The 72,089-nt window shown below is 39.7% G+C and overlaps 3 protein-coding genes across 6 annotated transcripts; all 3 read right to left on the reverse strand.

Annotated features, from left to right (window-relative positions):
- Positions 1 to 4,198: 4,198 nt before the first annotated feature.
- On the reverse strand, positions 4,199 to 58,562 carry LOC128517036 (apolipoprotein L3-like). 4 transcript variants are annotated; one of them, XM_053490780.1, is made up of 4 exons: positions 58,438 to 58,562; positions 56,151 to 56,696; positions 7,272 to 7,355; positions 4,199 to 6,073 (listed from the first exon to the last, which is right to left on the reverse strand). In XM_053490780.1, the coding sequence occupies exons 1-4, from the start codon at positions 58,452 to 58,454 to the stop codon at positions 5,218 to 5,220; spliced, it is 1,503 nt and encodes a 500-aa protein (XP_053346755.1). In that variant the 5' UTR covers positions 58,455 to 58,562; the 3' UTR covers positions 4,199 to 5,217. The 4 variants fall into 4 exon arrangements, with proteins under 4 accessions (XP_053346755.1, XP_053346756.1, XP_053346758.1 ...); XM_053490781.1 differs by lacking the exons at positions 56,151 to 56,696; positions 58,438 to 58,562 and adding exons at positions 11,827 to 12,360; positions 13,281 to 13,339; XM_053490783.1 differs by lacking the exons at positions 56,151 to 56,696; positions 58,438 to 58,562 and adding exons at positions 11,827 to 12,360; positions 12,449 to 12,578.
- Positions 40,987 to 44,668, reverse strand: LOC128517038 (apolipoprotein L domain-containing protein 1-like). The gene is made up of 4 exons (XM_053490784.1): positions 44,467 to 44,668; positions 44,342 to 44,371; positions 42,215 to 42,313; positions 40,987 to 42,070 (listed from the first exon to the last, which is right to left on the reverse strand). The coding sequence occupies exons 1-4, from the start codon at positions 44,661 to 44,663 to the stop codon at positions 41,182 to 41,184; spliced, it is 1,215 nt and encodes a 404-aa protein (XP_053346759.1). The 5' UTR covers positions 44,664 to 44,668; the 3' UTR covers positions 40,987 to 41,181.
- Positions 58,563 to 66,356: 7,794 nt separating the features above from the next.
- LOC128517035 (apolipoprotein L3-like) lies at positions 66,357 to 69,189 on the reverse strand. Its single transcript, XM_053490779.1, has 2 exons — positions 68,249 to 69,189; positions 66,357 to 68,062 (listed from the first exon to the last, which is right to left on the reverse strand). The coding sequence occupies exon 2, from the start codon at positions 68,059 to 68,061 to the stop codon at positions 67,132 to 67,134; it is 930 nt and encodes a 309-aa protein (XP_053346754.1). The 5' UTR covers position 68,062; positions 68,249 to 69,189; the 3' UTR covers positions 66,357 to 67,131.
- Positions 69,190 to 72,089: the final 2,900 nt, after the last annotated feature.

Below are 72,089 nucleotides of genomic sequence, written 5' to 3' on the forward strand. Positions count from 1 at the left end.
TTTGGGTGAAACAGAAAGCAGTAAATGATCTGCATTTATACAGTGTGTAGGGTGGGAGGCATTTCAGCTATAATAGCTGATGTTAATTGATGTTAATATGGAGTCCAGGTAGTTATTGAAGACCCAGGTAGACTTGTAAGAAGTTCCAGTCATGAACTATCGAACTGTCAAGTCCCCAGAGAAACAGTTGCCAACACCAGTCAAGGCCAGAACCATTTTCTAGGTAGAGAGAATCATTCCCAGACACCAGACGCATCCTAGAGAGACACACAGGGCATCCATGTGACGAGATCTTCAGCCAGAAGCGGGGCACCAGGATGGGTCAGACAGGTCCGGAGGGCAGAGGGAGTCTGGATCACTGGCAGCTCAGGAACGACATGTGTAGCTCGACAGAGAGAGAGAGAAAGAGTGAAAGCGGGGGACAGGAGGAGAGAGGAAAAAGAAAGAGGGGGGGAAAGAGAAGAAGAGGAGAGATGGCAGTTAGGTATGGTCACAGTCACACAATGTATAATGTGAATGTATATTAACTGTAGAGTGCAAGCAGAGACTCCGGCAGGACTAACTATGACATCATAACTAAAAGGGAGAGCCAGAAGGAAACACAAACATGAGGGCTTCCTGACATGTAAAGCAAACAATCACCTCACCGTCAGCAAACCTGAGTGATCAATGAGAGTGAGGAAGACAGCATCCAAACATACCAGTTCACCATAATACTCTACGTCCATGAGTCCCCCAGATCTGCTCCTTTACTTAAGGCTAATCTATTTATAAAAATGGTTGGCTAAATAAATAGGTTTTTAGCCTGGACTTAAACACTGAGACTGTGTCTGAGTCCCGAACACTATTTGGAAGACTATTCCATAACTTTGGGGCTTTGTAAGAAAAAGCTCTGCCCCCAGCTGTATTTTTCATAATACGCGGTACTGACGAGCAGCCTGCATCCTTTGATCGAAGTAGGCGTGGCGGATCGTAAGACACTAGCAGTTCGCTCAGGTACTGCGGCGCGAGACCATTTAATGCTTTATATGTCAAGAGTAGTATTTTAAAATCAATGCGAAATTTCACAGGGAGCCAATGGAGTGAAGATAAGATAGGGGTGATGTGCTCATATCTTCTGGTTCTGGTGAGGACTCTCGCTGCTGCATTCTGGACTAGCTGAAGCTTATTTATGCATCTAGCTGAACAACCAGACAGTAAGGCATCACAATAGTCCAACCTAGAGGTGATAAAAGCATGAACTAGTTTTTCTGCGTCGTTTAGCGACAATAAATTTCTTATTCTGGCAATATTTCTGAGGTGAAAGAATGCTATCCTGGTAATATTATCTACATGTGCTTCAAATGAAAGGCTGGAATCAATAATCACACCAAGGTCTTTCACTGTTGCATTTGATGGAACAGAAAGGCCATCTAAAGTTACGGTGTGATCTAAAATTTTACTCCTAGCTGTATGCGGTTCTATGACTAGAACTTCTGTCTTATCCGGATTTAGCAGAAGGAAGTTAATTAGCATCCAATTTCTCATGTCCTGCACACATTGCTCAATTTTAGTAAGCTGTTTTTTCTCTTCAGGTTTTGCTGAGACATATAACTGTGTATCGTCAGCATAACAATGAAAACTAATACCATGCTTATGGATTATGTTGCCCAGAGGAAGCATGTAAAGGGAAAAAAGCAGTGGACCTAAAACTGAACCCTGCGGAACGCCAAACTCCACTAGAGAACATGCAGAATAATCACCATTTAAGTCTACATACTGATAACGATGGGTCAGATAGGATCTGAGCCAGGAGAGGGCTGTACCCTTAATTCCCACTACATTTTCTAATCTGTGAAGAAGAATAGCGTGATCAACAGTGTCAAAAGCTGCACTGAGGTCAAGTAATACAAGCATAGTTACACAACCCTGATCAGAGGCCAATAGAATGTCATTTACTACTTTAACGAGCGCTGTCTCTGTACTGTGATGAGGCCTAAATCCTGACTGATACAGTTCATGTATGCCATTTCTATGTATATATGAGCATAGCTGCTCCGGAGCGTACAGGATCAGCATATCCAATGCTGAGTGAAGAATTAATTATTCTCAACAGGGGTTCTGTTATTGCTGGTACTATCTGTTTAAGAAAATGTGTCGGTACAGGATCTAATATACAGGTTGATGAATTTGAAGAAGAGATGAGTGAAATTAGTTCATTCTCTTCAAGGGGAGTAAAGTATTCTAGGTTCTGATCTGACATGGCTAGATTAACATCTGCATCATTTACATTGTTTCAAAACCTCAATTTTATGCCTAATATTTACAATTTTATTATTAAAAAAGTTCATGAAGTCCTCACTATTGCATGATGTTGTTGTGGAGATTTCTGCAGTGGTCTTATTTCTGGTTAATTTGGCTACAGCATTAAATAAGAATCTAGGATTATTTTTGTTATTTTCTTCTATAAGAGTGGAGAGATATGTTGATCTAGCTACACTAAGAGCTTTTCTATAGTTCAGGATGCTCTCCTTCCATGCTATTTGAAATACTAGTAATTTAGTTTGACGCCATTTACGTTCTAATTTCCGAGCGGTCTGTTTTAAAGTGCGCGTGTGATCGTTATACCAGGGAGCAAGTTTTTTATCTCTAATAATTTTTCTTTTGACTGGAGCTACATTATCTAGGGTATAGCGAAATGTCGACTCTAAATATTCAGTCGCCTGATCGAGTTCTGTGGGGTCAGACGGTGATCTAATCGAAGTTGGAAACTCTGGGAGATTACTGATAAAACTCTGTTTGGTAGTTGATGTGAATGTACGTTTCATACGGTAGCGCGGCACTGTGTGTTTATTATTATTGTGACACACTTGAATTGAGACAAGATAGTGATCTGAGATAACTTCAGATAGTGGAATTGTGAATAAATTTCTTATACTTAATCCAAATAATATTATTAAATCTAAAGTGTGACCTGCTTTATGAGTGGGTCCTACTACACACTGATTTACTCCTACCGAGTCCAGTATGGACATAAATGCAGTTCTCAGAGGGTCTTCTGGGTTTTCAAAATGAATATTAAAATCTCCAGCAATTAACACTTTGTCTACAGAAACGACTAGGTTTGAGAGGAAATCTGCAAATTCACTAAGAAATTCAGAGTACGGCCCTGGAGGTCTGTAAATGACAATTAGCGGGATCGACTGAGCTGACTTAATATAGTTAAATACACTTATGTTACTATAAAGAATTTCAAATGAATTAAATTTGTGTCCGTGTTTTTGTACAATAGTCAAATTATCATTGTGAATAACTGCGACGCCTCCTCCTCTACCAGTTAACCGAGGCTGGTGTATGTAGCTATATTCAGGAGGACTAGCTTCATTTAGAGCTACATACTCGTCCTGTTTAATCCAGGTTTCTGTTAAACAGAGTATATCAAACTCCTGATCTGTGATAATTTCATTAACTATAACTGCTTTAGATGCGAGAGATCTAATATTTAACAGTCCTAGCTTCAGATCAGAGGTGCCGGCTGCGCATTCAGTCTGATCCAAGTTTGGTCTTTATGTTAATTAAATTACTAAAACATGTTTACATGTATTTTATCTTTTTAATAGTCAATATCACAGAAGTTTAATCTGTAGTTTCATTTATACATTTATAGAACTCAAGGTTTTTTGAAGAAAAAAGAACAGAAAAGTATGATTACAATCTATTAGACGCACTGTTGGAACCCAAAGACTATGAGGAAAGAAAGTAAAGAACTAAAATGCAAAGCTGTGAACAACAATATAGAGGAATTACGGCATTACATTATTAATTACAGCAAAGAAAATAAATAGACATTTGATTAAGCACCTGAAGAACACCGAAGAACAGGAAGAAATTAACTTTTTTTTTTATTTTTTGTTTGTTTAGTGTGGCTGAATGTGTGTGTGCATAAAACATCTTTTATTTTGTGTTTGTATGCGTGTCTTCAGCGCATGCAGACTGTTTATTATAACACACATGTGCGCGTGCATGTTAAGCAAAAGAAGTCTCGTTGGAGAGGTTGAAGATCCATTTTCTCTCTCCCTCTCTGTATCAGCCTGCACATTGTCATTGGACACCATGCCTCTGTGTATGTGTGTGCGAAGCCGAGAGGAGGAGGGGGTGGGAGGGGATCTGTAAAGGCGAGAGAGTATGTGTGAGTGTGTGTGTGTGTGTGTGTGTGTGTGTGTATGTGTGTTGGTGTGGGAGCACGGTGTCAAATTACGAGCGTGCAAACACACACACACTCTGCCTTATCCAGAAACTCTGGTGTGTCGCGATTTTTTTCAAGGGTAAAGTGAAACACTACTGGATAATACAGAGACGGAAAGAAAAAATGGATCTTTACCCTCTAATGAGACTGCTTTTGCTTTATATGCACGCACACGCGCGCTGAACAAACACCCTTACAAACGCAAAATAAAATATGTTTTACACACACACACACACACATACATGGTAACAGTGTTATAGTAAACAGTACACGCGTGCACGGATGTTGATTATACCAGTGATTATACCAGTGAGAGACGAGCACTAAGACCCAGCAAGGGAGACGATTACCCACAATTCCGCAACGCAAGAGAGAGAAAAACTGTTGGCTCAGTTGTGATCACGTGACGCTCAGCGTCAAAAAAAGAAGCACATGTGTGATACATTATACTCGGTACTCATAAACCAAGAGTATAATTGGAACCAATACTCGTTCTTCAAGTCAAAATTTTATTTAAAAACCGTTGCTCGTCTTGCAGAACACTCGCAAACCGTGTTACTCAAAATCCAAGGTTCCAGTGTATTTTACTTGGGACTATCGTTTTCATTTTTTTTTTAGATCATAAGACATTTTAAGTTAAACAACTGTATTTAAATCTGATGGGAGGAAGAAAGCATTGCAATTGCAGGTAATTAAACAGTTTGGGTGTAAATACTGAAACTACACCACAACAATAAAGCAAAAAGAGTAATGCAGAGGCTCTATAGAAATTATTTTACTCAAATAGTCCTCCATGTTACACAGTCACCCAGAGAGTTCACAGATCAGTAAACACTCACAGAAATCTGCTGCAGCTGCCTACAGGAAGTGAATAACTACAGACTGATAAATGTTTACAACTTCAGCATTTTAAGCAGAATATTTAGGGCTTTAAAGGAATCACAGAAGAATTACACTCACTGCCAGGTCATAATTTTAATTAAAATGATTCCTTAAATGTGCCAAGGCTGCTGTAAAATTTCCTGGTTCTTGTTAAACCCTGAGATCCCTTCAAACAGATGGTTATGGATCTTCTCCCACGCCTCCACCTCTGAGCGCCACAGAGCTGCTCTGGAGCGAATGATCTGTCCCACTTCACTTTTGCTCCCTTTGGCCAAACTCATACTGTCTTTACAGATGAGAAAAACATCTAGACCAATAAAGAGGGCGTTTAATCCAATAAGCCCCGCCCTGGCTGACTTTGAAATGGCCAAAGAAGTTCCTTTAGCCAGCTGGCCAACTTCAGAAACTGCAGCCATCTGGGGGATGTTTCTAACTGCTCTAGCACTCTGCAGCCCAAAATCACCTGCAGCTGTTACCACTTTCTCAACACTAATATCATCAACAAAATCTTGTGCTTCTGAACCAGCATTAGCAGGCTTCCTGGTGGCCACATCTTCCACACAGTCCTGGATCTTCTGCAAATCTTCCATAAAACTGATGAAGATGTTGTTGGCATTTTTTTCTTGCTGACTGTTGACTGCCATCTCAGTGATGGCAGTGACAATGCCGTTAACACCACTGGTGACTCCAATACCAAAACCAGCAATTGTGAGGGCCAGAGATACACCTACAGTGACAGGAGCGAGAGCCAAACCTACGATGGACAAAACACCTCCTGCAATACCAACTGAACTTCCAGCCACAGTGGAGATGTTGGAGCCCTTTTTCATCTTGTCCAGCTGAACTGCAGCTTCCTCTAAATCAGACAGGAACTGAAACATCCTGCTGTGACACTCACTGAATACTTTAATGAAGTCTTGAGCCTTTACACCAAATAGGAAAGTCAGTCTGAATGACTCGTCCATCCTGTAAACAAAACACTATGAATAATTGTCTCAAATTTGTTCATTTTAAATATAAGTTTAGTTCAGTCATAAATTCATTGTTCTCCGCATATCCCAGCTTGTTAGTAGGCAGGGGTCATAGCGCAGGGGCAGCCATTTTTCACGCCGCCCCTGTAGCGGACAGGGTTAAGGGCCCAACAGCAGCAACTTAGCAAAGCTGGGGTTCGAATTGCCAACCTTTTGTTCAGTAACTCGGAGCTGTAACATACGGAGCCAGCCCTGCCCCTATATATACTCAGCAAAAAAAGAAACACCCCTTTTCAGGACTGTGTATTTCAACAATAATGTTGTAAAATCCAAATAACTTTACAGATCTTCATTGTAAAGGGTTTAAACAATGTTTCCCATGCATGTTCAATTAACCATAATCAATTAATTAACATGCACCTGTGGAATGGTCGTTAAGACCTTAACAGCTTACAGAAAGTAGGCATTTAAGGCCACAGTTCTAAAAACGCAGGACACTAAAGAGACTTGTCTACCGACTGTGAAAAACACCCAAAGAAAGATGCCCAGGGTCCCTGCTCATCTGCGTGAACGTGCATTAGGCATGCTGCAGGGAGGCATGAGGACCGCTGATGTGTCTAGGGCCATAAATCGCCACGTCCGCACTGTGAGACGCCTAAGACGGCGCTACAGGGAGACAGGAAGGACGGCTGATCATCCTCGCCGTGGAAGACCACGTGTAACAACACCCGCACAGGATGGGTACATCCGAATATCACACCTGCGTGACAGGTACAGGATGGCCACAACAACTGGCCGAGTCACACCAGGAACACACAATCCCTCCATCAGTGCTCAGACTGTCCGCAATAGGCAGTCCATGAGGAGGAGATGCACTGCAGTACTTCAAGCAGCTGGTGGCCACCAGATACTGACTGGTACTTTTGATTTTGAGCCTCCCTTCATTCAGGGACACATTGGGAAACATTTTTAGTTTATGTCTTATGGTGTTGACTCTTTTAGTGTTCATACAAATATTTACACATTAAGTTTACTGAAAGTAAAAACAGTTGAAAGTCAGAGGACGTTTCTTTTTTTGCTGAGTATATATATATATATATTACAAAATCTTCTGATCAAAGCCTTTAATTAAAAAAAATACAAAAGTCATTGTTTAGAAACTTGTAATTAAAATACATATTTAAACCTTTTACCTGATTTTAGTTAACTGGAGTACACGTTCATATACCTCCTGCACAGACTCCTCACCTCTATTTGAATTTAGGTTTGGTGAAGATCTATAATATAATACATGTCATAGAAATCATTTATACCATGTGGAAATGTGATTACTCAACACCGATGCTCCTTTTGTACAGCAACTAAAAACTTTTGTAAAAACTAAAGCTCTAAAAACATATAGCTACACAAAGCTAAAGCAAATATTACCTATGGGAGCTCCATTACTTTCTAATTAACAGTAAAGCAAGAGGCTTTAGCTAGGCCTTTAAGAAGCAGCTATAGTTTGCTCTGTACTGATAACCAATATAATTTTCTAAGGTTATAATTGTTAAAGTAACCTCATTGCTCATTGCTATTATTGATTAAAACATGACTAGTATATGTATTTAAAATTTGATATCACTAGTAGCTATAGACATATGTCTAATCCCAGACTCCAGGGAAAAGCTGGCTGCTGTTTACTGTTTATATTCCACTTAACGTCAGCCACGGTGCGCTCCATAAAGTTGTATTTTTGGGGTGTTTGGTCTTTTTAGGTTTTTCTGGTTATTTATTAGTTGCTTCTTGGTCATATCTCTCACTGTCATGATGTTTTAGTGATAAGTGGGATTTTATAAGTGCATCATCATCACTGATAACCCAACATCCCTGTATAATATTTTTGTAAATATTCCCTGTACATTCACTTGTATAATCTGCACATAGACAGTACACTAATATATGTATATTGATATATGTATATATGTGTGTATAGATATACTCTCTCTGCATTCCCCTCCAGCTGTTAAGTTATTCATATTTATTCGTATATATTTTTATACTATTGCACATCCTGTAAATTCAACCATATATAGTTTCTGTATATCTTTATCCCATATACTTATATTTAGACATATCTGTATATCTACACTTATTCAGTCAATTAATTCATCCATCTCCGCTCACTTTACACTGTACATTCATTTAGGTATATACATACTGTATATTCTTCTGTAAATCCAATTAATACATAGCCCTTATTTTCATTTATTTATGTATAGTATATATAGATCTGTATATATGTTTATACTCCACTGCTAACTTAGATTTCTGGTTAGATGCTAACTGCATTTCGTTGCCTTGTAACTATGTTCAATGACAATAAAGTTGAATCTAATCTAATTTTGTATGTAGCACTAGTGTTCTTATCTTTTACTTTTTCTTATTATTATTATTGCACAAGTTATTTGACTTCTTTCTTTAGCTCTGATATTAGCTTATGTTATCACTCATGCCTGAAAACGCACATTCCTCATGTTCCCCAGTCAAGTGGTCACACTGTATGGTGTAAAAGTAGGCCTACTTTCTGTAAGCTGTTAAGGTCTTAACAACCATTTACATCATTTTACATACATCACTCATTGGATTACACTTCTTTCTCCTTTGTCTTTCGGTTGTTTCCTCTTAGGGGTCGCCACAGCGAATCATCTGCCTTCATCTAACCCTGTCCTCTTATCTCTCACCACAAACTTTATGTCCTCTCTCACTGCATCCATAAATCTCCTCTTTGGTCTTACTCTAGACCTCCTGCCTGGCAGTTCCAACCTCAGCAACCTTCTACCGATATGTTTACAATCTCTCCTCTGAACATGTCCAAACCACCTCAATCTGGCCTCTCTGACTTTATCTCCAAAACATCTAACATGGGTTGTCCCTCTGATCAATTCATTCTTGATCCATTCTTGTTACTCCCAAAGAAAACCTCAACATCTTCAGCTTTGCTACCACCAGCTCTGCCTCATGTCTTTTCTTCAGTGCCACTGTCTCTAAACCATAGAGCATTCTGTCTTGCTGCAGCTAAGCTTCATTCCTCTGCTTTTCAGAGCATACCTCTACCTCTTCAAATTTTCCTCCACCTGTTCCCTGCTCTTGCTACAAAGCACAATGTCATCTGCAAACATCATAGTCCAAAAAGACTCCTGTCTAACCTTATCTGTCCTCCTGTCCATCACCAGAGCAAACAAGAAGGGGCTCAGAGCTGATCCTTGATGCAGACCCATCTGTTGTACTCTTTCTAGACATGAAACCATATTGCTGCTCACAAATACTCATCTCTGCCCTTAATCTACATTTACTACTCTTTCCCAAAGTTTCGTTGTATGGCTCATCAGCTTTATTCCTCTGTAGTTGCCACAGCTCTGCACATTTCCCTTGTTTTTAAAGATAATAATATAAAGCACCAATACACTTCTCCTCCATTCCTCTGGAATCTTCTCACTCTCCAAGATCTTGTTAAACAGACTAGTCAGAAACTTCACTGCCACCTCTCCCAAGCAATTCTGTGCCTCCAGAGGTATGTCATCAGGACCAACTGCCTTTCACCTCTTCATCCTCTTCAACGCCTTCCTCACCTCACTCGTACTGTTTTTTTGTTACTTCTTGCTTCACAACAGTCACCTCTTCTTCTCTTTTTTCTCTTTTATTTCCCTCATTCATGAACTACTTAAGTACTCCTTTCATTTTCTATCACCCTCTTGGCATCTGTTTGTTCATTTCCATCTTTATTTTTAATCACCCTAATATGCTGCACATCCTTCCCATCTCTATCTCTTTTCCTCTCCACCTCTCCCTCCTTACTGTCCAACCTAGCATACAAGTCCTTATATGCTCTTAGTTTGGCCTTTGCCACCTCTCCCTTCACCTTACACTGCATCTCCCCGTATTCCCTGTCTACACTCTTCAGTCCTCTTAGTTTCTCACTTCTTCTTAGCTAGTCTCTTTCTCTGCATATACTCCTGGACTTCCTTGTTCCAACACCAAGTCTTCTTAAGAACTTTTCCCTTTCCTAATGATACACCAAGTACCTGCTTCCTACCTGTCTCCCTGATCACCTTAGCTGTAATTGTTCAGTCAACCAGAAGCACCTCCTGACCACCCAGAGCCTGCCTCAACTCCACCCTGAAAACTACACAGCATTTTTCCTTTTTCATCTTCCACCACTTTGTCCTCTTGTCTGCCTTTGTCTTCTTCACCTTTCTCACCACCAGGTTCCATCCTGTGTTGTCTGGCTACACTCTTCCCTATCAATACTTTGCAGTCACTGATCTGTTTCAGATTACAATGTCGATGCAAGATGCAGTCCACCTGAGTGCTTCTGCCTCCACTTTTACAGTATATGTCACCCTATGTTCTTGTCTCTTCTGGAAGAAAGTATTCACTACTTTCCATCCTTTTTGCAAAGTCCACCACCATTTTTCCTTCTGCATTCCTGTCCTAAAAACCAAACCTGCCCATCACATTCTCATCACCTCTGTTCCCTTCCCCAACATGTCCATTAAAATCTGCACCAATCACCACTTTCTCACCTCTGGGAATGCTCTGCATTATTTCGTCTAACTTACTCCAAAATTTCTCCTTCTTTTTTTAACTCACATCCTACCTGTGGGACATAACCACTAACAACATTGCACATCATACCTTTAGACTCCTTGCCCTATTTAATACTCTTTTAACCTCCAGAACATTTCTTACAAACTCCACTTTCAGGATATCTTCTACTCCATTTCTTTTCCTATCCACACCATGGTAAAACAACTTGAACCCTGATCCTAAGCTTCTAGCCTTGCTACCTTTCCACCTGGTCTTCTGGACACACAGTATATCCATATTACTTCTCTGCATCATGTCTACCAACTCTCTTGCCTTCCCTGTCATGGTCCCAACATTCAAAGTCCCTACTGTCGCTCCTAAACTCTTGCCTTTCCATTTCTCTCTCTGCCTATGAACACACCTTCCTCCTCTCCTTCTTCAACCAACAATAGCCCACTTTTCACATGGTGTATGTCAACAGCAAAGGTAGCGGTTATTGTTACCCCGGGCCACAATCAATCCGGTACAGAGGTTCTGTTAATGATTTGCATCATTGATTTGGCAAATGTTTTACGTCGGATGCCCTTTCTGCCACAACCCTCTGCATTTATTCAGACTTGGGACTGGCACAAGAAGACACTGGATTGTGTTTACCTGTGGTTGCATTCACACTACATTATCAAAATTATAAATTAAATAAACAAATTCTTTGCAGCTCATGAGTTCACCTTGCATGTTAATGATGGTCATATTTACATTCACCAAAAATGAGTTTGTTCAAAAAACTAGTTTGTTCATGCACAGCACTGGTTAAGTCAATGGTCTAAAGCTTTTCATCTGCAAAAAATAAATAAGTGTTTAAAAAATATACCATCCGTCTCCACATGGTAACAGCTTTTGGATTGTAAATTTTTAAACTCTCTACTTTAACGTCTATCTTTAACTTAAGGTCCAACATAAAACATTTATATTTTCCCAGATTTGTTACTCTTCTTCTCATTCCAGTTAACGTTTTTGATAATCTTTCCATGCATAACATAGTGCCTATTCCCCTAAATTCACTTATACAGTATTTATCAAATAAACAAGAAAAGCCCCTGCCTGAATAATACCTATTCATTGAAAAACTTCTACAACCTGCTACACTTCTAGTTGTCCAAAGAGAAATCAACATGATACCCTTTCTTCATCTTCTCACAGATCTGCTGAGTGACACTGATGTATTTCTCCAGCTGGAAGATCAGGACTTCTACATTGCTGAGGTCTGGCTGGAAGAAAGCTTCTGCGTCTCTCTTGAAGTGGACGAGGAGTGGGGACACACTTATGGCTGCAGAGATCTTTGAACATACGGACAAGGAATTCATTACTATTGGCATAAAATTATCATTCTCCTCCACAAAGATGTGCACTGATGTGACAGCTAGTTTCTCCACTGCATCCAGGAAGAGTTGGAGGTTCTCAAGTCCTTCTAAAGTGCTCTTCAGAACTTCTCCTAGCTCCTTCTCCAGCTCCTGCTTACTGGAACTTTTTCTCAGGTGGCTCAGTATCTTCTGGCCCCACGTCTGGTTTGTGTTCTCAGCCTTGGCCTTGATGTCGGTCATTTTACTGAGCTCAATCACTCTCTGTGTGGTCCAGTTTGTTTCTTCATCACAGAACTCCTGCACAGTTTTAGTGTAACGCAGAGTGTCTAAGATGTACTCGTCCAGCTTCTCTCTGTAATCAAAAAAAAAAAACTTAATATAATTATTCTCATTTGATTCTTTTATGACTGTCTATTAAAACTATTTCAAATCTTTCCCACCTGGACCATGCTTGTAGTACATCAGTGAAGTTACTAAGAGGTGTTAGTTACACTGTTAACTGCATCGGTTTGGTGTAACTAAGTACCTGTGACTAACAGGGCTGGCAGCAGTTACTGTAATTATTTATTATTAAAACACCTGTAATACATACAGTAAAGGCTGTAATACTCTATATCAACACTCATGAAATGCCTTTTGTCAATCAGATTACTCATTCCAAACTAAGTGTTGCAAAATAAATTAGAATGATTGTTATTGTTTCTATTGTTCATTCACACAGAGCAGAGGCTCCACATACTGCAGCTATAACAGCTTCAACTCCCCTGTGAAGGCTTTCCACAAGGTTTAGAAGTGTGTTTATGGGAATTTCTGACCATTCTTCCAGAAGCGCATGTGAGGTCAGATGTTGGATGAGAAGGTCTGGCTCACAAGTTTCCGCCCTAATTCATATTGTGGAAACCCAATCTTTCAATAATATGACATTTTTGGTTTCTAAAAAGATTGTGATCACTTATTGTAAATCTATAATGTGTTCATTATTATGATTACTGCATATTTAACTGTCGAGGTTTAAAGGTTAATAGGTTAGACATCATTATATTCTATTATGTCCCTTTTTGTATGCTTATGCTATTGTGCCTATTTTCATATCATGTGACAGGATACCTTTTTTCTGCTTTGCGTTGATCTCAAAAGTTCTGAGAAAATGATTAGGTCAAAATTTGTAACTTGTTCGAAACTGCTAATCAGTTACAACACACAGAAAATGATACTGTAATGAACAAACTTCTGTTCTATTAAACTGATTTAATAGTAATGTAAATCACCGACCTGACAGCGTTATCCATTTAAAATAAATCTGTAGACTTGCAGATACACAATATTTTTATATTCTCTCCACCCCAGCTCTCTGAGTCTAACAGGAAAGGAAACAGTGAAGACTCCAGAAATAAGAGCAACTTCCCCCCCCATCCCCCGCAACCCCCCCCCCCCCCCCCCGGCTCGAGCTGCACGAATGTCTGACTTCACAGTTCTTAAACAATTTTCAAATTCTAATATATTTACAGCAACTCTTATGTACCAATTAAATATAATCACAAAACAACCATTGTCTTCTACATGACAAAGGTTCAAACCACAGTTGAACCGCAGAGCTCTGGTTTTATTTAAATACTGTAGATTCATTTGTCATGCATAAAGTTACATAAGGTTTTCTGTAAAGCACCTGAACCAGTTATCTTTATTATTTTCTTCATAAAAACTAATACAGTTTGTCTACAAAACAGATGTTTGTTGTAGAACTGATGTATTGTGACACATTTACACACATTGTACACTGTACATTTAAGCAACATCACACAAACAAGTGTTACACTGAACATCACCACAGCTGTGATTCGGCTGTAGGCACACCAGGTGTAACAGTGACGTTTGGGAGCAAACTGGTTTCCCACATCGCTGTGGCAAAAGCGAATGAACACACTGGGAGATGTCCTGGTCTAGGAGGACAATCACCTGAGCAGTGGTACAGTAGCATTAACTCCACTTTATCTATTTGTCTATTTGTGAACATTAATTCTCAGTCCAATAATGTTATTATTGTGTTTATTATGCAGGTGTGGCTGGATCAGCTGCAGCACTGCTGGTGCTGGGAATTGTAAAGTTAGGAAAAATCAACTGATTTAAACTTTATTATAAATGATGAACAGTCTGCACAACGGAGAGCCATAAGCTGTAGATGTAACCAAATGCTGCAGTTGACTTATGATTTATATAAATATCCTCACATACTTTTATGGGTATTTCACAATTTCTATGAAAAAGTGCCACAATAACTTTCACTTCTGCCCTTCTGCCCTTAGCATTCATTTGGAGTCAAAATTACTAAATGCAAATGAGCTGTCGTGAAAACACGTTTTATGTCTGTTTTTAAAATAATCAGGGGCTGAACAACACACAAACTTTCTACATTTTCTTTATTTGATTGTATGCAAGATAAACCCGATCACCTTAATGTACCGGTGTAATGTCAACAAAACCATGTGTAATATGATCAATGCTGTCAAGGTCATTAAGCAAACTGTCATTTTACCTCCAGGAACTAAAACAGCAGCTGGAAAAGAAATGTTTGGGCTTAACATTTATACTGGCTTAATATTTACTGGCCTTTATTACTAAATTATTACTACTAAACTAGTCATAAAATATTAGCACTTAAGATCACATTTTGAAACCAAAGGTCAAACCTGCAGCAGGACTCTGAAACCCCAAGGTTAACACGAACATTTAGTTCTTTAGTTTATTTAGCTGGTTCACTGCACACAGTACATAAGCACAACACAGCAACTCCCCGGTGATGTTTCTGCCTCTTCGTCAGTGTCCTTCATCAGTCCTCATCATCACCAGGACACTGAGTAAATCAGGCTGCTTTCTTGGGACACTTCACAGGAAAATCCAGAAAGCCTTTTGTCTTTTTGCTGCACTTTTTCTGCATTGATTCTTATCCGTGTAAATGCTCGATATATTTAACAAGTGCTAGATACTTTCAGTTATCAATATTAGTGATGGCAGCCGCTCCCTGCTATTACAGATTGCATCATCCATGATGCTGCAGATAAGCTGCAGATATAGGTTACATACTGCTAAGGTTAGAATAATTTATAAAATAAATATATATATAAATAAATAAACTGGCCCTAACAAGACAACTTGCTTTTCTTTTTATCTTAAGACAACATCAAAGTAGCTTTTATTTTTATTTTAAACATTACAGTAGGTAAAGTACACTATGAAATGGAACTGTTTCTCCAGGACCATGGTGCTACATAAAACACAAAAGTACAGAAGACTGCACACAAGTTATACTAAAGACATGAAAACTAAATAAAGTAAACAAGCGCAAGAATGTGAGAACAGTGCACGACAGAAACGAGACAACACAGATGAGTGTAAAAGGGAAAGACAAAATATTGCAATATTTTACATTTAATATTCAATTCAATTCAATTTTATTTGTATAGCGCTCTTAACGATTTACCTCATCACAAAGCAGCTTTACACAATCAAAAGAACTAAGTTTGTATGAAATGTGAATGTGTATGAATCAAAATGATATGATTGTCCCTGATTGTCCCTGAATATATCATGAATATATTTTACCCAATTACATTTGGAAACCCTGAAATAGAAAGTCATATATGGAAGGATCAAGTGTGTGTGTGTGCGCGCAGGATAATTACATGTATAGATATAAATAGTATGACTACATATTAAATATGCGTCATCGATTTTACTACAAAGGAGTAGTAGGAGAGTGCAGAGGGGATGATGGTAAATAGAGTATTTTTAATAAAGCAGGAACAAAGGATGTTAGTTTTACTGCTGGAGCATGTTTCAAACAAAACATTAGTCAAATAACACAGAGACTGGGGACAAAACATACGAGACAAGAAGACTAAACAAACTAGAATAAACTACAGACAAGACTAGACAAACTAAACAGACTTGGAGACTAAACACACAAGGGGCTAAACATATGAGGGACCTGGCTAGGCCTACTAGCTGTTACGCACACTAGCTGCTAAGCTGGATGGTAGCTAAACAGACTAGTTGCTAAACAGACTAGTAGCCAGAGACCCAAGGGACAAACAGACTAGGTACACAGCAGATAAGGTATGAAACAGACTAAGAACTAAACAGGTTAGTAACTGGACGAACTAGGAGACTAGACAGAATATGAGCTAAGCAAGTTAGTAGTTTAATGGTTAGTAATTATACAGACTGAGAATTAAACATACAAGAGAGGCTACTCACACCAGGCTAAACAAAAGGCCATTCCTTCTAGAGGCTAATCCTACTAGGGGCTAACCACGCTACCTCCTCTCAACCACTCTCTTCACCTGACCGAGGTGCCTTCTGGGAAACTGAGTCTACGAACAAAAACAACAAAAACAAGACTCTGGGAAAACAGTGCCCTCTAGAGGTGAACCCTCACAAAGTCCACACAGAAGTGTCTAAGCCCAGTTAATTCTCTGCCCTATATTTAAAAAATTGCTGTATATTGCAAATGTAAAGTCTTAACTGTTGATGTACTGTACAATAATAAATATTGACGGAGAAATGTAGGAATTAAAGATAATTGTTAATAAGAATGTTTTACTACTTTGCTCATATCGTCTCAGTACACTATCATCATTTTTATTTAAAGTTATAAAGGAAAAGGCTTATACCTGTGTACATAAAAATATAAATAAGTACAAAGTGTATTCTGTATGAGTAGAAAAGATCACCCAAACAGAATGTAAGTCAGAATAAACTCCCCAACCCACAGGTTCTGAACATTTTTATTTGAGCGTACAGGATTGATAGGATTTTTATTTCCAGGATTTTTTTTTTTTTTTTTACTTATTTTTACTTATATATTTTCATGTTTTTTTTTTATTACTCTGTAAATCACTCTGAGCTGTATTGACCATATGTTAAAGATGCAGTTATGCACAATGAGGGAGGAACTTTGTTTTTACATGAAAATAAAATAATATTCTTTTTCTAAGATTATTTTGAAAGGAATGCAAAGAATCTGACATTTAATCTGCTCATCAGTCAGTGATGTTTAAAGAATGACCCTTTTAGTCACATGTGAAATAAATGTTAAAGATCAATAATGATACAGTAAAACTTCAGTCTACTAGATGGTTATTAACAACACAAACCTTTAGGATTTAGAATGAAATGATTATCGCTTAAAGTCATCAGTCTTACTGAAAGATCAGGATTTTTATCAACACTTTATCATTTAATGTGAAAAGTTTTATCTAGAATTTCACGATTCTTGTTAAATCCTGAGATTCCTTCACACAGATGGTTATGGATCTTCTCCCACGCCTTCACCTCTGAGCGCCACAGAGCTGTCCTGGAGTGAATGAGCTGAGCTTTCTTACGTTTGCTCCCTTCGGCCAGACTAGTTCTACTTTTAAAGATGAAAAGCACATCTAGACCAATAAAGAAGGCATTTAAGCCAATGAACCCTGCCCTGGCTGACTGTGAAAGAGGCACAGGAGTTCCTTTAGCCAGCTGGCCAACATCAGGAAGATCTGCAGCCAGCTTTGGGATGCTTTGACCTGCTTTAGCTTCATTAAGCCCCAAATTAACTGCTTTGGCAATCACCTTATCAGTTCCCAGCGGAAGCTCCATCCATCAAAGCTTTTCACTAACGCTTCAGCAGGAACAAACAGTTTTCCAACTTTAACTGCTGTGGTAACAGCCTGAGAACCTGCTACAGGACCCTCAGTTCTAGCCACTGTTTCTTTACAGTCCAGGATCTTCTGCACATCTTTCAGAAACCCAGTAAAGATGTAATTGGCTTTTTTACCTTAATGACTACTGACTGCCATTTCAGTGATGCCTGTAACTAGCCACTGGTGACTCCAAGACCGAGGCCTGTGAGTGTGAGAGCCAGAGATACACCTGCAGTGACGGGAGCGAGAGCTAAACCTACAATAGACAAGACACCTCCTGCAATACCAACTGAACTTCCAGCCACAGTGGAGATGTTGGAGCCCTTCTTCATCCTGTCCAGCTGAACTGCAGCTTCCTTTAAATCAGACAGGAACTGAAACATCTTGGAGTGACGCTCACTGAATAATTTAATGAAGATCTGTGCCTTCACACCAAACACGAAGGTCAGCCTGAACGACTTGTCCTTCCTGTAAAGCGGTTAGTGGTCTAAATTAATGAAACAATTTCCATAAAAATTTAAGCAGCAAAAACTGTCCGAATACTATTAAAAATAAATAAAATGTAAATATCTATCTACAGTATGTTTAATAATAAAACACTTATACCTGATTTTAATGAGCTGGCTTAAACAGTTGTACGTTTTCTGCACAGACTCCTCAGTTCTTCTACTGAACCTCAATGTTAGTTTGCCATTTTTCCATCTGAAATGAGATATAAAGCATAAGACAAACAACTTAAAGCTACACTTTAGGCTCAGTTAACGATGCAGATTAAAGAAAGTGCAAACTAAATTAGTCTGAGTGATACTTACTTATGATTATTTCCAAATAATAGACCAAACAACCTGCAGAGAAAGAAGTACTGTTTTATAAAACAGTTTGTTTTGACTTCATAGTGAAAGAAAAACATGTTTTTACAGATCTGCTGAGTGACACGGATGTATTTCTCCAGCTGGAAGACCAGGACATCCACATTGCTGAGGTTTGGCAGGAAGAAAGCTTCTTCGTCTCTCTTGAAATGGATGAGGAGCGGAGCCCTGGCTGCTGAGATCACTGAAGACACTTTTTTAGCGCTCAGTCCTTTAGGCAGTAACTTCTGGCTTTTAAACACAAACAGTGAGGTGACGGCTAGCTTCTCCACTGCATCCAGAAAGAGATGGAGTTTCTCCAGGCCTCTTAAAGTGTTTTCCAGCTCCTGCTTTCTGGAATCGGCTGTACTGTAACCTGGCTCAGGCCGTTCCACATGTACTCGCCCAGAGCCTTGGCCTTGTTCTCTGCCTTCTGAACATGATCAAACTTCAGAGTTATTTGATCAGCTCGGTCTTTGATGTCCCTCATCATATCGCACTCTGTCTCTCTCTGTAAAGTCCATTTTGATTCTCCGTCACAGAACTCCTTCACAGTTTCAGTGTATTTGAGAGTGTGTAAGATGTACTCGCCCAGCTGCTCCTCCAGTTTCTCTCTGTGATAAAAACATCACTGAATCAGTACAGATTCCCAAAGCTGATCTACAGTACAGAAAATCCTGAATAAGAATACAGAATAAGATCCTGATTTCACTGCTCCTGGAAAATATAAAGTCGAGTGTTGAGTGTTGAATGAGCTAAGATTTTTAATAAATGTTGACTTGGAAAACAAACAAGTTTTGGTTTACGAGTACCGAGTATCATGTATCACGCATGCGCTTCTTGTTTTAACGCCGAGCGTCACGTGATCACAACTGAGCCAACAGTTTTTCTCTCTCTTGTGCTGTGGAATTGTGGGTAATCGTTTCCCTTGCTGGGTCTTAGTGCGCGTCTCTTACTGGTATAATCAACATCTGTGTACTGTTTACTATAACACATGTGTGAGCGCATGTAAAGCAAAAGCAAGTGTCATTAGAGAGGTTAAGGATCCATTTTCTCTCTCTGTCTCAGCCAGCACTGTTTGTGTGTGTGTGTGTGTGTGCGTGTTATTAGAGACCGTGCCCCTCCCCTCCTCCTCTTGCCTCCTCTCTCTCTCACACACACACACACACATTGTTATGATTCTGAAATGTTATTTGAATCTGTGTGTTGGACCTGTGTCTGTTTTAGGTGGGTGTGGCCTGTTAATCAGCTGGAGCTCCGGATTGGTCCTACTCTACATCCTATCCTGATATAAGGACCACCCCAAACACTCAGCCTGGGCCCTTTTTTAAACCTTGTTGAATCTGATTTGTCGTGTGCTAGTAGCTTCAAAATTCTGATTGACTGTTGTATGTTTTGTCGTTTGTTTTTGAGTGTTGTGCCAGAGAGAAAGAGTTTGCGTGTTATAATCTGTGTTGTCTTTGTTTAACCCTGTTTTGACTGACACTCCTGTTTATCTGAACCCTTGCCTGTTTTGACTATGATACGGATACCGATTCGGCTGCATGTAAACATTGGCATTTTGTAAACAGTTTATAAATAATTTATCTCTTTTCATACAGGAAGTAGGGGGTTAGACGCCGTTTCTTTTGCATATATTTTCACTCTGTTTATTGTTTAGGAAGACAGGTAAGCTAGTTTGTATTTTGTTTTCTTTCATTTAATTTCAGGTTATTTGGGTTTAAAACAGTCTGTTTTGTTTATTGTTTGGCCTGAGGTCCGTTCTTCGTACGTCGCTTGACACATCCGAGATGAACTGACACATCTAAGATGAGATCATCGTGCTAATTACGATCCGGCTAATTCGGCTCTTCGAGCTCACCTGTTGTTGATGATTATTGTAGCTGGATTGAGTTGTCTAGGATTATTGCGCGCTCGTGCGTTGGTTTAAAAGGCGATATGATCGACAGTAGAAACACTGATCACAACCCCTCTGATTGGCTGGGAAATAGAAAAAGAGCGGCTCAACTTTTTTTATAACACGTGTTATGCGCTGAAATGCCCCCCTGCCATGGATTGCCCCCCCCTACATAATCGCTATCAAATATTATATTAGAACATAAATTCATAGGTTAATGCTTTACAAATTACAAATTACATGAGACAATAAAATAAAATAAGCAATATGAAAATAAATATGTCGTACATGAAAAAATAGAAATATTATGTATACTTTTATATTGTTTATTTTATAATAAAATTAGTTTCGTCCAATTTATCATTATAAAATATTTATTTTTGATATATATAAATATTTATTCGCATATTTTTATGACAAACCCCTGAAAAATAAATGTTACAAAATAAACATTATACAAGAGTTTGTAATAATGGTCTCGACGGCTGTCTCGTGCCTAGGGTTTATTATAATAGTAATATCATATTTGATAATACTAAACCTATGAATTCATGTTCATATATAATATTTGATAGCGATTATGTGTGTGTGTGTGATTGAGAGTCCATGGCAGGGGGCATATACTTTTCTTTTTCCACGTGAGTCAGTCGTGCTCTTTAACCAATCAGATGTGACCTCGCCATTTCAACCAATCATAACCCGCCAGGAGCGCAGGCTAAATCCTGTTTACATGAAATAAAGCTGCTCCCGAGCAGGTTCAAGCTTACGGATATGTTGCTATGACAACAAATGCGAGAAGCGCATCGAAGAACGAAACAATCCAAGATCAGGACAAATCCACAACAATCAAATCCAGCTAACTGAGTTAGCGACGTACGAAGAACGGACCCCAGGTCTTCCCCTGAAGATAAATCCCGTGTCAAGAAAAAGTGAAAATAAACATTTGAACATCTCTCTGGTGTGACCTCATTTAGTTCTCTCTTTCTGTTGCGGCTAACCCCTAGAGGTCGTAACACACACACACACACAAAAGTGCAGGCTGAGACAGAGAGAGAGAGAGAGAGAGAGAAAATGGATCTTTAACCTCTCTAACACACAATCACACACACACACACACGTACAAACAGTAACGGAAACACATCTGTTGGGATTTATTTTTACTTTTTACAGTTTTAGGACCTCTGCTGTTCTCAATATACATGCTTCCCCTGGGTAATATCATTAGAAGGCATGGGATTAGTTTCCATTGTTATGCTGATACTCAATTATATATCTCAACAAAACCAGATGAAATACCCAAGTTGTCTAGATTAACAGAGTGTGTCCAGGACATAAAAGATTGGATGACCAATAACTTTCTTTTACTAAACTCAGATAAGACAGAGATATTACTCATCGGCCCAAAAACCAGCACACAACAGCTTTCACAATTCAGCCTGCGTTTAGAAGGATGTACTGTTACTACCAGCTCAACAGTAAAAGACCTGGGCGTGATATTAGACAGTAACTTGTCCTTTGAAAATCATATTTCCAATATCACAAAAACAGCCTTTTTCCATCTTAGAAATATCGCCAAACTTAGGAGCATCTTATCCGTATCTGATGCAGAAAAGCTAGTTCATGCATTCATGACCTCCAGACTGGACTATTGTAATGCATTACTAGGTGGTTGTCCTGCATCCTCAATAAACAAGCTACAGTTAGTCCAAAATGCAGCCGCCAGGGTTCTCACCAGATCCAGAAAATATGATCATATAACACCTATATTATCATCCCTGCACTGGCTACCTGTTCAGTTTAGAATTAATTACAAAATAGTATTACTTACATACAAGGCTTTAAATGGTTTAGCTCCCTCATACCTAACCAGTCTTCTGATACGCTATAATCCACCACGCTCCTTAAGATCACAAAACTCTGGACTTCTGGTAATTCCCAGAATTTTAAAATCTACAAAAGGGGGCAGGGCATTTTCATATTTGGCTCCAAAACTTTGGAATAGCCTTCCAGACACTGTTCGGGGAGCAGACACGGTTTCCCAGTTTAAAAGTAGACTCAAGACGCATCTCTTTAATCTGGCATACACGTAACTCATCCCATAACTTCATACTCCAGTACATCTATCCTGAATGGCAACTACGCTAATTCTCTCCATCTGTTCTGTACTTTTCTACCCATCCCGAGGCATCTGGAGATTGTACCAGCTTCAGTAGATAAAGGCCAACCCTGTGAGGATCCTGAGGCATCCAGAGAAGGACCAGCTCCAGCTAGATTCTGCTTTATGATGGCTGGAGCTACACATCATGCTCCTGTGCTTCCAGTGATCTGACCCCATCTGCCCTCTGCACCTACTGCTGAACTGAATCTACACAACTTCTGTTATATTGAACTTTCACCTGCACAACACACATGATGTTATTTCTATCTGTTATCACCCAGATGAGGATGGGTTCCCTGTTGAGTCTGGTTCCTCTCAAGGTTTCTTCCTATTGCCATCTCAGGGAGTTTTTCCTTGCCACTGTCGCCGTCACCCTTGGCTTGCTCATCAGAGACATTTCATTCATCATTCATTCATCTCATTATTATCTAGACACATTTTTCTCACACATACACACTTCCAAATATTTTCTTTTCTTTTCTTTTCTAAAAAAAACAACAATTCTTTAATTTTTTGTGAAGCTGCTTTGAGACAATGACCATTGTTAAAAGCGCTATATAAATAAAATTGAATTGAATTGAATTGAATTTTTTCAAACGTAAAGTGCAGGTTCATTTATTTTACCTTTACTTATTTTTATGAATTATTTTTATAATTTTTTATGAGCATGCTTCCGGAACGAGTTATGCTTGTAATCCAAGGTTCCACTGTAAAAATGCAGATCACTCACTCACTCACTAATCTTCTATACCGCTTTATCCTGTATTCAGGGTCGTGGGGACCTGGAGCCTATACTGGGAGGCTTAGGGCAGGAGGCAGGGTACACCCTGGACAGGGTGCCAATCCATCGCAGGGCACACACACACACACACACACACACACACACACACACACACACTCACACAGGACTCACCAACAGAGGTCCAGTGTACCACCAGTGAACCAATGACACCAACCACATATGTGAGGAGTGTTGGCTAGAACATTTTTAGCACGCTGGTTCTGATAGAAAGGAGTCGACACACAGTGTATCACAGGCCAGTGTGGAACAATCTGTGGTGTTTTGACTTTGACATTTCAAGAGAACTTTAATAACTGTTTTAGATTATAATAAAAAATAATAAAATAAATCTATAAAAAATGATAAGAAGATTACCTGTACTTATCGTTTCATCGTGCGGTGTTGAGATAAACACATTCTCTCTTCACTTCAACACAACAGAAATGCTGGACTTTATAGCTGTTATACATAGATAACACGCTTTATTTCTTATGAAGTGACTAAAGTGAGTCAAGGGGATCGATTTACAAAGCACAAATAGATTCATTAACTTTTTTGTTTCTTTTTTTATAGAATAATGAATAATCAGAAATGACAGTCATTGTACCTAGATATTTATACATTGGTCCTTCTAGCTATTGAAAGCTCTCACAAAAACATTAATGTTGGTTATTATGTTGTTGTAAAATTAAAGTTTAGCTAATATCTTTTGATAGATGTTCGAATCTAATGAAACGCTCAATAATCAATATATTTAAACTGATTTGTTTTTTAAAGAATCGAGTCAGTAAAGTGAATCATCATACCTGTAAGTTTCATTTTCCACTCTGCAGGACTCTAATCACACATTAACAGCCCGTGTTTATCAACGGCTCCACACGTCAAAGTTCAACTTCTGTAAATGTGTACAACTCAACATAACCTCAATATCACAGGAGTTTAATCTGTAGTTTTATTCACACTGAACAAACATAATCTTAACATCAGAGGAGCTTAATCTATAGTTTCATTCATACATTTATATAATTTAAGGTCTTGTTGAAAAAAAAACAGAAAAGAATAATTACAATCTATTAGACGCACTGTTGGAACTCAAAGACTATGAGAAAAGAAAGTAAAGAACTGACAACAGCACTAAAATTCAAAGCTGGAAACAAAATTATAGAGGAATGACAGCATTACAGTACATTGTTTAGTACAAAGTAAATAAACAGACATCTGATTAATCATCTAAAGTTTCTTTTTTATATTATTATTTTCCTCCTGATCCACACTCCAGTCCGGTAGGTGGCGGTAATGTGCCGTCACGCTGGTTGCCAACTGCCAAGCAAAACAGAAATTAGAATTAGAGTTAAATGGCGCTCGTTGGCCGCTAGAGGGCAGAAGAGGGCAGTGGTGAGGCGGACAGTGAGTGTAACATTCCCACTGCAAACAGAACAAACTATTTCTCTGTACATTCCTGTCTTTTACAGGAATTACCACAGGATGGTTTAGTGTTATTAAGGCCTTGTTCACACGGTCGTTAAATTTTTGGATAAACAAACGCGCTCTGAACGTCCTAGACATTTATGTTTAAAAAAGAAAGTGAAAATAGAAAGTGTCTTACTACTCACCAGAAAGATGGCAGAGTTAGACAAGAGATGGGTGCCTAAGTGTGAAAGATATCTCGCTGAGGGCGATCTCCACGCTATATGGTTTGGGGGTAGAGCACGCTCTCCTCTGGCTTGATGGAGGATGTGAGCATTGCAATCTCCTCCCTATTAGTCCTTCACCCTCGGCTCACCTTCTTAAAAACGAAACCGCGAGCCACGGCGCATTCGTGGGGTTCGTGTGCTGATCTGGTGGAAGCGCATGAGACGGAATCCTCCCTTTCTCTCGCTCTCTCGCCGGATCATGAGCCTTTACCGTCCACTTCTCAGGCGTGCTCTGGCGCTTTTTATGAAGGGGCTGGAAAAACTCCATCTCTCGCTTCCGCTGAGATGAAAACTGTCACTTTAGAGTGCTCCTCTAACGATAAGCAAGCCTATCAGAAGGTGTTAGAGGTGGTAACACGCACAGTCGAACGCTTACACCTCAATTGGCCGCAGTAGTCCCCCAAGCGCTCAAAATTAGATGACAGGTTCTGTCGGGTGGCCGGGGGGAGGGGCCACAACGACGGTTTGATGCAAAAGCGTTGATCCGAAAGCGCAAGGTTATATAATGATGCTCCAGATTGAAGAGACGCTTGTCAGCTATCTCTCTCCTGGGAGCTTATCCTCCCTGAAAAAGCCCACACTTCTGAGGCACTTTCTGCCTGAAAAGCATTCCCTTTCGTTCGCTTTCGGATTAAGCTGCCATCCTCAATACCCTAGGAGAGAAATCAAGCTAGGCCAGAAAGTAACTTTGCACTACTTTCAGAGAGTGTTAGGTCTCATAAGATTGGCAGCTGCATCCACGGTGATACCCTTGGGCTTTCTGCAGATGAGATCGTTTCAGTTGTGGGATTTCATCCAAGGGCCGATCCCCAGAGGCAATAAGGGTTACGCGCCAAGGGCTTCGTACCCTTTCTATGTGGTTCAGACCCTGGTTTTTGACTTTGGGTCCCACTCTAGGTCTGTGTTGTTGTTGCAAGCTGCTAACGACAGATGCTTCCCTTACGGGCCCGCATAAGCCCAATGGATATGGAGAGGTCATCACTCACGTGGCACATCAATTGCCTCGAAATGTTGTCTTTATTTCTGGCCTTAAAATACTCCCTCAAGCGGTTGAGAGGCTACCATGTCCTTGTGCGGGTGGACAACACTACGGTAGTCTCATAAATAAATCGCCTGGGCAGACTGTACTCACACCGCTGAAAAAAGCTAGCGCACCAGGTTCTGCTTTGGGCACAGGACAAGTTCCTGTCCCTCAGAACGATTTACATTCCGGGGCATATGAATATGGGAGCAGATTTGCTGTCCAGACAAGCTGTGACTCACAGGGATAGAAAACTCCACCCCAAAGTAGTCAGTCAAATCTGGAAGAGATTTTATGTGATTGTGATGGCCTATACGTGGCCCAGACTGTGTCTTTATGCATTTTTTCTGGTAGCTCCACTCCCTGGAGTCCTGGTGAAGGTCCGTCAACCAGGCTTGCGCCTCGTATTGATAGCGCCCTGTTGGCCAACCAGTGTGTGGTTTTTAGATCTAATATTTCTCCTCAACGGCTCACCGTGGGTGATTCCAGTGAGGAGGGATCTTCTGTCTCAGGCGCAAGGGACAATATTTCATCCCCGGCCCAGGCCGACCTTCACGTCTGGCCCCTAAAGGGGGACCAATTAAGAGAGGCGCGTCTTCCAGCCAGTGTAATTCAAACTATACTAAGTGCTAGGGCTCCCTCTACTAGAAAAACTTATGCCCTCAAATAAAGTGTATTTGAAAATTGGTGCATAGTAAAACATGTAGACCCAGGCCACTGCCAAATTGTTTCAGTGCTGGAGTTTCTATAAGAAAAATTGACCTCGGGCTTATGCCCTAGTACTCTCAGAATGTACGTAGCTGCTATTTTGGCTTGTCATGTTCTGACTGATGGGGTTTCTGTGGAAAAGCACTCTTTAGTTGCCCCCTTTATTTGTGGAGCTAAACGGTTGAGATTGCCCACTAGAGCCACAGTCCCTTCTTGGGATCTAGCTATTGTGCTAGAGGGGTTGTATGACACCCCTTTTGAACCACTAGAGTCAGCGCCTGTCAAGCTTCTGACCCTTAAGATGGTTTTTCTCATGGCCATTACTTCTCTGAAGAGAATTGGATATTTGCAGGCTTTGTCAACTTCCCCATCTTGCTTGGACTTCGCCCCTGGGCCAGTCAAAGCTATTCTGCATCCTCACCCCAATCTTTCGAAAGTTCCATTCTCAACTTTGCACCCTTGTGAACCTCACATGCTTCACAACCAGTGGAACAAACAGATGTTCCCATCTCGTTCCCTCTTTTTTTAGTGGACAGGGCTACAGCTAACCAACCCGGGATGTTTTTATATGAGACTTACCAACACTCATGCACGTGAGACACTCACAGTCACTCAAGCTCATGACATGCCCTCATGCCACACTTAAAATTTCTCAAACTTTCATATTCAAAAACAATTTGTCTGTGGAAGACCTTGGCAAAATCACTGAGCTACAGTCTCTTTCTCATTAATCAGCTAGAAACGTCTTTTATTCTGAAATTACATGACTACATTGTTCCCGCATGCCCTCAGTACACAACGACACTGCGGCCTGAGTGCACTGTCACCAGGCACCGCCCCATTTTTCTCTTTGAAGCAAGATAATATTTGTGTAATCTGGTTGTGTAATTAACAGATATTTATAGCTGCAGGAAGGCATCACAAACACAAAAGGGATAATAATAATAGGAATAGTCATAAAGGTGCTAATAAATCGACATTCAAATAAATTTACATTCATCTATTTGGCAGACGCTCTTATGCAGAGCCATTTAGAAAAAGTGTAATTTCAAGACTGCAGCAAAGTTACACACCAGCTGGAGCATAAAAGGAAGTACAAGGGCCAAAAACTGCGAGAATCCTGAGGCATCCAAAGAAGGACCAGCTCCAGCTGGATTCTGCTTAATGATGGTTGGAGCTACACATGCTGCTCCTGTGCTTCCAGTGATCCAGGCCCCATCTGAACTGGACTTCATGTTGATTTAAAGGGGTCATACGGTCCTACATGCACTTTTTTAAGCTGTTTGGACTGAAATGTGTGTTAGGGGAGTGTGTATACAACCACTCTACAATGAGAACACCCAGTGATTTTCTTTTCATTTATTAAAATAAGATGCCCCTTCTGAAATCAGGCCAATCTCAAATGCCTGTCGATGTGACGCCACACCGACAGAGGCCGCTCCTACTATAGTTGATTGACACTGGTGTTTTAGCAAAGACCCGCCCCGAGTGAGAAGAAGCTGTCGGCCATTGTTTTTCGCCGCTGGAGCAAAATGTCGCCTAAGCGAGTGTGGTGTACAGTTGTTGGGTGTAATAGCGAACACAGCAGTCATCATTCACTACCAATATCTGAGCCGCTGAGGACGCAATGGCTGAATTTAGTTTTTAAAGCTAACGTCCCCGCCGATCTACCTAAATAAACGTGGGTCAATATAAAGCAGGTTTTGCTAGGAAGCAGCTCCTGAAAAATGGATCTGTACTAACGCTTCGTGTTTCTGCTTCATCTTCACCTGGCTCGGTGAGTGTAATTTCTTTTTTTATGAATCTTTGCAGATCGCCTTTTCTAATAATCACGATGAATGCGGAGTGTAAGTTCAATTCAATTCAATTCAATTAAATTTTATTTGTATAGCGCTTTTAGCAATTTTTCATTGCCGCAAAGCAGCTTTACACAGACAAAATAATTATTTAAGTTTGTATGAAATGTGAATTTGTATGAATCAAAATGGTCAGTTTGTCCCTGGTGAGCAAGCCGAGGGCGACAGTGGCAAGGAAAAACTCCCTGAGATGGTAATAGGAAGAAACCTTGAGAGGAACCAGACTCAGCAGGGAACCCATCCTCATTTGGGTGAAACAGAAAGCAGTAAATGATCTGCATTTATACAGTGTGTAGAGTGGGAGGCAGTTCAGCTATAATAGCTGATGTTAATTGATTTTAATATGGAGTCCAGGTGGTTATTGAAGACCCAGGTAGACTTGTAAGAAGTTCCAGTCATGAACTATCGAACTGTCAAGTCCCCAGAGAAACAGTTGCCAACACCAGTCAAGGCCAGAACCATTTTCTAGGTAGAGAGAATCATCCCCAGACACCAGACGCATCCCAGAGAGACACACGGGGCATCCATGTGACGAGATCTTCAGCCAGAAGCGGGGCACCAGGATGGATCAGACAGGTCCGGAGGGCAGAGTGAGTCTGAATCACTGGCAGCTCAGGAACGACATGTGTAGCTCGACAGAGAGAGAGAAAGAGTGAAAGGGGGAGACAGGAGGAGAGAGGAAAGAGAAAGAGGGGGGAAAAGGGAAGAAGAAGAGAGATGGCAGTTAGGTATGGTCACAGTCACACAATGTATAATGTGAATGTATATTAACTGTAGAGTGCAAGCAGAGACTCCGGCAGGACTAACTATGACAGCATAACTAAAAGGGAGAGCCAGAAGGAAACACAAACATGAGGGCTTTCTGAGATGTAAAGCAAACAATCACCTCACCGTCAGCAAACCTGAGTGATCAATGAGAGTGAGGAAGACAGCATCCAAACATACCAGTTGACCATAATACTCTACATCCATGAGTCCCCCAAATCTGCTCCTTTACCTATGGCAAATCTATTTATAAAAATGCTTGGCTAAATAAATAGGTTTTTAGCCTGGACTTAAACACTGAGACTGTGTCTGAGTCCCGAACACTATTTGGAAGACTATTCCATAATTTTGGGGCTTTGTAAGAAAAAGCTCTGCCCCCAGCTGTATTTTTCATAATACGCGGTACTGACAAGCAGCCTGCATCCTTTGATCGAAGTAGGCGTGGCGGATCGTAAGACACTAGCAGTTCGCTCAGGTACTGTGGCGCGAGACCATTTAATGCTTTATATGTCAAGAGTAGTATTTTAAAATCAATGCGAAATTTCACAGGGAGCCAATGGAGTGAAGATAAGATAGGGGTGATGTGCTCATATCTTCTGGTTCTAGTGAGGACTCTTGCTGCTGCATTCTGGACTAGCTGAAGCTTATTTATGCATCTAGCTGAACAACCAGACAGTAAGGCATTACAATAGTCCAACCTAGAGGTGATAAAAGCATGAACTAGTTTTTCTGCATCGTTTAGCGACAATAAATTTCTTATCCTGGCAATATTTCTAAGGTGAAAGAATGCTATCCTGGTAATATTATCTACATGTGCTTCAAATGAAAGGCTGGAATCAATAATCACACCAAGGTCTTTCACTGTTGCATTTGATGGAACAGAAAGGCCATCTAAAGTTACGGTGTGATCTAAAATTTTACTCCTAGCTGTATGCAGTCCTATGACTAGAACTTCTGTCTTATCCGGATTTAGCAGAAGGAAGTTAATTAGCATCCAATTTCTTATGTCCTGCACACATTGCTCAATTTTAGTAAGCTGTTTTTTCTCATCAGGTTTTGCTGAGACATATAACTGTGTATCGTCAGCATAACAATGAAAACTAATACCATGCTTACGGATTATGTTGCCCAGAGGAAGCATGTAAAGGGAAAAAAGCAGTGGACCTAAAACTGAACCCTGCGGAACGCCAAACTCCACTAGAGAGCATGCGGAATAATCACAATTTAAGTCTACATACTGATAACGATGGGTCAGATAGGATCTGAGCCAGGAGAGGGCTGTACCCTTAATTCCTACTACATTTTCTAATCTGTGAAGAAGAATAGCGTGATCAACGGTGTCAAAAGCTGCACTGAGGTCAAGTAATACAAGCATAGTTACACAACCCTGATCAGAGGCCAATAGAATGTCATTTACTACTTTAACGAGTGCTGTCTCTGTACTGTAATGAGGCCTAAATCCTGACTGATACAGTTCATGTATGCCATTTCTATGTAGATATGAGCATAGCTGCTCCGCTACTATCTTTTCCAGAATCTTAGAGATAAAGGGGAGGTTTGATATTGGCCTGTAACTGGACAGCTGACAGGGGTCGAGGTCAGGTTTCTTAATTATTGGTTTGATAACTGCTAATTTAAAAGATTTTGGAACATAACCAATGCTGAGTGAAGAATTAATTATTCTCAACAGGGGTTCTGTTATTGCTGGTACTATCTGTTTCAGAAAATGTGTCGGTACAGGATCTAATATACAGGTTGATGAATTTGAAGAAGAGATGAGTGAAATTAGTTCATTCTCTTTAAGGGTAGTAAAGTATTCTAGGTTCTGGTCTGACATGGCTAGATTAACATCTGCATCAATTACATTGTTCGGTTTCAAAACCTCAATTTTATGCCTAATATTTACAATTTTATTATTAAAAAAGTTCATGAAGTCCTCACTATTGCATGATGTTGTTGTGGAGATTTCTGCAGTGGTCTTATTTCTGGTTAATTTGGCTACAGCATTAAATAAGAATCTAGGATTATTTTTGTTATTTTCTATAAGAGTGGAGAGATATGTTGATCTAGCTACACTAAGAGCTTTTCTATAGTTCAGGATGCTCTCCTTCCATGCTATTTGAAATACTAGTAATTTAGTTTGACGCCATTTACAATCTAATTTCCGAGCGGTCTGTTTTAAAGTGCGCGTGTGATCGTTATACCAGGGAGCAAGTTTCTTATCTCTAATAATTTTTCTTTTAACTGGAGCTACTTTATCTAAGGTATAGCGAAATGTCGACTCTAAATATTCAGTCGCCTGATCGAGTTCTGTGGGGTCAGACGGTGATCTAATCGAAGTTGGGAACTCTGGGAGATTACTGATAAAACTCTGTTTGGTAGTTGATGTGAATGTACGTTTCATACGGTAGCGCGGCGCTGTGCGTACATTATTACTGTGACACACTTGAATTGAGACAAGATAGTGATCTGAGATAACTTCAGATAGTGGAATTGTGAATAAATTTCTTAGACTTAATCCGAATAATATTATTAAATCTAAAGTGTGACCTGCTTTATGAGTGGGTCCTACTACACACTGATTTACTCCTACCGAGTCCAGTATAGACATAAATGCAGTTCTCAGAGGGTCTTCTGGGTTTTCAAAATGAATATTAAAATCTCCAGCAATTAACACTTTGTCTACAGAAACGACTAGGTTTGAAAGGAAATCTGCAAATTCACTAAGAAATTCCGAGTACGGCCCTGGAGGTCTGTAAATGACAATTAGCGGGATCGACTAAGCTGACTTAATATAGTTAAATACACTTATGTTACTATAAAGAATTTCAAATGAATTAAATTTGTGTCCGTGTTTTTGTACAATAGTCAGATTATCATTGTGAATAACTGCGACGCCTCCTCCTCTACCAGTTAACCGAGGCTGGTGTATGTAGCTGTATCCAGGAGGACTAGCTTCATTTAGAGCTACATACTCGTCCTGTTTAATCCAGGTTTCTGTTAAACAGAGTATATCAAATTTCTGATCTGTGATAATTTCATTAACTATAACTGCTTTAGATGCGAGAGATCTAATATTTAACAGTCCTAGCTTCAGATCAGAGGTACCGGCTGCGCATTCAGTCTGATCCAAGTTTGTGGTCTTTATGCTAATTAAATGACTAAAAAAGACTTTCTGAGTCTTTCTAAATTTGTTTTTAGCTCGGGGAACAGACACAGTCTCAATACAGTGAACCCTGGGTGACGACTCTATGCAGCTAGCAGACGGTTGGTTTAGCCTGTCTGTCTGCTCCCTGGCCTGGGCTCTGGATTGTCACCGATTAACTAGGCCTCTTCTGAGACTATGAGCTATACTACAGGAAATGAGAGCAGCACCTTCCCGAGTGGGATGGACACCGTCCCGCCCTAACAGGCCAGCTTTGCCCTCAAAGGTCTTCCAATTATCAATAAAGCCCACGTTGTTTTCGGAGCACCACCTGGACATCCAGCGGTTCAGCGACCATAACCTGCTGTAAGTTATGTCACCACGTCTTATTGGGATGGGACCAGAGCATACTACTCCATCGGACATCGCCTTCACTAATTTAAACACCTCTATAAAGTTATTCTTACTAACCTCTGACTGACGAAGGCGTATATCGTTAGCTCCAGCATGTACCACTATTTTGGAGAACCTGTGCTGTCCTAGAGCCCTAAGATTACCTGCTATGTCCGGTGCTCTGGCTCCCGGGATACACCTAACCACTGCCGCTGGCGCCCCTAAAGGTCTAGCTAATTTCACGTGCCTCATTATAGAGTCTCCTATAACCAGAGCTCTTTCAGGTTTCTCAGCGGGTGCATCACTGAGGAGAGCAAACCTGTTGGACACGTGAAGCGCAGAAGAGGTGTGCTCCGGTGGGCTAGCCTTAGCGTTAGCTTTGGCTGAACGAGTATGCCGCCGAGTCGTCACCCACTCGCCCCGCTGTGAGGGCTCTAATGCCGGAGTCAGGGGCTGGTTATCTCCGCCTGCGGCACCCAGACTGTCCGCTACAGGAATAACGCTGCTCTCACACTCTCTAACCCTCTCTAAAGTCTGGATGCTCTCCTCTAACGCTGATATCTTCTCCGTCAGAGTGCTCACTAACACACACCTATCACAAATAAAATTACCGCTAACGACGGAGGAAGAATGTCTAAACATCCTGCACTCTACACACTGAACAAGCTGAATATTAGACATGATAACGTACCTGAGTCGGAGTTTTAGTTGTTTGGAGCTGAATTCCGTTTGTTGTTCTTAGAAGAAGAAACTCGCGCGTTCTCCAAAAAGCGCAGAAAAAGTCGAAGCCAAATAGTATGAAATGTAATAACTAGTTGCTATTAATATTATTATTGTATAAATGAAAAAGTATGTAATTTAAACGCTAACACAAACGCAAACTTTCGCGGCAACGATACAAAAACAGGAAGCTACGTCACAGGAAGTCCTCTCTTCCATCTGAATCAGTAGTAGACCGCCCCAAGTTAACTTAATAAGTTAACTTATACTCTCATAGAACATGGTTATGTCGTCTTCTCTATGTACATCCATCTCTATATAATTCCTAATCACACGTTTATAATAAACAATGCATTAAGGTGATTGTCTAGTTGCAAACTGTGTACGTAGTCGAAAAACTATGTTATGCCTACCTTTGTAACGCTAGATGGTTTATAAAGGTGTCTGTCAATAATAAAGAAGTTGTGTAAACACATCAGTAAACACATCACGTTCGTATCTCTTTCAGTACGCTACTTACCCTGTGTTAGCTTCTCCGCTTTTTTTTGTCTTTGCTTGCGGCAGCGTAACAGCCTGTTAATTCATGCCCATGCAGTGTTGAGAAAGACAAACGAGTCGATGCATGTCCATTCTTTTAATTTCTGCGTTGTCAGGCGATATTACAAACTTCCGGGTGGGTTCCGTACTTAAATCAAACCAAAAACTACTTAAGAAAACAGCCTCTGGCTCTATGTTCCAGCTTATCTCACATTTTCGCGTTTTCGTACTTTGGACTGCATTACCCACAAAGCATTGCCCGCACTGGACTACACTCACGTGGCTATACCCCACATGTGTTGTGAAGACACGCCCCACAGAACTGGGGGCGGGCTCAGCAGAGGTCATTAGCGTTTAAAGGAACATGCACTGAAATAGGTTGCTGAGAACAGAGCTAGTTTTTACCAGGTAAAAGTAGTGTTTTTTTTTTTACACAACCATTGAGAATTTTTAATTAAAGTATATTACAACCTTTTATTAGGACCCTAAAGAATTATATTAACATTTAATAAAAAATGGGACTGGATGACCCCTTTAAATAACTTCTGTTATATTGAACTTTCAGCTGCATAACACACATGATGTTATATCATCTCTATCCGTTATCACCCAGATGAGGATGGGTTCCCTGTTGAGTCTGGTTCCTCTCAAGGTTTCTTCCTATTACCATCTCAGAGAGATTTCCTTGCCACTGTTGCCGTCACCCTTGGCTTGCTCATCAGAATCATTTTATTTATCATTCATTCATCTCATTATTATCTAGACACATTTTTCTCACACATACACACTTCCAAATATATATATATATATATTTTTTTTTAATTTCTTTTATTTTTCTGAAGCTGCTTTGAGACATGACCGTTGTTAAAAGCGCTATATAAATAAAATTGAATTGAATTGAATTGAATGTAGTAATTCTGTAATAACATATGAGATAATAGAGAGATATGGTTAATAAAATAAAGAGGCACAGTTGAGACCACTTATGTACAGGGCCCACAGAGTTCTATGCCACACCCCTGATGCCCTACATGGAGCTGCTGGAGAGCATGTAGGTGGTTTGGCTGGTGGAATGGTAAGGTAGGCCCTACTAAAAAAAAAAAAAAAAAAATTTGAATAATAAATAAATTTTTCAAATATAAAATATTTTAAATGTCAGTTGTCCCATGTGAAATAAATTCAGTTACATGCATCTCTGTTTCACTGCGATGCTAAAACACACACAGAACCTGAGCCATGCAGGCTGGGCGTGTGTAGTGGGGACAGTGTGTGTGTGTGTGTGTGTGTGTGTGTACATGCAGAACCAATGCCTTTATTTTCAGAATATTGCTCCAAGCATTTCAAAAAGTGAGTAGCTCTGTTATGATCAATGACTGCTTTCTATAACCTGCACCTTTCTTCAGACAATATCAGAAAATCAGCGTCCTGATTCAACAACTTCTAGACCCTTTAAGAGAACTTTTGTCCACCCGGATGAGCAGCACATGTGTAAATATCACAGATGTTCCATAATTATTAAAAACCCTATTTAATTTAAACCCTGCACAGTGGGCTGGTCGTAATACAGAGACTTAAATGGAGGTTATAATAACAACCAGTGTTGTGCACAAATACTTTAGTTGGGTACATACATTTTCTTTTCATTTTGTGAAGCTGCTTTGAAACAATGACCATTGTTAAAAGAGCTATATTAAATAAATTTCATTAAATTGAATACAGTAGAGATACCCTAAATAAAATATTATTATAAACGTCTCCATTTGTGATTTAAAAATCCCGAAACATGATTAAATGCAATTATACAGATTAGTCACCAGGTGACTTCTGGCCGACTGAACATCTTGTCGCTACCGTCAGAGTGCAACCGGTACAGCCTTTCTAGCACCAGGTTGTGGACCCAGGGCTAATCACCCAGGTCTATGTAAAAACAATAAATGATTCTGAAACCAACAAATGAAGCACCCATTCCGGGCAACAAAGGACAGAATGGAATGGTGCAAGCTTGTTGATGCCTGCAAACCCATAATATTTGCAGCCGACTGATGATGATGATGATGATGATGATGAGTCACCAGGTGGCGACCACACGAGTACAGTGGAACCTTGGATTACGAGCATAATTTGTTCCGGAAGCGGGCTCGCATTCCAAAACACTCGTAAACCAAAGCAAAACTTTCTATAAGAAATAATTAAAAAAACTCAAATTATTTATTCCACAGCCTAAAAAAAATTAAATCCATAAGAATTATTAACACAAAATATAAAGTAAAAATAAAACAAATTAACCTGCACTTTCTCATTAAAAAAGTAAAAATAAATCCCGACAGATAAGTGTTTCCGTTTATGCGCGCAGGGGCCGTATATCTGTGTGTGTATGTGTGTGTGTGTGTGTGTGTGTGTGTGTGTGAGGAATTAACCCCTTCCCACGCCTCGTCCTACATAGTAAAAGGGGAGTGTAAAGGTGTGAGCATGTCAGCTGGTCACTGTCACTGTCAGCTGATGAGCCATAAAATTAAGCTTTGGGAAAGAGTAGTGGAAGCTAGGTTAAGGGCAGAGGTGAGCGTTTGTGAGCAGCAATATGGTTTTATTTCTAGAAAGAGTACATCAGATGCAGTATTTGCTTTGAGGATGCTGACGGAGACGTACAGAGAAGGTAATAGAGAGTTGCATTGTGTCTTAGGTGCAGAGAAGTATGTTAGAGTGGTGCAGGACATGTAGGAGAACTGTAAGACAGTGGTGAGAAGTGCTGTAGGTGTGACAGAAGAGTTCAAGACGGAGGTGTGCCTGCATCAGGGATCGGCTCTGAGCCCTTTCTTGTTTGCTCTGGTGATGGACAGGAGGACAGATGAGGTTAGACAGGAGTCTCCATGGACAATGATGTTTGCAGATGACATTCTTTGTACAGAGAGCAGGGAACAGGTGTAGGAACATCTAGGGAGGTGGAGGTACGTTTTGGAAAGCAGTGCAATGAAGGTTAGCCGTAGCAAGACAGAATAAATGTGTGAAAATGAGAGGACCCTAAGTGAAACGGTGAGGCTACAGGGAGCAGAGGTAAAGAGGGTGCAGGACTTTAAGTACTTAGGGTCAACAGTCCAGAGCAACAGAAAGTGTGAAAAGAAGCTGAAGAGGCATTGTGCTCTTGCCAATGGCAGGTTGGAACGGGTGGAGAAAAGTGTAAGATGTGTTGTGTGATAAAAGAGTATCAGTGAGAATGAAAGGAAAGCGTGTACAAGACAGGTAAGACCAGCAATGCTCAAGAGAACTACCCTTTTTCCCATAAGACCTCATCTCATGTCATCTCATCTCTGTGTGCTTTGGGTCATTGTCCTGTTGGAAGACCCAGCCACGACACATCTTTAATGCTCTGACTGAGGGAAGGAGGTTTTTGCCCAATATGTCACAATACATGTCCCCGTTCATCCTCTCCTTAATACAGTGCAGTCATCCTGTCCTTTGTACAGATAAACACCCCCAGAGCATGATGCTTCCAGCCCCATGCTTCACTGTAGGTATGGTATTATTGGGATGATACTTATCATTCTTCTTCCTCCAAACACGGCGAATGGAGTTAAGACCGAAAAGTTTGGTCTCACCTGAACACAGGACTTTCTCCCATGTCTCCTCTGCATCATCCAGATGGTCCCTGGCAAACTTCAGACGGGCCTGGACATGGGCTGACTTAAGCAGGGGAACCTTCTGTGCGATGCAAGATTTTAAACCATGATGTCTTAATGTATCACTGATAGTAGCCTTGGAAACGATGGTCCCAGCTCTCTTCACGACATTGACCAGCTCCTCCCGTGTAGTTCTGGGCTGATTCTTCACCATTCTTAGCATCATTGATACCCCATGTATCTACTTAGACTTTGGCTAATTGTGGGGTGCACAGGTGTCTTTATGACAGCTAACGACCTCAAACAGGTGCTACTAATTTAGAATCATGAGCAGAGTGTAGCTGGACTATTTATAAGCACAATAACAGGTCTTTAAGGGGTCAGAAATCTGGCTGATAAGCAAGTGATCAAATACTTATTAAACACAGTAATTCACAAATAAATTGTTAAAAAATCAGTTTTTCTTTTTAGATTCTGTCTCTCACAGTGGAAATGCATCCATGCTGAAAATTGTAGACCCTCCCTGATTTCTAAGTAAGAGAACTTGCAAAATCACAGGGTGATCACATACTTATTGACCTCACTGTGTGTGTGTGTATATATATATACAGTGGAACCACGGATTACGAGCATAATTCGTTCCAGAAGTGGGCTCGTATTCCAAAATGCTCGTAAACCAAATTTTATTTTTCCATAAGAAATAATGGAAACTTAAATTATTCGTTCTACAGCCCAAAAAAATAAATACATAAAAATAATTAATACAAAATATTAAGTAAAAATAAAAGAAATTATCCTGCATGTTACTTTTCAAAAAAGTTTAAAATAAATCCCGGCAGATAAGCGTTTCCCTTTGTGCATGCAGGCGCTGTGTATGTGTGTGTGTGTGTGTGTGTGTGTGTGTGTGTGTGTGAGGCTAGAGTAAGTGGAGACTCTTGCTTTCAGCCCCTCCTGTCTCTCTTTCCTCATCTTACACATTAAAACGTTCTTCTCTCGTTTAAACACACTCACACACACATTAACGGAAATACTGTTGTTCTGTTCTAAATTATTATTCTCCGCTTTTTTTTATGTTGCTCGCGACAGCGTAACAGTCCGTTAATCCATGCTCGTGTAATAATGAAATTGACAAACTGCTCTATACCTCTGTTCTTTTATTTTCTGCATTGTCCGGTTATAGTACAAACTTTCGGGTGGATCCTGCACTTAAATCCAACTAAAGAAACTACTGAAGAACAAAACTCAGACTCAATATCCTAATTTAATTCTCACATTCGCGTTCACACACACCGGACTACATTACCCACAATGCATCTCCCGCACTGGACTACACCTCGTAAACAGAGGTCATAAATCAACGTCTCTCTCCCGCTACACTGTTTTATCTAAAAAAAAAAAAAGCAATAAACATTGCTAAAGACACTCGTGTGAGCGCAAACTAACAGAATCACTGCTGTAAAGTAAAACAAACAAACAAATGACCCAGCACCTTACCCTCTGAAAAGATTTGCGACAGAGTTTCTACTGAGAGCAGAGTGTGTTTCTTGCCTTCATTTCTGTGCGCGTGTGTTTGCGAATGAGGGTTTCACACACACACACACACACAGCCGGCACAGTGTCTAATTACGCTCTCGCGCGCGCGCACACACACACACACACACACCGCGATGAGGAAGAACCTCTGTATTGAGAATTTCTTTTGCCTTACTCGCGCGCACACACGTGTGTTATAAGAAACAGCAGACGCACTGTACACACGCTCTTCCGAACACAAAAAATAAAATATGTTTCACACACACGTAGTCACAGTGTTATAGTAAACAGTACACGCGTGCACAGATGTTAATTATACTAGTAAGAGACGAGCACTAAGACCCAGCAGGGGAGATGAATACCCGCAGTGCAAGAGAGAGAAAAAAACGTTGACTCAGTTGTGCTGACGCGACGCTCGGTGTCAAAACAAGAAGCGCATGCGTTATACATGATACTCGGAGCTCGTAAACCACGACAACGCTTGTTTTTTAAGTCAAAATTTATTAAAAATCTTTGCTCGTCTTCCGGAACACTCGTAAACCGCGTTACTCGTAATCCGAGGTTCCACTGTATATATATATATATATATATATATATATAGGCTATAACTGGTGCAAATATAATCATCTCATCTCAAATCAGTTCCTTCAATATAAACTTTTGCTGAGAATAAAAGAGCAAAGTTGTTTTTTTTGTTGTTGTTTGTTTGGTTGACAACATACACTAACTTACCCCCTATTGGGTGCTTACAACAATAAATCAGTCGTAAAGATAATTATTATTTATTTTATATAATGGAGTGGTTGAATACACACCAGAACAGCTCTGTGAACTGCCTGTATGAGTTCAGGATCTCCCCACCTTGGAACCATATGGCCTTTGCCCACGTAAGAGTTATCTGTGAGCAGGGTAATAAACAGGGTAATAAACAGGGTAATAAACAGGGTAATAAACAGGGTAATAAACAGGGTAATAAACTTAGCAGATCTTGGTGCACTCTGAACTTCCTGGATGATGTAAAAACTAGAGCAAACATTGCAGTTTGCAGAGTCACAAACAAGAGGAGACAGGTGCAGGTTGAGCAAACTTTAATAAACACAGCGATTAAAACAAACCCACGAATCAGAATTAAAAAGGCAGACAGGCAGCGGTCAAGTAATCAGCAAATGACATGAATTAACAGGAATAATTCATCAGCTGCCGTCTTTAAGGCGTGTGTACTCTGTGTTCAAGGAAATGTAATGTTACTCCGATTGCAGCGAATACAGTACATGACAATTTGCTGCTTTTACTTGCTGGCCTGCATTTTAATATACACTAGAAAAGCATTTTAATCTGCATTTTAAATGTGTGGTTAAAATTGTTGTGAGGAAAAAACTCTTTGCATTTACGGGTAATTAAACAGATGATTAAATACTGAAATATTTAAAATTGGCTTTTTTTATTTGTGGTTTCTTTTGAGTTTAAGTAATCAGCAAATGACTTGCATGTGCACTTTATGTTGTCTTTTTTTTTTATAATTCTTTTGTATAGTTTTATTAATTGTTTTTGTCTCAGCTCTTTAGGTAATTAGGTTTTTTAGTTATGTAGTCTGTTTTTGTTTATTTTTGTTGTTAATTAATGTTGTAGCACCTTGGTCCTGAAGCAACATTGTTTTGTGTCACTGTGTACTGAACTGTTTATGACAATAAAAGCCAACTTGACTTGACTTGAGTTAAGAAAAAGCATTGCATTGAAACCGCACTGCAGAGACAATCAATCAATGAATATCTGAATATCATATGAATTCTCACTGCCAGGTCAGCATTGGGCTCAGATTTATTCTCTAAATGTAAAAAGTCTTATTTAGAATTTCCTGATTCTTGTAAAATCCTAACATTCCTTCACACAGATGGTTATAGATCTTCTCCCACGCCTCCACCTCTGAGCGCCACAGAGCTGCTCTGGGGCGAATGATCTGAGCCACTTTATTTTCACTCCCTTTGGCCAGATTCATACCGTCTTTACAGATGTAAAAAACATCTAAACCAATAAAGAGGGTGTTTAGGCCGATAAGCCCCGCCCTGGCAGATTTTGAAATGGCCAGAGAAGATCCTTTAGCCAGTTGGCCGATGTCAAGAAGATTGTCAACAATCGAGCCCACTTTATATGTACGTGTCGTAGTAGTTTCCAGGGTTTTTACATTTGAAACAGCTCCCTCAACACTGATATTATTTTTAATTAAATCTGCATCCCCAATAGCATCAAATTGTTTGGCTTCTGCATCATCACAAGCATGAAGAACCTTCCTGCTGCACACATCTTCCACACAATCCAGGATCTTCTGCACATCTTCCATAAAACTTTTGAAGATGTCATTGGCTTTTTTTCCGTGATGACTGTTGACTGCTATTTCTGTGACGCCTGTAACGACGCCGGTAACACCGCTGGTGACTCCGAGACCAACACCTGTGAAAATGAGGCCCAGAGATAAACCTGCAGTAAAGGGAGCGAGAGCTAAACCTGCAATGGAGCACAATCCACCAGCAATACCGACTGAACTTCCAGCAACACTAGAGATGTCGGAGCCCTTCTTCATCTTGTCCAGCTGAACTGTAGTTTCCTCTAAATCAGACAGGAACTGAAACATCCTGGAACGATGCTTATTGAATAATTTAATGAAGTCTTGTGCCTTCACACCAAATAGAAAGATCATCCTGAAAGACTCATCCATCCTGTAAATAAAACAGTCTTAATAACTGTTCCAGATTTGTTTTTTTGTTTATTTGTTGTAGTTTTTTTCATATATTAATGGCACAATCAATGACATAAGACTGATCAAAATGAAACTGATTGATTGTTAAATGTAAATGCCTTACCTGATTTTGGTAAGCTGGAGTAAATGTTCATGCCGTTCCTGCACAGACTCCTCACTCACGTTCAGGTTAAATTTCAGTGAAGATCTCCAATTTTTCCATCTGTAACATAATGTATATTAAACACCTACAATATGTGCAAATACAGATTCTTTACCTGAATGGTAATCTTGGGCAACATTTTTTATAACTAATCACAGTCATGTGCTGTCACCAGGATGATGTTCAACTTCCCCTCTACACCCTCCCTCTGGACTAACTGTGAAGCCTACATGATGGAGACATACAGAACCGCAAAGCTGAATCTAAGGCGTACACACGGGAACACAACTTTAGAGTGAAATTCACTAGGCCCTCGGGAACACCAGCAGCATAGTTAACACTGTACGGGTAACCAATTAATACATCTTATGGATAAAACTAAAGATTAAATTAGGTAGGAACTAGTGTGACAATTCAGGGGCTGCATTCTTCAAAGGAAGCCGTTTTAAATCTCCTTCAAATGCACCCTCCTTTCCCCTGAAAACGAAGGGTCCAATAATGTCCAGCGTATCCCATGATTCTTTTACTAGGGAGGGAAGAGACCAAAAAAGACACTGCAAAAACAGGACCAGATGATATTAAAAATAAATATATTTTTAAATAAAAAAATATATATATAAATAAAAATAAAAAATTATTTAAAAAACATGGGGATTTGTGTGAAATCCGCTTCCTGAGTGACATTTTTTTTGTAAAATGTGGTTAAGTGTTACACGACCAGACTGTTTCGTTCGAGTTTAGCTTTCACAGTCAGTGGAGACCATGTGCTCTAAAATGAGACCAGTGTTGCCAACTCGTCAGTAAGGAAAGTAGCTATTGGCTGTCGTAGAAGTCGCTAGATGACGTCATCGCGTAATTTGCATAATGCACGCTGCACAGTGTGAAAAAGCAGCTTTACATGCTTTTCCAATGTGATCACATGCCAGCATAGAACAGTGTTCAGCGATAACTAATGCCATGGTGGCTTCAGCTTTTTTTGAAGAGTCATTTTTTTTTTACCATAAATGGCAGTTTGTTTTGTGTGAAACTATTGTAAGGCTTTGCCTTTTGTGTATGTTTCTGAGTTGACATGTGTTTTTTTATATCGCAAAGTTTGGCATAAAAATCAGTCTTGCAATACAGGCAGTATGCCCGTGTATTATCTCCAATAAAAGGCTTCAACCATCCATTGAATTCAGGATTTGATTCCCACTCCTTTCTGAATTTCTGAGAGTATAGTTTTGACTGAGACATGATGAACTAGCGAGCTATATGTTTATGCTAAAGTCACAGAGAAGCACACACACAGTGGATGAGGTAAGTAATGAGGCTGTCTGAGTCAAATGCAGCGATTTATTCTTGTGCAGCAATTTATTTTAGACAAAGAACATTTTTTAATATGCATCGGAACAGGATATTTTAAATTTACATCCTGTCTGTGAGTGCTTTGGGACGGGGAGGGGCCGGCGGCGGCAGCTGCTGTGGCAGGTTGAGAAGAGTCAGTACAGACACATCAGAGTCTCCAAAAGTCTCCAGTAACACAAGAAAAAGTCGGCAGATTTGTCGCTAGTCGCTTTTTTAAAAAATTGTCGCTAGAGGGATTTGAAAAGTCGCTAAATATAGCGACAAAGTCGCTAAGTTGGCAACACTGAATGAGACACACCCAACAACAGAAGCAGTGTGGAACACGAGGGAGAAGATGAGTGCAGAAAGCGAGGAAGAAATTCTCAACAATTTTCGGGCCGAGTGTTTTATTTAAGGTCTCCATCCTTTGTGCCCTAATAATAAAAAATAAAGTGCTTTAACTGAACCTTTTTCTTTTTTTGTTTTATTTTTCCAGTTCTTTATTAAAATATTATTCTGCTCACTTCCTGCTATGTGTATTAATTTTCACTCATTAATATTCATCACATATAAATTTATTTCTCTTCTGATGTTGAAAATATTTAATTAGGACTTTCTCAAAGACTTTCGAAAAATTGCTGTTATAGGTTGAAATGTTTTGTTCATTTTAATACTCTTATTTACTTAAAGTATATACATTTTGCAGTAAATTTAGTAAACAATTCTTTAGTAAAGGACAACAGCCCCTGTCTGAGTCATACTTACTTACGAACAGATCCTGACATGTACTTGGCTCTGTGAAGAGAAAACACTTTTGTCAAATCTATTTTTTAATGATTATAAAACTATGGAAACAAAAACTGGTATAATCAAAAGAGCTTGTTCAATACTTTTTCTCCATCTTTTCGCAGATCTGCTGAGTGACACGGATGTATTTCTCCAGCTGTAAGGCAAGGACATCCACATTGCTGAGTTTTGGCCTGAAGAACGCTTCTGCATCTCTCTTGAAGTGGACGAGGAGTGGAGACACCATTCTGGCTGCAAAGATCACTGAACGTATGGACATGGAACTCACTCCACTTGGCATGAAGCTCTCACTCATGCAGAAATGTGAGGTGACGGCTAGCTTCTCCACTGCATCCAGGAAGTGATGGAGTCTTTTAAGTCCTTTTTTAGTGTTCTTCAGAATTTTTCCTAGCTCATTCTCCAGCTCCTGCTTCCTGGAATCTTCTGTATGGTTCCACAGGTAGTCCATCAGTGACATGTCCTTCCCCTTGGCCTCTGCCTTTATTTTTGCCATGTCTTTAAGCTCTGTCACTCTCTGTAAAGTCCATATTAATTCTCCATCACAGAACTCCTGCACAGTTTCAGTGTATTTGAGAGTGTGTAAGATGTACTCGCCCAGCTGCTCCTCCAGTTTCTCTCTGTGATAAAAACATGACTGAATCAGTACAGATTCCTAAAGCTGTCTGACATCACTGGGTAAAATCCTGAGTTCACTGCTGTTAATTGAAAATGTAAAGTCTAAAGGGTTTGTTTGTTTTCAGGAATACATGAACACTATGAAATAAATTTGCATATTTCTGCATTTTCTAATACTGTCCTTTTTATTAAGCGTAAAAATACACAGATGTTCCTAATATACATTACCAGTCAAAAGTTTTTACACCCCTTCTAACTCCATGGTCTTTCCCGATTTTTATTTCTTTCTACACTGTAAAACAACACTAAATTATCTTTCTGACTGATTTATTGTTGTAGGCATCCAATAGGGGGTAAGTTAATGTATGTTGTCAACCGAATAAGCAACAACACCCTTGTGAAAAAAATGTGCTAAGTATACTTGCAGCCATACTAATTGTCAGTATACATCAAGTGTATTAATGATTAGTTAATTTGAAGTGTGCTATTTTCGACATACTAATTTTGTGCTAAATATATTTTAATTGTAATTAAGTTGTAGTAAAGCATAACTTTAAGTGTATTTAGTGTACTTTTATATGCTAAATTGAGACAACTTTAAGTATACTTAGTACACTTAAAGTATATGGCTGTGTGTGTACTAACATACATACCTGACAGTAATTAATACAATGTAAGTATATATTTAATGTATTATAAGTACATTACAGCTATTTTTACTTTGTTACAAATACATGATTAATATACTATGAGTATATTCTTTTTGCAGCAGTAGCATGCTGTTATACTTTATATCCCATGGTACAGATGTCTCTAATATAGAGATTTTACCTCAAAGTGATGATATCACAGACCATCACCTCCTGATATATACTCTACCCGTAGAACAGATTAGCTGTGTCTCCCCACGTTATCGATTTGTTAGAAATATGAATCCGACTAATAAGAGACCAAAAAAGACACTGCAAAAACAGGACCAGATGATATTAAAAATAAATATATATATAAATAAAAATAAAAAATTATAAAAACAAACATGGGGATTTGTGTGAAATCCGCTTCATGAGTGACATTTTTTTTGTAAAATGTGGTTAAGTGTTACACGACCAGACTGTTTCGTTCGAGTTTAGCTTTCACAGTCAGTGGAGACCATGCGCTCTAAAATGAGACACCCAACAACAGAAGCAGTGTGGAACACGAGGGAGAAGATGAGTGCAGAAAGCGAGGAAGAAATTCTCAACAATTTTCGGGCCGAGTGTTTTATTTAAGGTCTCCATCCTTTGTGCCCTAATAATAAAAAATAAAGTGCTTTAATTTAACCTTTTTCTTTTTTTGTTTTATTTTTCCAGTTCTTTATTAAAATATTATTCTGCTCACTTCCTGCTATGTGTATTAATTTTCAAGACACAAGTAATCTGCCGGATCTGTCCCAAATTCTTATTAGACCCCTAAATGCAGACGATCTGGATGAAGTGACCAGCAGCATGGGTACTATTTTTACCAGTACATTAGACACTGTTGCTCCCATCAGATTAAAAAAAGTCAGAGATAAAACACTTGCTCCTTGGTACAATAGTCATACTCGCGCCCTAAAGAGAGCAACCCGTAACCTTGAGCGAAAATGGAGAAAAACTAAATTAGAAGTTTTTCGAATTGCGTTTAAAGACAGTATGTGCAGCTATAGACAGGCTCTAAAAACTGCTAGGACCGAGCATCTTAGCCAACTGATAGCAAGAAACCAAAACAATCCCAAGTTCTTATTTAGTACAGTGGCTCGCCTAACACAACCTAAGATGCCCGCAGAGAGTACTCCACAACATTTTAGTGGTGAAGACTTTATGGACTTCTTTAATGAAAAAACTAATAGTATCAGAAAGAAAATAACGGAGGTTCAACCTCTAATAGCATCTCATGATCTAGTTCAGCCTAAAGTTTCACATTTAGATTTTCAGTGCTTTACAGGTGTAGGACAGGAAGAGCTTTATAAACTTATCACCTCAGCTAAATCAACAACGTGCCTGTTAGACCCAATACCAACCAGATTTCTAAAAGAAGTGATGCTTACGGTTGGAGAGCCACTTTTAAACATTATTAATTCCTCATTATATCTAGGTCACGTCCCTAAACCTTTCAAGTTGGCAGTTATTTAGCCGCTCCTTAAAAAAATCAAATTTGGACGCGAATGAAATAACAAATTATAGACCGATTTTAAACCTTCCCTTTATATCAAAAATATTAGAAAAAGTAGTATCAGCTCAAATATGCACATTCTTGCAGGAAAACAACATCCTTGAAGAATTTCAGTCAGGTTTCAGGCCCCGTTATAGTACAGAAACTGCACTAGTTAAGATTGCAAACAACTTGTTTTTAGCTTCGGACCAAGGCTGCATCTCAATACTAGTCTTGCTTGATCTTAGTGCTGCATTCGACACTATAGATCATAATATTCTCATAGATCGCCTACAAAATCATATAGGTATTCAGGGACAGGCATTAAAATGGTTTAGATCATACCTGTCTGATTGATACCATTTTGTAGATCTGAATGGAGAACCGTCTGGTGTAATGCCAGTGAAATATGGGGTCCCACAAGGGTCAGTTTTAGGACCTCTGCTGTTCTCGATATACATGCTTCCCCTGGGTAACATCATTAAAAGACATGGGATTAGTTTCCATTGTTATGCTGATGATACCCAATTATACATCTCAACAAAACCAGACGAAATACCCAAGTTGTCTAGATTAACAGAGTGTGTCCAGGACATAAAAGATTGGATGACCAATAACTTTCTTTTACTAAACTCAGACAGGACAGAGATAATACTTATTAGCCCAAAAACCAGCACACAACAGCTTTCACAATTCAGCCTGCGTTTAGAAGGATGTACTGTTACTACTAGCTCAACAGTAAAAGACCTGGGCGTGATATTAGACAGTAACTTGCCCTTTGAAAATCATATTTCCAATATCACAAAAACAGCCTTTTTCCATCTTAGAAATATCGCCAAACTTAGGAGCATCTTATCCGTATCTGATGCAGAAAAGCTAGTTCATGCATTCATGACCTCCAGACTGGACTATTGTAATGCATTACTAGGTGGTTGTCCTGCATCCTCAATAAACAAGCTACAGTTAGTCCAAAATGCAGCCGCCAGGGTTCTCACTAGATCCAGAAAATATGATCATATAACACCTGTATTATCATCCCTGCACTGGCTACCTGTTCAGTTTAGAATTAATTACAAAATAGTATTATTTACATACAAGGCTTTAAATGGTTTAGCTCCCACATACCTAACCAGTCTTCTGATACGCTATAATCCACCACCTTCCTTAAGATCACAAAACTCTGGACTTCTGGTAGTTCCCAGGATTTTTAAATCTACAAAAGGGGGCAGGGCTTTTTCATATTTAGCTCCAAAACTTTGGAATAGCCTTCCAGACAGTGTTCGGGGCTCAGATACAGTTTCCCAGTTTAAAAGTAGACTCAAGACGCATCTCTTTAATCTGGCATACGCGTAACTCATCCCATAACCTCATACTTCAGTACATCTATCCTGAATGGCAACTACGCTAATTCTCTCCATCTGTTCTGTACTTTTCTACCCATCCCGAGGCATCTGGAGATTGTACCAGCTTCAGTAGATAAAGGCCAACCCTGCGAGGATCCTGAGGCATCCAGAGAAGAACCAGCTCCAGCTGGATTCTGCTTTATTATGGTTGGAGCTACACATCCTGCTCCTGTGCTCCCAGTGACCCAGACCCCATCTGCCCTCTGCACCGACTGACTCCCTGTGCTGAACTGGACTTCATGTTAATCAGGGAACAGATGATTGGCTGGTGTGGCGCCGATTCTAGTCTCTGGTTGGCTGGAATAGTTACAGACTTATAACGCTGCTGCAGTTTGTGTAAGTGTAGCTTTATGACAATGTGCGGACAGAAGAGTGAGAGAGTGCAAACTTTTACTTTTATCTTACAATTATGTTAAACGTGCAAAAGTGATTTTCAGCGTGCAAAAACGAGTTTGAGAGCGCGTGCGAGAGAAAGATTCAGCGTGCAAAAACGGGTCTAAAGCGTGCGCGCACGAGAGAGTAGTGCACTAGATATAAGTACATATGAATAAGTACATTTAAATTTAACTGATAATATACTGAGACTACCGAATATAAAAAATTTTATTTTAATGTGTACTTTCTGTACGTTTGTACAATGATTATTTCGAGCATTTTTTTTTTTTAATATACCAAAAATACATTGAAAAACAAGTTTAAATAAGTATACTTTGGAAATTAGTTTCACTTTCATCTTTCACCAATAATATATTTTTGGAAAGTGTACTATAATACAATTATTTTTAAGTATATTTAAAGTTTAATTCCACAATTTGATAAAAGCATAATGTTAGTATACTTTATACTTATATATATATATATATATTAACTGATGGTACAATTTTTTGTTAGTATATTTGCATTTTACTATCGAGGATTTCAATATATTTGTGATACACTAAAGTGTATTTTTTTCACAAGGGCATTTATCCAAAACTCACAATAATCTCCTCTGAACAGTTGATATTGAGATGTTTATCTGCTCCTTCTGCTCTGTAAAGCTTCATAACGGCTCTAATCTGAGGTGCTGGTTGTTAATTGGTGATTTCTGAGGCTGGTGACTCTAAATGAACTTCTCCTCTGCAGCAGAGCTCAGTTTTGGTCTTCATGAGAGACAGGTTCATCATCATGGGTTTTACAAACACACTCGACACGATACTGTTCTTATAGGAACTGATCCAAAACAGCTGACCTTCATGTCTTAAAATAACAACTGACTGCTGTGTTGTTGGCTTTTGTTACTTAATTACATAATGCCATACTTTATAGTTTTAAAAATAAAATAAAATAAAAACATTTAAACAAAAGATCCAGTATTGTTTTAAAATGTAGAAACAGTTAAAAGGTTAAATCTAAAAATAATCTGCTGATCTTTAATGTAATCAGTGATATTATTATAATTATTATGATTATTATGATTATGATTATTATTATGATTATTATTATTATTATTATGATTATGATTATTATTTGAGGTTGAAGCCCACGTACATGTCTGTGTGTCTCTCTGTACAGCAGAACTCTCTGTCTAACTTATTAATACAAAGAAATCCCATTCTGTAAGGTTGAGTATCTTACGCCTTGTTTACACTAAGTTGTCCTTCTTTGGTGCTCAGACAAATACACTCCCTGTTTAAAGTAGATAAAATACCATCTTTTACCTGCAGTTGCTCCAACCATCTTAAATCCTGACAATTAGGCTGGTAGTTTTAATTTTATGGCTAATTTTTTAATGCACATTTTTATATCTTTTCTATTGACTTTAATACTCATAATAATAATAATAATAATAATAATAATAATAATAATAATAATAATAATAATAATAATAGCAATAGTTCATTGTTGAAAAACTGAGATGTTTTGACTTTGACATTTCAAATAACTTTATTTATTTATTCATTCATTCATTTATTTAGATTATAATAAGAAATAATCAAATAAATCTTTTAAAAATTATGAGAAGATTTCCTGGACTTACTGTTTCTTTGTGCAGTGCTGTTCAGGAGCTGAGATGAACACATTCTCTCCTTCTCAAAACAACAGAAATGTTGGACTCTATAGCTGTTATTCAGAGATAACAAGTTGCCGTTCTTTTGAAGTGATTTTTAGGTGTGACTCTTAAGAGCGTCAAATAAATCGATTCTCAAATAGAGTCATCTTTATTGTATATTTTTCTTTATAGAATTCATATGGTGATCCTGTAGTCATTCAAATCTCTTTCGAAAACATTAATGTTGGTTATTATAACACTTCATCAAAAGGGTTAGCTCTTCCAAAAATAAACATTTTGTTGTTTTGTAAATTTACATTTTGTAAAATTAAAGTTTAGCTAATATTTTTAAAAAGATAAATCTAATAATAAAAACTTAATGATTGATATATAATTTTTTTAAAAGAATCAACTCAGTAAAGTAAATTATCATACCTGTAAGTTTCATTTTCAACTCTGCAGAACTCTGATCACACATTAACAGCCCGGCCTTATCAACTACTCCGAACACAGCTCAAAGTTCAACTTTTGCTCTTGTGTTAATGTAAATGTGTACAACTGAACATAATCTCAATATCACAGGAGTTTAATCTGTGGTTTCATTTATACATTTATATAATCCAATATACTTTGGAGAAAAATGAACAGAAAAGCATCATGACAAACAATCTCTTAGACGCACCGTTGGAACCCAAAGAATATGAAGTAAGAAGATAAAGAACTGACAAACTGAGCAAAATGCAAATAAAATGCAAAGCTGGGAACAACATGCATTACCTCGTTTATTACAGCCAGGAAATAAAGAGACATCTGACCAATCACCAGAGGAACACTGGGTTTAACAGGAAGAATTTAACTTGGAATTTTTATTTATTTAATTTATTTTTTTTTTTTTTTGCTTGTTTGTTTGTTTGTTTTAATATTTTCCTCCTGATCCACACTCCAGTCCAGTAGGTGGCGGTAATGTTAGATGCCACTAGAGGGCAGAAGAGGGCTGTAGTGAGTTGTATTGTGATAGGGATGTACTAGTGATGGGAAGTTTGAACCATTTTAGTGACTCGGTTCTTTAAATCTCTTGTTTACCAAAATGAACGAGTCGTTTAGTTCATTTCGTTGTTTTGATCAAAAGTAAAATGAAATGTTACATTTTCAATAAACAGACCCCCAACACGTCCACATACACACATCTCCAGTAATGAAAATGTTACAGTGCAGCTACGCTGTTAACCTGAATTACTTGACTTTACCATAAAATGCTTGTAAACCTGCACTTAACAATTTTAGTTTTTACACAGGGTAAACATACAATTAACATAAAACCTTCATTAACACAGAACATTTAGTGGGTATAGCAGACCACATCATGCTTGCATTAGTACTAAAAATCATTAGTTCAAAGGTTTGTGTTGTGTTTTTAAACAACCCAGTGGATATTTAATAAATGTAAAATAATGTATTGACATGGTTTTAGTAAATGGATTATTTCTGTTATGTAAATTATATAAAGATAAAACTACACAGTCCATGTATTTACATCATACAGTATTTTCAGTACTAGCTATTTCGAAAAATTCAAGAGAATGAGCTAAAATTGTAACCAATTATAACTAGCAAAACCTTGCTGGTGGCCCATAAAAGTAGCCTTACATTGTTGGTGAACTTAGCATAGTTATGCTGGTTCACCAGCTAAACCATCTTACAGTTGATGGAGATTTGTGGGATGCACATCCAGGGCACGAAGCTCCCGTTCCACCACATCCCAAAGATGCTCTATTGGGTTGAGATCTGGTGACTGTGGGGGCCATTTTAGTACAGTGAACTCAATGTCATGTTCAAGAAACCAATTTGAAATGATTGGAGCTTTGTGACATGGTGCATTATCCTGCTGAAAGTAGCCATCAGAGGATGGGTACATGGTGGTCATAAAGGGATGGACATGGTCAGAAACAATGCTCAGGTAGCGCGTGGCATTTAAACCATGCCCAATTGGCACTAAGGGGCCTAAAGTGTGCCAAGAAAACATCCCCCACACCATTACACCACCACCACCAGCCTGCACAGTGGTAACAAGGCATGATGGATCCATGTTCTCATTCTGTTTACGCCAAGTTCTGACTCTACCATTTGAACGTCTTAAAAGAAATCGAGACTCATCAGACCAGGCAACATTTTTCCAGTCTTCAACTGTCCAATTTTGGTGAGCTCGTGCAAATTGTAGCCTCTTTTTCCTATTTGTAGTGGAGATGAGTGGTACCTGGTGGGGTTTGTAACGAGTGGTTATTTCAGTCAAAGTTGCTCTTCTATCAGCTTCAATCAGTCGGCCCATTCTCCTCTGACCTCTAGCATCAACAAGGCATTTTCGCCCACAGGACTGACGCATACTGGATGTTTTTCCCTTTTCACACCATTCTTAAACCCTAGTAATGGTTGTGTGTGAAAATCCCAGTAACTGAGCAGATTGTGAAATACTCAACACCAACAACCATGCCACGCTCAAAATTGCTTAAATCACCTTTCTTTCCCATTCTGACATTCAGTGTTGCCAACTATTTTCGTCGCTAAAGGGATTTGAAAAGTTGGCAACATTGCTAACATTCAGTTTATAGTTCAGGAGATTGTCTTGAGCAGGACCACACCCCTAAATGCATTGAAGCAACTGCCATGTGATTGGTTGATTAGATAATTGCATTAATGAGAAATTAAACAGGTGTTCCTAATAATCCTTTAGGTGAGTGTATATAAAGTATATTAACATCATGCTTTTACCAAATTTCGGAATTAAACTTTCAATATATTCAAAAATAATTGTATTATAGTACACTTTCCAAAAATATATTATTGGAAAATATACTTTAAGTGAAAAGTTGGTCTAATTTCCAAAGTTTATGTCACGGTTCCTCAATCGGCCTGAGTGTTTCGGCATAACTGCAGAGGCGAGCTGGCGGTTCAATAAAGGTTTTTATTAAGCTTAATACACAAACAACAGTATAGCTCTTTCTTTAGAGCATGTATGACACTTTAATGTAACCACTTAACAAAAACACCACCGACATAAACCTTAATAATAAGAACAACAAAAACTAGACGCCTGGCTGGCTTTCAGTCAGGTTATTTATAATGAACATAATTACTTTCCTCAGTCCAGGTAAATGCTTGCGTCACCTGACCGAGGTGCAGTCTGGGAAATGAAGTTTCTCTTTAAATAAAATAACCAACGCCACAAACCATAACTATAATAAAAAAACAGACTTTGGGCGCTTTGGCGCCCTCTAGGGGTTAACCCTTACAGTTTACTTATTTAAACTTGTTTTTTAATGTCTTTTTGGTATATATATATTTTAAATATGCTGGAAATAATCATTGTACAAATGTACAGAAAGTATACATTAGAATACAATTTTTAATATTCGGTAGTCTCAGTATAATATCAGTAAATTTAAATGTACTTATTTATATGTACTAATATTTAGTGCACTACTCCCTCGTGCATGCGCTCTCACACTCGTTTCTGTGCCCTGAAAATCACTTTTCATAAAAAAGAGAAGAAAAAAAAGATCATTTATGTTTGCACTCTCTCACTCTTCTGTGCACTCACTGTCATGAAGTGACACTTTTGTGTATGTTTGAGTACTTAAACAGTTGTACATTTGAATAAAGAAATTAATAATTTAGAAACTTTTATCATTTGATTCAAGAAAAAAGATCTATAGACAAGATTTTCCTGAAAGACTCCTCCATGTTACACAGACACCCAGAGAGCGTTACAGATCAGTAAACACAGAGAAATCTGCTGCAGCGGCCCACATGAGAATAGAGAATAACTCCAGACTAACTGATGACTGGTAACAACTTCAGCATTTTAACCAGAATATTTAGAACTTTAGCACAAAATAATCTCTTAAAGAATCACTCTCACTCTCATGTCAGCATTTTAAACTAATTTGATCTATAAAAATTCAAAGGCTTAAGTAGGATTGCCCATTTCTTCTCAAACCCTGAGATCCCTTCAAACAGATGGTTATGGATCTTCTCCCACGCCTCCACCTCTGAGCGCCACAGAGCTGCTCTGGAGCGAATGATCTGAGCCACTTCACTTTTGCTCCCTTTGGCCAAACTCATACTGTCTTTACAGATGAGAAAAGCATCTAGACCAATAAAGAGGGCGTTTAATCCAATAAGCCCCGCCCTGGCTGACTTTGAAATGCCCAGAGAAGTTCCTTTAGCCAGCTGGCCAACATCAGGAAGATCTGCAGCCATCTGGGGGATGTTTCGAAATGCTCTAGCACTCTGCAGCCCAAAATCAACTGTGGTTGTTACCACTTCCTCAACTCCAACATCATTTACAGTCGAAGCTGCATCAACAATAGCCCGGAGACCTTGAGCTTCTGAACCAGCCAGATACCTAGCTTCACAAACCTCCCTGCTTCCCACATCTTCCACACAATCCAGGATCTTCTGCACATCTTCCATAAAACTGATGAAGATGTTGTTGCCGTTTTTTCCTTGAAGATTGTTGACTGCCATCTCAGTGACGCCTATAACTATGCCATAAACTCCACTACTGACTCCGAGACCGACACCTGTCAGCGTGAGGCCCAGAGATACACCTGCAGTGACGGGAGCGAGAGCCAAACCTACGATGGACAAAACACCTCCTGCAATACCAACTGAACTTCCAGCCACAGTGGAGATGTCGGAGCCCTTCTTCATCTTGTCCAGCTGAACTGCAGCTTCCTCTAAATCAGACAGAAACTGAAACATCCTGCACTGGCACTTATCGAATATAAAGATAAAGTCTTGTGCCTTCACATCAAATAGAAAATTAATCCTAAACAACTCGTCCTTCCTGTAGAGAAAAAAATTCTTAAATAATTATCAGATGTGTTGTTTCAAATTTAAATAATCAAATTATATATATTTTTATATAAAACACAAAATCAGCATTCTTTAGGAAATAGGAATGTAAAAAAATATATTACAAAGAAAAGCTTTTACCTGATTTTGGTTAAGTGGACTAAATGGTCATGAAGTTCATACACGGACTCCTCACTCACGTTCAGTAAAGATTCCTTACTTCCTCTATAACATAAAGCACGCGGTGATACATTAGAAGCCAACTGAATTATTTAATTATTTGAATTATTACAGTCAAATTCTAGAACTCTCTACTTCTGTATGAATATCGTTTCACTTTGCACATCCTGTGTCCAGCTTAAGTCTTTGGCTTTTCCCAGCACTGTCACTCTTCTTCTCACTCCAGTTGATGTACTTTTATAGTCTCTCTGTGGACACCTCAGTGACTTAAACTTCCCTAAAGACCATTTTCAGTATTATGAAGTAGTGCACATTGTAACCCTCTTCTTTACTTTAATTCAGTTATACAGTATTTATCAAATAAACAAGAAGAGCTCCTGTGTGGATGATACTTACCGATGAACACCTTCAGAACCAGATACACTCCTGGATCTGTAAAAATAAAACATAGCTTGCTTGGTGCCCTTTGTAGTAACTATAATACACCATGAAAACAGCAGGATAAGATCAATACCCTTTCTCCATCTTCTCCCAGATCTGCTCAGTGACACTGATGTATTTGTCCAGCTGGAAGATCAGGACTTCCACGTTGCTGAGGCTTGGCAGAAAGAAAGCTCCTGCGTCTCTCTTGAAGTAGATGAGGAGTGGGGACACACTTATGGCTGCAAAGATCACTGAACGTACAGACAAGGAACTCACTAGGTGTGGGAGGAAGCTCTCGTTCTTATCTTCAAAGATAGAGAGAGAGGTGACGGCTAGTTTCTCCACCGCATCCAGGAAGTGTTGGAGTTTCTCCAGGCCTGCTAAAGTATCCTTCAGAACTTGTCCTAGCTCCTCTTCCAGCTCTGAAGCACTGGACGCTTGTGTCAGGCTGCTCCATATGTATTCGCCCCATGTCTGATTCTTGTGCTCAGCCTTGGCCTTGATGTCTCTCATTTTATCGATCTCAATCTTTCTTTGCTTGGTCCAGTTGGGTTTTTGGACACAGAACTCCTTCACAGTTTTAATGTAATCGAGAGTTTCTAAGATGTACTCTCCCAGCTGCTTCAGCAGTTTCTCTCTGTGATTTATATAAACCAATGTAACTAAATAATACAATTTCTAAATCATTAAATTATTTTTCTTTACATTTATTTGTTGCTGATTCCATGATTGTTTGCAAAATTCGTATTTTAATCTTTTAATTATTATGATAAATTCATGCCTGACTTCCTTGAATACAATTTTATATCAGCACTTCCTTTTTTTATTCCTGGGACAGAGCTGTGAAATAATACTGGATAATAACATAGCTACATGAAATCATGAATATTGTTTGTAAATGCATGTCACATCAGCCAGAGACAGTTCACTGCCCTACCACTAGGTGGCGTCCTCTGTCCAAATTTCTTATGTCTTTTTTAAAAAATGTTGTATACTTACTTTTCCAAGGGGATAAAAAATCATTATTATTCTTATTTAAAGATTAAATTGCTACATATCTGCATATCTAATAGCTTATCAAAGCATTTATATATAACACTTATATTCCCACCATGACATTGTAGAACTCAGTATCCGTATTTACTAAGTGTCTCAGAATCACTCCTAGGAATCACGCTTAAAGTTAATTTGTGAATAAAAATATTCCTACCTAAGAGTAAGAAATTAAAAGTTCTTTGTGAAGGTTCCTACTCTTACTCTCAGTGAGGAGTGGGACTGCACAAAGAAAAGCGCGTGACATCACTTTTCATGACACTGAGAGCCGTCAAGTACGAATATGTTATACTGGGTGTTGTAGTTTTGACAGGTTTTTGTAGTTTTATACAGTGAAAAAGTGAAATAGTGAAATCAGCACCAAATCCGCAGTTGTGTGAAAGCTTTATACACACAGACAAAACTTACACGTGGACTTACTGCATGACGTTATTCTAATCAGACCGCCTCGAAAATGTAAAGCAACCATCGCCTTAGTTTCTGTTAAGGTGATTTTTGCTTTACATTTTCAGGGAACAGTTTAGATGCAGCTTTGAAACTGTGATAATTTGGGTTTGGCAAAGTTGGCAATAATAAATCAAACTTTGCTCTTAGAGCACCATGAAAATGATGTGCGTCACTACTTTCCCTGGAGTTCTTGGAGACATCGATTAACTTTCAGTGCGATTCCTAGAAGTGATTTTAAGATTAGTCAGAAGGTGTTGATTAAGTTCCTATAACAGCAGCTCTGACACTCAAATCATGGGTTTATATTAATACCCTGTTTCTATAGTAACAGCTGAGTGACGTATAGGGCCGACACTCCATGTACTAGGGCCAGTAATTAAGAGATTAAAAGGTCTTATTTAACTAAAAGTTTCCTCTAATGTTTTCTATGTGGCTTTATTCATTCACAAAGAGGACGAGTGTGTAATATAAATATCCCTCTGTGATGAGAACTCAAGTCTTACAGACTGATGTGTGGAAATGTCTACAGGGTATGAAATATGAAATGAAAGTAAGATCCTCAGGCTGTTATTTATCTGCATCCTAATTCCTGGATGAACAGGAAAAACCAGCTGGAATCAAACCTGATGCTATTCCAAGCTATAGGAGTCAGGCAGTGCGCATAAAACTGCAAGCTACTTTCTCTCCACTGGAACTGTTTTTATTTGTGTGTGTGTGTGTGTGTGTGTGTGTGTGTGTGTGTGTGTGTGTGTGTGTGTGTGTGTAACTACTCTCTAATGAATATCTAACCTGCTGAATCAGCTGCAATGTAGAACTAATACAATGTAATGAACAATTCTATTCTCTTCTGTAAAGCAATTTATTAGGAAATCACCCACCTGAGAGCGGAACCCATTTCAGTCAAAGCTGTTCCTCTGCAGGTCTAAAGTTTGGAATAGGAAAAACTTCACTTTGCAGTGTATCTTAAGATTTAAAAAGATAAAATGGCAGATTTTATTCACTTTTAGCTCTAAACACAATTGCGAATCTGTAGACTAAACTAACTCGTGACCATCCGACTCAGCTCCGAGTCTAACAGGAACATCTCTAATAATGAGAATGACTCCTCCCCTGTGCTCCAGCCCACAAATCATGGAACGTTACAGCTTTTAAACAGATTTCTGCTCTTTTTCCCAAAACTCCCAAAACTCATTCATAGGTTAAACCAATTAAACACAAAATATTGGATATAATAATATTCGTCTTCATGTGCTCTGTTATTCAGATAACAAAGTATTAAACCAGTAAAGTTAATTATACGTTTCCGTTCCTGTCCTGTGATGTTCTGAGTTAAAACACAGACTCTGTGTCCTGCTCTGTCTATGAAAAAGGTTATAATTCCTGACTGGTTAATTCTCCACTTTTGTCAACCTCTTGAATAAAAGCTGAAAGTCGTCACTCACATTTGTGTTTCATTTAAAATTCAGTGCGGTGATGTACAGAGTATAAATAACAAAAGCTCATTCTTGTTTCAAAATGTACTGATCATAAATACATATGTATAAATAAAAATATACATATTATATAAATACATGTAGCCTTTTATTTTTCAGATGGTCTGATGTGGATTTACTGGTGTACTTCAGATTATTGTCCTGTTGCACGATCGGATTTCACCCAAGCTTCATCTGTCAGTCAGATGGCCTCACATTTGCCACTAGAATACTCTGGTATGTTATCATGGTCGACTCAGTGTTCAGGTCCTGTGGCTGCAAAAACAAGCCCAAACCATCACCCCTTCCCCGCCGTGCTTGAGGGGTGTGTATGAGGTGTATCTGCTGAAATGTTGTTTGGTTTCCCCCAAAGTTGGTGTTGGCCATTAAGGCCAAACATCTCCACTTTGGTCTCATCTGTCCATAGGACATTGTCCCAGAAGCCTTGTGGTTTGTTCAGATGCAGGTTTGTAGACCTCAGTTGTGTTTCCGTGTATTTTTTAGACAAAAAAGGTTTCTCCTGACAATCTTTACACCAAACTGTACAGTTCAGTCTTCTCCTAATTGTGCTGTCATGGACTTTAACGTGTAACATCCGCATTGAGGCCTGTAGGGTCTGAGATGTAGCTCTTGGGTTTTCGTATTTCTCTGAGCATTGCACAGTGTCATAGAGCAGAAATGTCATAGAGCAGAATGAGAGGAATGAGTAATCTTGGAAATGTGAAAAGTATGAAACGGAACGCGAGAGAATTGGGGCGAGAAAGACACACAATAATCCAGCACCAAAGCAGGGTGCAGTCGTGTATTAACATCTCAAAATGTTATAGAAAATTGTTGGTTTTCTTTGTTCTTAGTGGTTTATTGTAGACGGCACTGAGACTGCTAAAACTCAAATTAACTGAAGCCCCACTCGGCTGTGTTTCTGGGCTGGCATTCTAAACGGTGAGTTACATATTTTATTTACTGAAGAGCCTGTGTCATGATTTAACCCCTTAAGAGTTACTATACATGTAATGATGGTGACACCAGTTATTTCCTCTTATCACATATAGCGCCATAAACACTCATTCTCTCAGTTGCCTCTGTCTGTTTTGTCTTTTAAGTTAATAAGACAAATCCTTGTTAATAAGAAACTGTAGAGCGGTGTAAACATAAGCAATGTGGGAAAACTTATAGGTACGGCTTTAGCTCCTCTACAACGCTGGAACTGGAGACTCCTTTCTTCTTATTTCTCTCAAATTGTACAGATCAGTTTACTGAACACGTCCCTGTGAGTACTTGTTTGTGTCACAGACTGACAACTTGCACAACTAACTAATCCTAACACTCCTCCAGATCTTCGAGACTGATGTGAATTATATCTCTTACATCTATATTTACAGCAGGTACGTGTAATCAGCGGTACAACAGCAGCAGCTTGGTGGGACTGGTCTGTGAACCAGGGACCTTCTGATCAGTGGTCCAACACCTTAACCACTGAGTTACTTTTATATTTTCATCTTCACATTTGCGCAGGTAGGTTCTAGCGCTAATTTGCCACTTCCGTGCTCTAATCAAGGACTTAACCCTCAACTGCTCAGATGTATAACAACATGACGAAGCTGCTCTGTTAGGGAGCGAAAACAGCACTGCATTAAGATTAAGGTTAGTCGTGTCAGGATGTTCACAGGAGAGAAGTCAAGTAAAGCAGTACTGTAACTTATCTATTTTATTATATGTACAAGCAAATAGTCAGTGTTCCTAAAGGAAATAAACAGGGCAAATACATATTTTTTTATATTCCATATGGTTCACAGAACACCATTTATTAAGGATGACAATAAGTCATTCAAGACTCAAGATTCAAAGAACTTTATTAATCCCAGAGGGAAACTGTCCACGTCATTTTTACTGACCTTTAATATTTATTCCATGAACAATTTAATGTACTTTATGTTGTTTATGAAATAAATATTAAAGGTCAGTGAAATGACATCCTAATGACAAAATCACATCAAAAACATCAAAATGACAAAATCACATTTTAAACAGATGGATTTGCGGATAAAATTATTGCATAAAATTGTGCTTAGTGCAACGTCAGCCGAAGGTCAGAACAATGCATTACATGTGGAAAGGCTGCTGTAGAACTGGCCAGTTCTTGTCAAATGTGGAGATTCCTTCACAAAGAGGGTTATAGATCTTCTCCCACACCTGAGCACCACAGAACTGATCGAGATAATAAAGATGATCTAAAGCAAATGAGCTGACATGAAACAAACATCTACACCATTGAAGAAGGCATTTAAGGTGGTGAAGCCCACGCTGGGCCTGAGATACACCTGCACTCACAGGAGCCAGAGCGAAACCTATAATAGAGCAAATACCTCCTGCAATACCGAGTGAACTTCCAGCAACACTGGAATGTTGGAGCCCTTCTTCATCCTGAACTGCAGCCTCCTCTAAATCAGACAGGAACTGAAACATCCTAGAACAAAATTCACTAAATATAGTCATTCTGTATAGTCAAGTTCTGTTCCTTCACACCAAATAGAAATGTCAGCCTGAACAACTCGCCCTTCCTATTCTGAGGTATGGTATTAAATTTGAGAATTTTAAATATATTTTTTTTAAATAAATTTCAAAAAAATATGATTGAAATCATAAAAAGCCTAGATGGAAAACAGCAATAAAGTTAAGGAAATTATTTTACCTGATTCTTACTGTTTCTGTACAGACTTCTCATTCACTGAGGTCTTATCTGTCGGATTGTTGTCAGTTTGTTGCTGTGAATCACATAAAGGTTCGGCTCCAGGTCTGTTCCTGGTCTGTTCCAGGCCCACTGCTCTTTTCTATCCCACCTTTTTGGTTAAGTTATTCATAAACATATTATTATATTCCACTGCTTTGTCGATAATCAGCTACATGTTTTATGAAAACCAAATGACAAACACCAGCATAATAAACACATTATTAAAAATTAATGCTAAATAATTTCCTTCTACATAAATCTGATCGACCAAAGTAGACAGACAGTTAGAGAAAGATTTCTGACTGTGTAGTAAATCTGGATGTTTTGGAGAAAAGGAGGCCAAACTACTTCCATCTCATGTCTTTATTCCTCCTACATTTTTTTGACTCTGTGATCATTGTTTATGTATTTAATGTAATAATCTTAACGCCACACATGCCTTTTCACACAAACATTCCCTGAAATTCATCCTCCTCCCCACTTCCGCAATAGATTCCATAAAACCAAGAATCGTCCTTCTGGGGACAAACTGGCCACATACTGTGCTTTTGTTTACATTTCGTGTAACAGTTTATGCATTACATTTAGGCATTTGGCAGACGCTCTTATCCAGAGCGACTTACATTTTTATCTCATTACACATCTGAGCAGTTAAGGGGTTAAGGGCCGCGCTCAAGGGCCCAACAGTGGCAACCTGGTGGTTGTGGGGTTTAAACCTGGGATCTTCCGAACCGTAGTCCAATGCCTTAACCACTGAGCTACCCCTGGCCCTTATGCCTTTGATGTTTTATTCTTTAAGTAAATTTAATGCAATACCCACTTTATATTGTATAATAAATGAAAAAATAAGTAACACCTGGGATAACTATGTGCTAAAAACCTGCAACATGTGGACACTTATTTATCTTCAACTAATGAACTATAACAAGGAAAGGTCAGTCACTTCCTTGTTCCTGGACCGGTGATGGATGATAACGATACTGTCTTAAAATAAGCGTACATGCAATGGAAAACAACAGAGCTTGTGAATTTCACTGCCACACCAGCAGAGAGAATCGTCTGCATTGTCTTTTTCAAAAGTGTTTCCTATTTGCTGTTCAGAGCAGATAAAAAGCAAACGAAAAAGATCTTTCAACTATTACATTCTGATCGGTTATTATGTTTCTTAAACCATTTTGTAACGTGTAAAGCATTTATCATATATTTAATAATTTAATTACTGCCATGACACTATAGGATTCTGGATTCTGGTTGGTCACGAACGTGGTGAATAATTTTCTATAACAGCAGGTCTGACAATAGTGCAGCTACAAATCACAGGTTCATATTCATGCATTTGCTCCCATACGTCTTTCGTGGGATTTAAAATGAAGACTTCCTGACTGCAATGGCTCTAGAATGGTAAACTGTTTCTGAGTTTTGTACTTGTCGTGGAAATAAGATTGTCAAATGAAATATAAAATTAAGGCTAGATGCTGAAACTTTCAGTATGAACTAAAGTAATGAGACAGTGCCCGTAAATCTGCAATCAACATACAATAATGACATGCAAAAGTTTGGGAACCCCTAGTCAAAATGTCTGTTAATGTAAACAGTTAAGAAAGTGGAAGATAAAATGATTTCAAAAAGCCAAAAAGTTAAACATGAAACACTCTTTTGCAATGTTCTTAGCAATTTCAGTATATCGTTTTTGTTTTCTACAATTTTAGAGTGAAAAGGGGGAAAGCAGCACCCTGCAAAAGAACACGAACCCCAGGAGACCTGAGCTCTCAGATAACTTTGTCCAAGGGTTGAGACCTTAATTAGCCTCATAGGGTCATGGTTGGTTTACAGCCATCATAAGAAAAAGCAATGCAGGTAATGCAAATTTCAAAACTTTCTAAATACCTACAGTAGACTCCTTTTAATTGTCCCAACAATCAGCAGCCATGGGTTCCTCTAAGCAGTTGCTTAGCACTCTGAAAATAAACATCACTGATGCCAACAAAGCAGGAGAAGGCTATAAGACGATAGCAAACTGTTTTCGGATACCGATTTTAACAATTTGGAATTTAATTAAGAAATGGTAGGTAACAGAAACAGTGGAGGTCAAGATAAGGTCTAGAAGACCAAAAAAAAACATCAGAGAATGGCTAAAAAGCCGGTCAGAACCTGCAAAAGACCTTCAGAAAAATTTGGCAGGCTCTGGAGTACCACCCACTGTTCAAATGTTTAGTGACACCTGCACAAATATGGCCTTCATGTTAAAGTCTTTAGATGAAAACCTCTTCTGCGTCCACAGCACAAAGTTTAGAATCTGAATCTAAGCCTGATGCATGTTGGGAAAAAGTTCTGTGGACTGAAGAGGTTAAATTACAACTCACATCACATCTACATCACAAGAACAAAGGGTAAGGAACTTCATGAAAAGAACACTAGTCCAACTGTTAAGCATGGGGGTGTATCGATCATGTTTTGGTGTTGAATTGCAGCCAATTGCACAGAGGTAGAGGGAAGAATGGATTCAACATAACACCATCTGTAAAAAAGCTGAAGTTGTAAAGAGGATGGCTTCTACAAACGGATAATGATCCTAAGCACACCTCAAAATTCACAATGGACTACATCAAGGGATCAAAGCTGAAGGTCTTGCCATGGTCCTCACAGTCTCCTGACCTAAATATCATTAAAAATCTAAAACAAAAAAAAAAACAAAAAAAGCAGTGCATGGAATCTCACAGAACTGAAAGACTGCTGTAAGGAAGAAGGGAAGAAAATCTCTTAAAGAACAACTGAAAGTGGCTGTTATTTAAAAAATGTAAAAAATTAAAGTAAAATAAATTATTTCATTTAAAATATTATGGGAATGTGGCATCTGTAACTTTATGGCCTTTCAAGTTCATTTCATCCTCCACTTACCTGATCACACTAACAGACATTTTGACCAGGGGTGGCAAAATTTTTGCATGCCACTGTACATAAATTTGTCACACTGGAATCAGTAATCATTGTGTAATTATTTTGTGCACACAAAATCTCCACCTAATACTAATACCCACCACACATTTAAATAATTACTGTACTGTTCTGTACTTTTCTACCCATCCCGGGGCATCTGGAGATTGTACCAGCTTCAGTAGACAAAGGCCAACCCTGTGAGGATCCTGAGGCATCCAGAGAAGGACCAGCTCCAGTTGGATTCTGCTTTATGATGGTTGGAGCTACACATCCTGCTCCTGAGCTCCCAGTGATCCAGACCCCATCTGCCCTCTGCACCTACTGACTCCCTGTGCTGAACTGGACTTCATGATAATTTTAAGAACTTTTGTTAAATTGAACTTTCACCTGCACAACACACATGGTGTTATATCATCTCTATCTGTTATCACCCAGATGAGGATGGGTTCCCTGTTGAGTCTGGTTCCTCTCAAGGTTTCTTCCTATTACCATCTCAGGGAGTTTTTCCTTGCCACAGTCGCCCTTGGCTTGCTCGTCAGAGACATTTCATTCATCATTCATTCATCTCATTATTATCTACACGCATACAAAATTTATTTTTTTTATTATTTTTTTATTGATTGATTTTTTTATGAATTTCCATTTATTTTTGTGAAGCTGCTTTGAGACAATGACAATTGTTAAAAGTGCTATATAAATAAAGTTGAATTGAAAATTGAATTAAATTGAATTTACAGTAGTTACAGTTACAGTATACTGTAGAACAGAGATTAAACATTTTATTGCTGTCTCTCATTTTAACCTTAAACGTTTAATTATCTGAGCTGCTACTATCAGTTCCAATACGAAGAAAATTGTTCTGTAAAAAATAATAAATGGAACCTAAAATACCAACCTGATAGTGCAACCCATTTCAGTCCTCATTTCCTTTACAGGTCTAAATTTTGAAACATGGAAAATTTCTAGATCTTTGTTCTGGAATTTTTTCTTTAAAAAACAAAATATAAAAGTTATATTCCTCAAATGGGTATCCCTTTAACTTGTGTATATGAAGGTTTTGGAAACCCTAGACTATAATAAGTCCTGTTTGCAGATGACGTTAAGATCAGCAGTGAGAGTGGGGAGCAGGATGAGATGAGTATGGAGAGGTGGAGGGATGGAGAGAAGAGGCATGAAGATCAGTAGGAGCAAGATGAGGTAGATGTATGTAAATGAGAAAGAGGCTGTAAGAAAGGTTCAGTTACAAGCAGTAGAGGTAGGGATGGTGAAGGAGTTTAAATATTTAGGGTCAGCTGTACAAAGCAATGAGAGTGGGGGAGAAGTGAAGAAGAGTGTGCAGGCAGGATGGAGGAATGGGTGGAGAAGAGTAGCAGAAGTGATCTGTGACGGAAATGTAGCAGCAAGAATGAAAGTAAAAGTTTACAGGACGGTAGTGAGATCAGCAATGTTGTAAGATTGTCGCTGACAAAAAAAAGACAGGAAGCAGAGCTGAAGGTGGCAGAGCTGAAGATTCTGCGATTTGCTTTGGGATTGACAAGAATGGACAGGATCAGGAATTATTATATTAGAGGGACAGCGCAGGTAGGACAGTTTGGGGACAAAGCTAGAGAGCCCAGATTAAGATGGTTTGGACATAAGCAGATGAGGGATGAAGTGATGAGCTGCATGTCCTCCCAGTGTTGTGAGGGATAGTGAGTTTAACCGGTTCTTCAACAGGTATGATTGCCCTGCCCCTGTTGTTATTACTGCCTGTCCACTTCTTACTTACCCTCCTCCAGAACCACAGTCTGTATCCCCCACTTTATGCACCTTGGACCCTGTCCCCCCACAATTACTGCTGATCAGCGCAAAAAGGGTCTGAGGATGCTCCGCCCCAGTAAGACAGCTGGCCCGGATAAGGTCTGCCCAAGAAAGCTGAGAGCTTGTGGTAAAGAATTAGCTAAGCTCCTTCAGCACAACTTCAACATGAGTTTGCAGCTATAGAGGACCACTGACCTCTGAAAAACATCTTGACTCATCCCAATTCCTAAGAAAAGCTGCCCTAAGGAGCTCAATGATTTCAGGACAGTGGCGTTGACTTCACATATTATTAAGATCTTTAAGTGACTTCTTATTCTCCTCAGACCTCAAGTCAGTCATGGACTCCAGTTTGCCAACCGGAAGAAGGTTGGTGTTGATGATGCCACCCTATACCTGCTGTATCATGCCACCTCCCACCTCGACAAAGGAAAGAGTGCTGTGAGGAACATTTTCTTTGATTTCTCCAGTGGTTTCAATGCCATCCTTTGGGAAATTTCCTTTGTGACCGATAAAGTATCTATCTATCTTTCTTTAAACTAGTCATTATTACGCACAATTTAAGGTAGACCGGAATTTAAAAAGATGTTGCTTAAAATATAGGCTTTTGCTCCATATGACATCAGAATAATTAATTACATGTGGAAAGGCTGCTGTAGAACTCTTAAGTTCTTGTCAAATGTTGAGATTCCTTCACACAGATGTTTAAAGATCTTCTCCCATGCCTCCACCTCTGAGCACCACAGAGCTGATCTAGAGCGAATGAGCTGAGTTTCATTACTGTTACTTCCTTCAGACAGGTTTTGAATGTCTCTATAAAGGACAAAAACATCTACACCAATGAAAAAGGCATTTACGGTAATGAAGCTCACCCTGCCTGACTTTGAAAGGCCTCCTTTAGCCATCTGCCCAACGTCAGGGAGATTTACAGCGTGTGCAGGGAAGTTCTGAGCTGTTTTAATCCTTTTCAGTCCGATCTTAGCTGTCCTTGCAATTGCTTCCTCATTTTTGATAGTTTGTAATCCTGATGTTACATCTACAAACTCAACAATATCTTGGGCTACTGATTTACCAAGAACACCCAGTTTCCGGCCTTCATGTACTAGATTAACCCCAAAAGTAAATTCTGCTGGGGGCTCACTGCCGCCAACCTGTCCCATGATATCTAAAAGCTTATCGATATCTTTCATAAACCTAATGAAGATGTTGTTTGCTTTTTGACCTTGATGAATGTTGACTGCCGTTTCAGTGATGCTTGTAACAAGGCCGGTGATGCCACTGGTGACGCCAAGACCAGCACCTGTGAGTGTAAGTCCCAGAGATACACCTGCACTGACGGGAGCGAGAGCTAAACCTATGATTGAGCAAATACTCCCTGCAATACCAAGTGAACTTCCAGCAACATTAGAGATGTTGAAGCCCTTCTTCATCTTGTCCAGCTTAGTTGCAGCTTTCTCTAAATCAGACAGGAACTGGAACATTCTGGAGCGACGCTCACTAAATATATTAATGAAGTCTTGTGCATTCAGACCAAAGAGGAAAGTCAGCCTGAACGACTCATTCATCCTATAAAGAAAAGGTTATATATAATCAAACATCTTCCATATGAATTCACAATCAATAGTACATAATTAAAATAATCCCTATTAAATAACATGAACAAACAAGCAAAACACTAAAACTGCAAATACAGTATGTAAGGTACATACAGCATATTCCAAAATAAAAATATATTGGTGGAGTAAAATGTACCTGATGTTAATTAGTTGGCTCAAATGGTGAAGTTTATGCCTTATTCTCCAATCAAACTTCAATGATAACTTGCCATTTTTCCACCTGAAACATATGTGATGTAAGAAATGGGAATACTGTACCCAAACATTAGCAATTTGACCAAAACCTACCCTCTAAGATCAGATAAGACATATGCAGTGTGAAGTTAATATAAAAATTGCACACAATTCATTTTCTCAGATATTACTACAGAATTACAATTGTTCATGGGATTTGCATACATAAGGTGGATATTTGACAAAACCAAGGATGTGTCACAGTTCTGTTATTCTAAACTTCTCTTTATTTTGCTCAGTATCAGCAAGGAGCAGTATCACATTAACTCCACTATGTGTCAGTCTACAGTTTTAGTAATACTGCATCCTAATCAAGACTTATTGAAGCTTGTAATCAATGCTTATATTTGCAATATTTTAATTGCACATGAAGGGATGTGGGATGTGTGCCTGGGTCATTAAAAATAAACAGCTTTTAAGCTTCTCAGGGTTTGAGGATCGAGTATTACACCTGTGGAGATCACAATGGTGGTTTGCAAGGTAAACTAATTAAGGATTGCCAGGGAGGTGAGCCTTGCCCTGCATCAGTAGAATCCACAATTTGGCTATGACAAAGCCTGTACAGCTCAATACAAGCTCCAGCTGTGTTAACGCAGTGAGAAAGATCAGAAGTTGGGGCTGTTGTCTGTATAACATTTCACACCGGTGTCTTCTGTCTGGTGGTAACATTTTCAGCATCTCAATAGGGAGTCCAGAGAGCATGATTGGCCGTGCTCTTTCGGCAGGAGGTGCCAGCAGTTCCCCAAACTAATGTAAAGTAGTCAACCACCTGAGGTGTCATTCACAGTCTATGCTATGCTCGGGTGACACTTGTTCAATTGTCTCTTTCCACACCCTTGGATGTTAGGCATCTGCAAAGACAAAATTTTGTTCAAAATGGAGCTATTGACCTGTGTATCTTTTGTTGAATCACAGCTGCTGAAGAAGGCCCAGATGTTTAAGGATGTGATAACAAAGACCTTTCAACTTGAAGACCTGTAAGGGTCCTCCACTAGAGGTCACTGTTTTTAGTTTGTAGTTTTTGTTGGCCGACTCAGTTTCCCAGCAGGCACCTCGGTCAGGTGATGCAGTGCACACCTGAACCGAGGTAGCCATCAACCAATCTATAAATAGCTGTTTAGACTGGGAAACTGGGTCGAGCATTTTTGGGTAAAACCACTGTCAGTTATGTGGGCATTTTGGTTTGTTTTTATTTGTTTAATTTGTATTTTGATTTTAGTTGTGTTAACTTGGGCTCTCTTATTGGCAATGTCTCTGTGTATGTTTTGTGTGTCTGTGTTAGTGGAGCTGATTCAGTCCTGTCCTCCTGTGTTCTTGTGGTTAGCTAGAGCAGGTAAGCAGTTAGGTGTATGTGTGGCTAGGAGCATGATTAGCTAAATGCTATGTTGAGTTTATAGTACAGTTACAGTACTAGCATGCTTCTAGCCATAGCCCTTCTGTGTCTCTAGCTATCCTGTGTTTCCTCTCCCCCGAGTTGCCCAGTGAGCCTAGCCTGTAGGTGTCCCCTAGCCTAGCCTTTGATGTGTCCTCAGCCTAGCCTTTGATGTGTCCTGAACCTAGCCTTTGATGTGTCCTGAGCCTAGCCTTTGATGCGTCCTCAGCCTAGCCTTTGATGTGTCCTGAGCCTAGCCTTTGCTGGTCCCCTAGCTTAGCCTTTGATGGTCCCCTAGCCTAGCCTATGATGGTCCCCTAGCCTAGCCTTTGATGGTCCCCTAGCCTAGCCTATGATGGTCCCCTAGCCTAGCCTTTGATGGTCCCCTAGCCTAGCCTTTGAGGGTCCCCTAGCCTAGCCACTGGGTATCCCTTGTTTGTGTTTCCTCTCCCCCTAGCGTCCCAGTGTGCCTAGGTTTAGAGTGCGGTCCCTCCGGGCTTCGGAGTAACGACTAGCTTGTGAGTGCTGCCTCGCTTAGCCTTGGAGGGCTGCCTCGCCTAGCCACTGGGTAGTCTTTGTCTATGTTTCTGTGCCCCTATTCCCTAGTGTGGTTAAGCTAGTAGGTAAGTATAGCTTAGTGCATGTTGGGGCTGAAGACATGCTTAGCTAGGTGTATGTGTAGCTAACTGCCATGGTTAAGCAATGCTTAACCATGTTTAGCTAGAAGCCATGCCTAGCTGATTGCCATGTCTTTAGCCCTTGTCCTGTCCCTCTCTTGGTCTCTCGTCTCGTCGTTACGTGTCTCCTGTCCTCTCCAGTGTCTCCAGTGTCTCCAGTGTCTCTAGTGTCTCCTGTTCTCCCTAGTGTCTCGTTTCAGCTCCACACCTCGTTTATGTCCTGTTGTGTTTGTCCCCCTGTTATGTGTCTTGCCGCAGGGCGTGTTAGGTGTCTTGCCGCAGGGCGTGTTAGGTGTCTTGCCGCAGGGCGTGTTAGGTGTCTTGCCGCAGGGCGTGTTAGGTGTCTTGCCGCAGGGCGTGTTAGGTGTCTTGCCGCAGGGCGTGTTAGGTGTCTTGCCGCAGGGCGTGTTAGGTGTCTTGCCGCAGGGCGTGTTAGGTGTCTTGCCGCAGGGCGTGTTAGGTGTCTTGCCGCAGGGCGTGTTAGGTGTCTTGCCGCAGGGCGTGTTAGGTGTCTTGCCGCAGGGCGTGTTAGGTGTCTTGCCGCAGGGCGTGTTAGGTGTCTTGCCGCAGGGCGTGTTAGGTGTCTTGCCGCAGGGCGTGTTAGGTGTCTTGCCGCAGGGCGTGTTAGGTGTCTTGCCGCAGGGCGTGTTAGGTGTCTTGCCGCAGGGCGTGTTAGGTGTCTTGCCGCAGGGCGTGTTAGGTGTCTTGCCGCAGGGCGTGTTAGGTGTCTTGCCGCAGGGCGTGTTAGGTGTCTTGCCGCAGGGCGTGTTAGGTGTCTTGCCGCAGGGCGTGTTAGGTGTCTTGCCGCAGGGCGTGTTAGGTGTCTTGCCGCAGGGCGTGTTAGGTGTCTTGCCGCAGGGCGTGTTAGGTGTCTTGCCGCAGGGCGTGTTAGGTGTCTTGCCGCAGGGCGTGTTAGGTGTCTTGCCGCAGGGCGTGTTAGGTGTCTTGCCGCAGGGCGTGTTAGGTGTCTTGCCGCAGGGCGTGTTAGGTGTCTTGCCGCAGGGCGTGTTAGGTGTCTTGCCGCAGGGCGTGTTAGGTGTCTTGCCGCAGGGCGTGTTAGGTGTCTTGCCGCAGGGCGTGTTAGGTGTCTTGCCGCAGGGCGTGTTAGGTGTCTTGCCGCAGGGCGTGTTAGGTGTCTTGCCGCAGGGCGTGTTAGGTGTCTTGCCGCAGGGCGTGTTAGGTGTCTTGCCGCAGGGCGTGTTAGGTGTCTTGCCGCAGGGCGTGTTAGGTGTCTTGCCGCAGGGCGTGTTAGGTGTCTTGCCGCAGGGCGTGTTAGGTGTCTTGCCGCAGGGCGTGTTAGGTGTCTTGCCGCAGGGCGTGTTAGGTGTCTTGCCGCAGGGCGTGTTAGGTGTCTTGCCGCAGGGCGTGTTAGGTGTCTTGCCGCAGGGCGTGTTAGGTGTCTTGCCGCAGGGCGTGTTAGGTGTCTTGCCGCAGGGCGTGTTAGGTGTCTTGCCGCAGGGCGTGTTAGGTGTCTTGCCGCAGGGCGTGTTAGGTGTCTTGCCGCAGGGCGTGTTAGGTGTCTTGCCGCAGGGCGTGTTAGGTGTCTTGCCGCAGGGCGTGTTAGGTGTCTTGCCGCAGGGCGTGTTAGGTGTCTTGCCGCAGGGCGTGTTAGGTGTCTTGCCGCAGGGCGTGTTAGGTGTCTTGCCGCAGGGCGTGTTAGGTGTCTTGCCGCAGGGCGTGTTAGGTGTCTTGCC

The sequence above is a fragment of the Clarias gariepinus genome, unplaced genomic scaffold (assembly GCF_024256425.1).
Source record: "Clarias gariepinus isolate MV-2021 ecotype Netherlands unplaced genomic scaffold, CGAR_prim_01v2 scaffold_32, whole genome shotgun sequence".
Classification (NCBI taxonomy): domain Eukaryota; kingdom Metazoa; phylum Chordata; class Actinopteri; order Siluriformes; family Clariidae; genus Clarias; species Clarias gariepinus.

What these genes read in the sequence shown, in the direction of transcription:
- LOC128517038 (XM_053490784.1), bottom strand. Translation starts at nt 44,663, where the DNA reads ATGCCAAGTGGAGTGAGTTCCATGTCCATACGTTCAGTGATCTTTGCA. An exon ending in TGCGAAAAGATGGAGAAAAA is followed by an intron (nt 44,372 to 44,466) that starts GTATTGAACAAG and finishes TTCTCTTCACAG; the next exon opens with AGCCAAGTACATGTCAGGAT. An exon ending in ATGTCAGGATCTGTTCGTAA is followed by an intron (nt 42,314 to 44,341) that starts GTAAGTATGACT and finishes ATTATGTTACAG; the next exon opens with ATGGAAAAATTGGAGATCTT.
- LOC128517035 (XM_053490779.1), bottom strand. Translation starts at nt 68,061, where the DNA reads ATGAATGAGTCGTTCAGGCTGACTTTCCTCTTTGGTCTGAATGCACAA.
- LOC128517036 (XM_053490780.1), bottom strand. An exon ending in TGGGAGAAGATGGAGAAAGG is followed by an intron (nt 7,356 to 56,150) that starts GTATTGATCTTA and finishes ATTATATTATAG; the next exon opens with ATCTTCACCAAACCTAAATT. An exon ending in CTCCAGTTAACTAAAATCAG is followed by an intron (nt 6,074 to 7,271) that starts GTAAAAGGTTTA and finishes TTTTGTTTACAG; the next exon opens with GATGGACGAGTCATTCAGAC.